Raw genomic sequence first — 71,093 nt, forward strand, 5'->3', positions numbered from 1 at the left:
AATTCCCAGCTGGTGATTAAGAACTTAAATGGTTTGAAACTGATCCTTTGATGCAGTAAACTCTAGAAATAATAGTTCTAAACCAAGAGCTGTCAATAAATAATATTCAAGGTAGTTTCTGATAATCAACATGGTATCAGTCCACAGTCCTGCAGCCTCCTGCCATATTCAAACACGAGAATTTAGTTTAAAAGCTATGAAAATATGTAACTAAATATATCCAAGTCATGAGATCTTAGTTCACTTCTAAAAAAACTTAGGCTTCATATATGAAAAAGCATTAAGTAATCCTTAGTGCAGTGGTTTCGAAGAGGATACAAAAGTCTCTATATATATACACAAGTGTTGTTCGACGAAATTTCTGACCTGACAATTTTTTCAATTAATTTTATTATGTCGTTATCAGTTACTAACCAACGCCAGAGTTTCATGAGATGGGTGAAAATATCAAGAAGAAGAAGTAGCTTCTATTTATGGGCGACAGAAAGCTAGAGTAAATAATTTACAAAATAAAAATGATATTCACAATTATAAAATGTGTAAATTTTGTATATTTCTTTTAAAAAAATTGAGTAAATTTGAGACTGTATAAAAAAATTATTTTTTTAATAATGAATTCTAATTTTTTTCAAAAAAAGCATGTAAAATTTGTAGATTTCATAACTGCATTTAACGTTACTTTTTGTAAAATACTAGCGATAGGATAAAAAGATTGTTAAAGAATAATATCGTTTTACGTCCCAATGAAGATCATCGTCCACATGTTTTGTCTTCCAGACAAGATAAATTTGAACACGGAGAAACAAAGCTGGCATTCAAGGTATAGCTGTCCCTTATCTCAAGGAGTCTGTGTTATTCCTGATCATGATGATGAGCTTAGAATTAAACTTAATATCTAAATTATCAAGCTTATTAATATATAATAAATAATATTTACAGTTGTGAGTAAGTATGTAATGCGTAATCACTTTAAAATAAATAAATAAATATAAGATTTATGTAAAAAAATTAATTTTTTAATAATAAATTTTATTAATTTTTAAAATAATTATACATTATATAATACTTGCACACCTATAATTATATATAATATTATTATAATATTAAAGGCTTCTCGTAAATAGTATGTAACACGTAGTTCAACATAAATGTTTTAGAGTCTACGTGTATTTATCTCTTTTTTAAATTATGAAAAAGAATTGGGATAGAAAACTATTGGAAATCCTTTTAATGAACCCAACTGGCAAGTTTATTATAAGGCTCAATCATTATTTATCTGTTACAAATCCTAATTCTTAATTAAAGTTGAAAACTAGCGCTGGGTTCTCTCTCTCGTGAACACGTGTCCAGACACACACCGACACATACATAAAATGTTAGATATTTTATCATGTATATGCGTTTGCACTTAGCATATGGTCTAGTTAAAAAAAGAATAATGTAATTTTGCATGTAGGATTTGGGAAAAAGAATAAGAAGTGTAATACCATTTATACAATTATGTTCTAAAAGATGTGCATTTTTGTCAAATAACTTACTTTATATAAATATCTTCATTTTAAAACTTGATTGGAAAAAATTGTATATATCATTACTTATTAGATAAATGAATAACACATCTTCCAATTTTATTTTACCTTGACAAGAAAGAATAATTGTTTCATTTTTTTCTCCTTCCTCGTGAAGATCATTAAAAATTACAATAAAGTGTCGTTTGAATAGTGAGTTGAGATGAAAATTGAATAAAATATTATTAGAATATTATTATTATTTTAAAATTTGAAAATATTGAATTTTTTCTTATATTTTGTATGAAAATTTTAATAATTAGATTAAATGAATTGAGATCATTCTTGTATCCAAACCGGACAGAAAGCTGTTATTTATGGTTGGTCAAAAATGGATTTATTTACAACTTGCAACCATTATTCACTTTGCACCACATTGGGTCCCCGTTGGCTTTACAGATGGTCTAAACTATTCTCATCCTATCTCATCTCATATCAACATCTACTTGCCATTCAAATATAAATATTTTTTAATTTCAAATTTTTAAAATTGAAAAATTTTAACTTTCCCAAATTTGAAATTTTTCAATTTCAATTTCAAATTTTTAAAATTGAAAAATTTTAACTTTCCCAAATTTGAAAATTTTCAATTTCAATTTCAAATTTTTAATTTTATCATCAAATCATTATCTAATTATTACAACTTTTCCAAACCTTAAAACAAAACACAAAAAATAATTCAACTTTTTCAAATTTTAAAATAAAAATTATATTAAAAAATTATATTCTTACAATATTTTAACTTATAATATTTTTATCTCTCATTTCTCAAAACTTCATAAAACATTTAAACTCAAATTATTTTATTATTTTTCATAAAAAGTTTGCCGCTTCGCAGTATTGGGTACAAGCCAGAGGCCATAAACCGAAGAGGGATCAAACCCATGCAGTAAGTATTGGATTTGGGCCAGAACATCACAACTCACACACGAACCCATAAAAGTAATATTATATGCCGAACAAGATTCAAATTATGGAATTACTAGAGAATTTTTTTATTTACCATATATAATTCCAAGATATCATAGAAGGGTTATGTTTTCAGATTTTGATCTGCACGTTTCATCAAATAATCTCAAAAAAGTATTCGGAGCACAACCTCAAGGAAATTAAGATTTGAGAAGAATTCAAAGTGAATCAGGCCAGTGATCTTCAAAGTCCATATGGGATCTCTGCAAAATCGACAGCAAATATGACGTTTGGAGCAAAGAGATGGTTAGCTATGTGTACCCGCAGGAACGAGGAATGTCAGGGGGCTTTAACATTGGAAAGCCAACTGCTAAATCAGTTACAACAACCGGATATGCTGAGTCTCATACTCCATCTAACCAAGGTTAAAGCTAGCCATATACGCTATCTCACTTTTTGCTGGTCTAAAAGGACGAGCTTAATGAAGCATCATCTTTCCTTTTTGCAAAGATTGACAAAATCAGTAGTTAAGTTCCAACGGTTGGAGAAGAAATCCACGAAGCGAACTCTCTCGAGTTACTTTTCCTCTTACATTTGTGAACATAAAAAAGCTAAAGCATAATGGATTTGCTCTTATATAAGAATGGGGGAACCACGAATGCTAAATCATACCACGAAATAATCAGATGATTGTTAATTCAGTCTTGACTGAAATGGCACCACTTAACTTCCTGGTACATGTCGGTGAGCCGGAGCTAGTCCAGCCAGAGAAACCAACCCCAAAAGAACTCAAGTACTTATCCAACATTGATGAGCAAAGTGGCCTAAGAAATCACATACCCTTTGTGCATTTTTATTCTCCAATCCTAGCCTTGGGTGCCCAGGTTCAGGACCCCATCACGATGATAAAAAGGTCCTTGGCTAAGGTTCTTGTGTTCTACTTCCCTGTAGCTTGCCGGCTTAGGAATGCTGATCAAGGCAAGCTTGTAGTGGACTGCTGTGGTGAGGGTGTGATTTTTCGTGGAGCCATTGCTGATGTTACACTAGCACAATTGCGCAAGATTGATGGGGGCTGAAGCCTCCATTCCCTCAATGGGACAAGTTGCTTGTTGATGATATCTGGGGCAACAACTTGATAACCGATTCACCACTGCTCCGCATGCAGGTTGCTGCTGATCAAGGAAATGGTAACTGTTTAGGGTATAGTGTCATGATTAATTGATCAGATTCCCCAGCTTAAAGAACTTCAGAGACCTTATAAGTGGAAAGAAAAACTGATAATAAATAAATAAACGTAACAGAATTGGTCAACTGGCCTTCAGATTAATCAACCAATAAATAAAGGGTGTGTTTAAACTTTTAAGGATTCTTAACTGACCCTAATTTGTGCAGGTAACAAGGCTTGCTTGTGGAGGCTTCATCTTAGCTTATACATTCAACCATTGCATTTGTGATGCATATGGTGCTTACCAGTTCATAAAAGTAGTGTCAGAGTTCTGCAAAGATCCAAACCGAAGGGCTCCTTCCACCCTACCCTCTTGGGAACGAGAAACACTGAGACCCCGTTCTCCTCCCATCATATCCTACCCCATCATGAGTATGATGAATCAGACAACCCTATCACTTACAGTGTATCCAGCTTTAGAAGTCTTGCTCAAACCTCCATTTTTCTCTCTCGTGCTGACATATCAGCCCTCAAAAACAAAATTACAGGCAAATGTGCTACCTTTGATGCAGTTGCATCATGTCTCTGGAGAGCAAGAACTCGAACACTCATTAACCCTAAATCAAATGCAAGACTGATGTTTCCTATTGACACCCGTTTTAGATACAAATCTTCATTGCCGAATGGTTACTATGGAACTGCTGTCGTATTCCCCTGTGCCATTACAAAGGCAGCCAAGCTTGTGAAGGAACCATTATACTACTTTGCAAAGCTGATTTCGGAAGTGAGAAGGGGTGTTGGCGGAGACGAATATTGAGCTTCAGCCTTGGACTTCATTGAATTGAATGGGCCCAGGGGATTTTACAGTGAAGAAGTATTTGTGGTATCCGACATGAGCCGTTTGAGGTTTAATGATATTGATTTTGGATGAAGAAGAGGAGTGTATGGTGGACCAGCAAGAGCTGGGACTGGGATGGTGCCTGGAATGATGACCTCAATTATAGGACATAAGAATGAGGGAGGTGTTGAAGGGGTGTTGGCTTTGATTTCTTAGCCACCAGAATCGCTGGAGAGGCTCCACAAGGAGGTAAGGAAAGAGATTGCTTCCATTACTCCAGCCAAAACCATTTCTGCACTCTAATAAAGGATCATACGGAAAGCAAATCAAGTGAGATGGTTACCATCCTTGGTAACTCTCACCTCGAATCCAATGATGGATTAGGGGCTGAAAAAATGTATTTCAGGGACAATAGAAAGATAATATCTAGAAAATTAAAGCACTTCATCTATTCTTTTAACATTATGATTACATAAAGAACCCCTTAAATTGACAAATCCAATTAATCTTGCATAGATTCCAATTGTATGCCATTACTCATTATGTAGCTTACCCCTTGTCATCAGGATTTATAACTAAATAAAGAAATAAAATTTAACACCCTCATGCTATGTTTTTCTAAATAAACATTGGTGTGTTTCTCTTAATCATGCTAATGTCCAAAAGTCCTACATTTAATAAAACGACATAATGTTTTAGTGATATCAGTTCCAAATCGTTGTGATCATTACGTGAGTTGTAATACCTTTTCACTAGAACATAACAAAGATGAGAAAACAAGAAGCTTGGCTTGATGACTAATAAGCGATCACTTGATGTGTCTAACTATTCACAACAGTCATGGGTAACAAAAAGTTACACATATCCAAATAAACGATTTAACTACCATGTATGGGGCTGTAAATGAACTAGTCTATTCGATAGCTCGCTCGGTACTTGTTCGGTTAAATTTGAATTGAACTCGACTCGTGAAAAAGAAAAAATTTTGTTCGTGAAAGCAGATATTCATTTAATTTGTAAATAACACATATCCGACAAAACTAGACTCGACTCAACTAAGACTTGTTAAGATCCGCTCGTTTATGCTCGAGTTGACTCGTTAGTTCGACTCGATTAAACTCATTCATATATTGATAAATATATACGTATACATATACATATATATATATATATATGTAGTGGCTAATAATATAAGCATACCACTTTTATAATTACATATATAATATGTAATCTAATTACTTATATCTATATAGTGAATGAGTTTTGTTACGTACAAGTAAAGTCGCATTCTAATCTGTGTACCAATACTGATTCCTTCATATTCAAAATTTAAATTAGCACTGTTTTCAATAAAATCTACTTTTTAACCAATTACATTAGATTTATGCACATATTAGTGTGTAGTTGTGCTTACAACAAAATTTTTCATTTTGGATAAATATCAACTAGTTAGATATTAATTATTTATAAATTTTTTAAAATTTAATAATTCAATAGAAGTTCTACTTGTTAGTTGTATAAATTCAATATTAGATATTTTATTTTTTTATTAATTATTAAATCTTATTCAAAAAATAAAAAAATAAATAATTAGAGTTCGAGCTCAAACTCGTTTGTGGGACGAACTCTAGCTTGAGTTGATAGTTTAGCTTATTGAGTCGATAGTTTAGCTTATCGAGTTGAAATCGAATAAAGAATAAAAAAAATCTCAAATTCGGGTTCGAGTATTTTGAGTCGAGTCAAGCTCGGCAAACTAAAGACCGGCTCAACTTGGCACGATTATAGCCCTAACTATGCACAAAACAAGGGAGATCAAATTTCTATCCAAATCAAAGATGAAGTTTAGATTCACACTAAACTAAATCCATAACAAATAAGTTGCCGTTTGAATATTGAATTGAGATTAGATGAGTTGAGATAAAAATTAAATAAAATATTATTAAAATATTATTTTTTAATATTATTATTATTTTGAGAATTGAAATAGTTGAATTATTTATTATATTTTGTGTGAGAATTTACAAAAATTATAATAATAAAATAAGATGAAACTTTTACTATCCAAACGGAGTGGGTCATATTTGCATACAAGAAGTATTTCATCTTATCTTATATTTAAAAATTTTTTTAATTTTTATACAATATATAATAAATAATTTAATTTTTTCAAATATCAAAACAATATTAATATTCAAAAATAATATTTTATTCAACTTTCATTCAAACTCATTTAATCTCAATTATCCAAACTGCACCTAAATGTTAATTTGTTTATTGGGCTACCGAACAGGATGGGGGCTTGATTCGTAGGCAAAATAGAACTCGTCTTTGAAAACCGGCTTAGAATGGAAGGTAGTCTGGGGATTATAAACCACCAATCAATCCCATACTTAATCAATTTAGTATCGTAACAAGGGTTGTTGAGAAATATTAGGAGATTATTAAGAAGACAGAGTATGAACAATGAGATTTATCAAAGCACAAAAATTTCATCGCTTTGGGCAGTCGAAGTAAAAAAATAAAACTCAAGAATTTTACTTCTATGGTAAACTCTCTCTTACTCACCGGAGGCGGAGGGCGCAGCTGCTGGAACTGGAGGCAAAACCGGAAAAGGAACCGTACGAACAGCGGGAGACGGAGGCGGACCTGGAAAGGGAACAGAAGGAGCAGGTGGAGAATGGAGATGACAGCGGAGGCTGAAAAGGATTCAAATAGAGAAGGATATGCATTATGCACGTAGACATACCAGAAAAGTAAGTACACATGTTGGCGGGTTATACGGTTGATATATAAGCTGGATTATAAAATATTTTTAATAATAAACTAGATTAACGTTATTATATAAAATTATATTACTCTATAAATTTATTTTCATAAAATTTATATATGTTATATCACTTCTTATTCACGGTCCACGGATCACAGAATGAACAAGCAGACACAAGAAAAATGATAACAGAGCGTGTGACTTGTAGTGTTGTCGTTGTTGTTCGTGTGATGTTTTTGAAGATGATTTAATAAGAATATTTAATAACATAAATTAATATGAGTACTGTTATTTTATAGCTTCTCCTAATATATAGTAAAATTTAATTTAAAAGATAAATTCTAAAATTTAAATTTTATAAACTAAATTTTACCATTTAAATAATATAAATGGTATGCTATGAGAATATAATATTTTTTTTTCCAAATTCAATCAATGGTCCATTTTATTACTCTTCAACTTATTTTTTCAGCTTTATTCTTTCTATTTTAAGTATTTTTAGGCTATATTTGTAACATAAACTTACTTTAACTCATTTTAGACTAATTATTAATAGATTCAACTATTTTTTTAACTTTTAAAAAAATAGTTAAATTCATCTCAACTTACTCAATACATTTAAACACACATATTAGCTTAATCTATTTTCAAACAAATATCAATAAGATTCACAAAATATTATTATTTACAGATTAACTCAAATCTTCAACATCAAAACACAACCTTCATCTTTCATCAACAGTCACCTCATTCTCAAAAAAGTTTACATATTTATTATTAATAAAGAATAATATAATGTATGAGAATCATATTTTTAATGCATGATTTGAAAGATAAAAATCAAATTTAATAAGAATCAAAGTTATGAATAGCTCAAAGAAAGAGATATTAGATATTTATGTAGTTTAGGTATAGAGTTATGGATATATATTGTACCAAATCAAATCAATAAATTCAACTTGTGCTTTATTTTTGTATTCATGTATCGAATTTATTCTTGGATTATAAGACATTAGACACACCAATTGCACACTTATTTATATATAGATAACATTAGTTTTATTTTATTTTATGAAATTATTGACATAAACCTCAAGCACTTGCAAGGATGGATATCTTCAATTTCTTGTTCAAGTTAGATTGTTTAAAAGAACATAATATTCAATTATTGAGATTGATGTGAAATTTGAATGTCCCTAAAACTCTTATGAACAATATAATTGTTACTTAAAAAAAAAAACACAAAATAATTCTCTGAAATTAGAAATATTATCGTTGTTGCTAAATGACTTTTTATAATAATTTTTTAAAAATTAATAAATAATTTTATTATTATTGTTGTTGTTGTTGTTTTTATTTTTAATAAAATTTAATTTATAATTATACAACGCCTAAATAGATTTATTCACATAAAAGACCCAAGAATATTTAGAAAGGCTGCAATGAAAAGAGAAGAAAATAGTGTGAAGTGTAAAGGGAAGTCCACTCTCCTCTACAAACCCTCCTAGGGTTCTTTCGTCTCAATTCTCGTCTCCCCTCTTAAGTCTTAACTCTTCTCAATACCTCCCAAAAATCAATGGACAAAAATAGGAACAGGAACAGGAAAAGACCTCATCTTGAGCGCCATCCTTCCTCTTCAACCCCGACTCCACCCCTTCCTTTCTCCACAAACCCACCTGTTCCCCACCATTCTCCGCCTCAAACCCACCTCCTCCCCAATAAGCGTTCACGGCCAGCCTTCGCCTCATATTCTGATGCCCCAGACCTCCATCCCAAAGTCAAGCTCTTTTGCGAAATCATCGCCACCACTCCCTCCGTCTCCGTCGAGATGGCTCTCCAAGATACCGGTCTCCGAGTCACCCAACAAGACGTCGAACAGGTCCTCAAGTTCTCATATGGGTTTCCGGGCCCCGCCGTCAAGTTTTTTCGCTGGTCCGGCCACCAGCTCAATAACAATCACAGCCCCTACGCTTGGAACCTCCTTGTGGACTTGTTGGGCAAGAATTCCTTGTTCGACGCCATGTGGGACGCCGTCAAGTCCATGAGTAGAGAGCGTCGTTTGCTCTCTTTGGCCACTTTTGCTTCCGTCTTTAGCAGCTATGTCATCGCGGACCTTGTCCAAGAAGCAATCTCGACGTTTGAGGTTGTGGACCACTACGGCGTTCCGCGCGATGTAGTGGCGTTAAATTCGCTTCTGAGTGCGATTTGTAGAGATGGGGAGACTGCGGATGCGGTGGAGTTCTTGCGGTTTGCGAAAGAGAAGATCAGGCCTGACGTGGATACGTATGCGATTCTGTTGGAAGGGTGCGAGAAGGAAGGCAATGTGGGTTCTGCTAGGCAGATATTTGCGGACATGGTGTTTGAGGCGGGTTGGGACCCGGGCAATGTGCCGGCTTACGACTCGTTCCTGAGCACTTTGATCAAGGGCCCTGATGGGGTTCACGAGGCGATGAAGTTCTTCGATATGATGAAAGCTAGGCGTTGTTATCCGGGGCTGAAGTTCTTCAAGGCTGCACTCGACGAGTGTTCGAAGAAAGACGATCCCCGTGGAGCCGCATTGCTTTGGGACGCCATGGTTGGTGAAATTGGTTTTAGACCCGATACCCAGATGTATAATTCGCTTATTGCTTTGTATTGTCGGTGTAAGGGTACTGATATAGCGAATAGGATGTTGGATGAGATGGTTTACAATGGGTCATTTCCAGATTCACAAACTTATAATGTTCTGTTTCAGTTCTTAATGAAGGGCAGGAAGTTAAAGGAGGCTTCGATGATATACAATGAGATGATTAAAAATGAGTGTGTTCCGGACCATGCCAATTGTAGTTCAGCAGTTAGGATTTATATGGATTCTGGGGATTATAATATGGCTATAAAAGTATGGAAATGCATGATAGAGAATTATGATAATGACTTGGAGGACACTGGGAATATATTGGTCGTAGGGCTACGCGATATTAATAGGGCCCCGGAAGCAGTTAAGTATGCAGAAGATATGATTTGTAGAAGAATCAAGGTGGACTCTTCCACATTGTCAAAGCTGAAGCAGAGCCTTGCCAAAGCGGGAAAGCAACTTGTGTATGATGAACTCTTTAGAAAGTGGAATTCCATTAGTTAGTTAATCTCCTATATACATTTTGATGTTTTTTGCCAAGTGTTACATGGAAGTTCCATGGACCTTGTGAGTCTGTGATATGGTTTTATTGTTTGCCATATCATTCCACCGGAGAATGTGGTTTCATTTCGCATGGTTCGGACTTATACCAGAATTGTAAACTTGTGTTAGAAAAATGAAAAGGAATTCAACGACATTGAAACAAGCTATATCAACTACTTGAGAATGCACTGTCTGGATCAGTTGAGAAAGCTTTCTGAAATATTTGTACTTTCTTCATCATAGATCGATAATCTTCAAGGAATGGAAGTATGAACACTACGACAGCAAAGTATGCAACGTCTATATTTCACTAGCTCATAAATTTTTTGCATTTACTCTACCACCATTTTAGCAATTTGCTTCATACGACTTGGCCTGAAATCTTAAACAATAAATACATCCTCAAGGTCTATAAATCACTTGGTCAATAGTTTACTCAAGTAAGTGTAGCTTTGGTTATAGAGCTTTTTTTGGATATACTATTGTTGATATAAAATTTTGGCTCTTCTACAAAGTTTCCCACTTTGGAGGATTTGCTCCATGTGAATGTTTTAGACTACAATAATGTAGTAAGGAGACCAAAGTGATATCGCTGGAAGCAAACTTATACTTCAAACAGATTGCTAAGAGTGGAGCTGACATATTGTGGAAGTCGGCAGACTATTACTAATAAACTAACCATGTCTAGTTGTCCCTCTAGTATAGTCCATGTACTTTGACTATTCCTATTTATCTTATCAATGAATCTCTCAATCAAAAAATATGTGTATGTGTGTGTGACAAACAAAACAGCAGGCATTAGTATCAAAATAATCAATTCCTGAAACTTTTTTTGACCTATCAAAAAATGAGTTGCAGGAATGGATTCTTTTGTTTCCCGTATGACTTGTGAGATTAAACAGCTGCAGATTTCTTTTAGGGAAATGGACAATATTTGATTTATGACTTGTGAGATTAAACAGCTGCAGATTTCTTTTAGGGAAATGGACAATATTTGATTTCTGTTTGGCAATTTCAAAAGAAAGAGGGAAAGAAAAAGCTAAATGATTTGGTCCTCAAATAGGTTATTAGGATATACTTGTTGGCACTAGGTCTTAGAAACCACTGTTACTAGAAATTTCAAAAACTGGCTTTTGCTGCTTTCTCAGAATGTAGAATTAGATTTTCTTATTGTCTTATAAAGGTTGTTGCTCTCATAAACCACTTTAGTTAAGCCCTAGGGGTTAGCTAAAGTGATAAAGGCCTTGGTCTTGATGATATGCTCCCTCCATGTCTAAGGTTCGAATCCTCTTAGGTGCAAACAATTTCTATGGGTCATCGAACTGTAAAATTTTCCCTTGAATTACCTGAGGTGAACTTGCGGAAAACTCCTTGCCGAGAGCCTATGCACCATTGGAATTAGTCGGAACTTTGTTCTAGGACACCCGATGCCAATAAAAAAAAAAATACGTTCTAGTTTCATGAAACTAGAGAGACATTTTACTTCTCTGTGCCTTTTAAATATAATTTAAAATCTATCGGAAGGTTCGTTTAATTGCAGCATTTGTGGTTATAATGATAACTAATAAGGACTTAGGAGCCCTCTTCCTCACCTCTTCAAAAGTTATATTGAGGTTGAGGTTGAGGCATCTCTTCAACTTGCTACAAACACAGATTTTGAACTTTGATAAGGGCCAAGCCTGAATTTGTGGAACCATGATAGCTTACACAGTTTTTAACAACTTTTAGGCAGGATTCATGATTGATAAGATAAGTGTTTAATGTTCATCACTTGCATACATATATTTTGCTTGTGAAATGGAAGGATCTCATTAAAATAATCTGCTGCCTATGATTTTGATCTGTTGAAGTCTGTAAACAGTTCCCATTTATATGCTAAATTTAGTAATTTACCACTTTTGAATTGCAATCTTATCCCATCAGCACTCCAATCTTCTTCACTGTCACTTTCCTCAGCACTGATTGTGGTCACTGCCGCCTCTTCAACAGCTTCACCTTCCCGATATCTTTGAGTACAGGTCCATATAAGATCTTGCAAGTTGAGCATTGGCATCTATTCAAGCTGTTCACGGTGCTATGGATTCAGCAATACTTATAGTTTGCTTAAACTTCTTTTGGGCTCGGGTCTCGTTAAGAAGTGGGGATCCAGGTAGAAGCACAGTGCTCTGATTTCGGCATAAATCGGGGAGGATGGCAAGCAGGTCTGGAGGTCTCGTGAATAACTTCCATACAGTGTTGCTAATCATCCTGTTGACACTACCATTCTCTTCAGTTCTGCTTTCCTCATCATTTTTTTTAAAAGAGCTTTCCTCCGCATCGTTATGGCTGCTGCCGCCTCTTCAACAGCCTGAGCTGCAAGGTATCTTTGAGTACCAAGTCCATATAAAGTCCCCCAAATTGAGGCTTGGCAAGCTATTCAAGCTTCTGCTATTACTATTGCTGCATGGTTGCCTCGGACAAGAAGCACTCTAAAATGACTTAGAACTGATCCTTATAACACTTGTAATTCTATACTTATTTGGTGCACAAGAATCCTACGGTACCATGTCTAATGCACCACTACCACCACTACTGTAGTTGTGCCACATATATTGTTCTTGTATTTATAGAATACCATTATTCTACATCATATATATATATAAAAGAAGTAATGGTAGAATATATAATTACATATATATATATATGAAAAATGAAATTAAGTAGGAAAATAGCTAACCGCAGTCAACAATATTGTTGAAACTCATTTAACGCTCATTTTTCTACTTACGTTTTGATTTTGGTGCCCACAAGTCCAAGACTCCTGCCTCATTTGTTGTCGCAAATGATATAAGTTGAAATCAAAGTAATTAAAAGAAAGATTCTATTTGTAATCTTCATTGGGAAATTACATGTGCAAGCTTTTTATTAAATGAGAAAAAACATCATTTTAGGAATGATAATTTTGTAATTTTAAAAAATTTTAAAAATAAAATTGCTTAGGTTTGCATTGCAGTTTCTGTTAGAGACTGTGTAGCATTGTTCAAATGTTTATTTTATTTTGTGTAAAAATTTAAGAAAATTATAATAATTAGATTAGATATAGTGAAAACAAAAGAGAGTTTGGTGCAAATGATATTCTTCTTCTCTTCTTACGTTTTTGGGACATCTGAAATGAAATGCTTCCGTACCGCAGTTCTGAACTTCTGAGTCCTTATCGTGGACATGGCCTTAATTTGAAAAGGCCCAACTCAGTCCACTTTCTTTGGGCTTTCCTCAACTACTTGTAACGAATTTCTTTTGTAGCTCCATTTAGAAGTATGGGTATTTTTTTTTTTTTTACAGTAATCTGGGAGCTGGAGGTGACTTCCAAATTTGGATTAGCATTATTCTATTTATTATTAATACTACATTTTGTTGGTAGGTGAGGGTTGTTTTCCTTGCTTTTGATCATTCTATCAGGGGCTAGCTACTGGAGAGAATAAAAGCAGAAACAGAAACAGAAACAAAGACAATGGGACAAAAAACTAAGGAAGAAAGGTTTGACCAGATAACTAAATTCTTAATTAATGGATAAAAACAACAATAAAACCCCAATACTTTGATATCGCTTGATTGAATGAAAGATCTGGGGATGGTGGCCCTCGATAAACGGTCGATGATGTAGATGGAAGCAGAAAAAAGCCACCATAGCACAGGCTATATACATTCTGCAACTCTGTAACTTTGAGGGAATTGGACAGAACTGAATTTCTAACGTCTTAGCCAATTATTATCTGGATTTTTAAGAAACTTGCATGAAGATGTGATTAAAATAGGCATAACAATCCAAAAAAAAAAAACTCTGCGGTGGAGCCTATAATCCGAGCGCATCCATATGACTAACGGATACGGTGAATCAAGCTGGGGTGATCACAAAAACAAAGACATATATTAGAAAGCAATGAGAGGTTCGAAGTAAAACGCCAGAAGACGCATGCAATTACCAATGCGAGAACCTGTACCAAAATCTTCATTATATGAATTGTATTCCTCTGTCCTCCTGAAAACCTCTTTATAAAAATGCTCAAATCTCCCTTTAGCTTTTTAAGTACGGAGTGTCAAATCGTGTTAACGGATCGTGTTCGAATAATATTAAAATATGTATATTATATTATATAGATAAACTCTAACCCAACCCGTTAAGCTTATTGTATCAAAACTTCAAACTCTAACACGACCCATTAACATAACGTGTCGTATCGTGTCAGCCCGTTTTGACCCATTAGTGAATATTACTAAATAGGTTGATACAACATAATACAATCCGTTTCAAACTGTTTATATAAATAAGTTAAATATGCCTGAAATTAACCTATTTGACTTGATTAAATTTAATATAATTTTCTATAAATGTTAAAATCACAACATCTATAAAAATTATACAACTAACTACAAGTTTAAAATTACAATATAAAAAATAAAAATATTAAAATTAAAATTCTAACAATTTTACTTTTAGGTAGAAGGGTATAATTGTAATTTAAACTTTCTTAACGTGTCATAACGGGTTATAACATGTCAAAACGGATTGACCCGTTATCAATCCATTAAGCAATCGTGTCTTAACGGGTTAATCCGTTTTGATCTAAACCCATTAACATTAAACTATAACTCGCTATTATTATATCGTATTCGTATTAAATTAACAAATCGTGCAATATATTATCACCCTTATAATTTTACTCTACGATATTATTCTTTCTCTGTATAATCAACAGCAATTCCAAGAATAAAGTCCAAGCAGGCATGGGACCCATATTCACATGTTGGGGGTACAAAATTAATCATATTAACTACGTACCTAGTCTCTCGCAAGGCATCATTATAGGCTGATCACCCTACTTCTTATCCACAACCACTCAACTAATATTTCTGATTCCCAGTTTGAAAGAACAAAGATTTGAGTAAAAATAAAAATAATTTTTTTTTATATATGTAGTTATTTTATATAATTTATATATATATATTATATTAATATAATTAATTAAAATAATTATTTTATATTAAAAAATAATACAATCAATCATATTAATAAAATATATAATAAACACGTAAAAATAATTTCATATAAATTTTTTTTTAAAAAAATATTAGAGTGACTACGCATGTAAGGTAATGCATCACATCACACATTAGCAAGCATGTTTAAGGCCATATGTCCTTATATGTATATATATTATTGCGGCTAAATTCATGGGTTTAGGTGGAAGGCATTGGTCACGATTCATGAACTACCGGCCTAGCTAGGTCCCATGTCAAGGCTATATTATATATTTATATATTCTTTTTAGTTAATATTAATTAAGTTTTTTTTTTATTAATTTAATTTTGTGGTTGGGGTTGAGAGAGTTAGAACGCCAACTCAGTACCATTTTTCTTTTACCCAAGTACGTTTCTTTGCCAGAAGTTTAGCCCAACTACTGATCCATACGTTCGATCTCTTTGTCAAAATTAATTCTTCATTTATGCAGTGAAAGACTTTCTCTCTCTCTTTTTTACTTCTAAGAGCACATGAGTTTGGTTGAAGGGTCACAAGCTGGGCATTAATTCTAAGAGTTTGGGTATTGTGCTCACATTAACTGCATGGGAGGTTAATTTTCTTTTCCAATATGACAATGCTATGTATCATATTATTATTTTACTTGTATCTTATTATATATGATGTGATACTTTTATCACCATTTGATGATAAAAAAGTATTCAATAAATGATTATTTAATAGTAATAAATGTGTCACATCTTACTTAGTCAGATGTAAGTAAGATAATAGTATAGTATATAAAATTTTTCTTTTAGAATAGACGCGCGTCCTAAGACATCGTTAATTCTTTAATCGTGTCAGTGCTTAGTACACCCATAGCAAATTTTTTTTTGTAATTGTACCTCCAACACTGCCTAGCTACTGACCATATATAATATATGTGTATGTGTGTATATATATATATATATATATATGAGTAATACTATACATCATATGCTTATCTTATTTTTATTTTATTAAATAAGATGTGACTCATTTATCACTATTGGATGAAAAAGAAACATGTAATAAATGATCATTCAATGGTGATATATAATTAACTACAAGAAAAACGAGTTTTTGTCCTCAATTTATTGTAACAAAAAGACTATTAACAATCATTTTTAGTTGCTAATAGTCTTTTCTGGTTGCTAATAGTCTTTTCATTGCAACAAATTGGTCACAAAAATCTATTTTTCTTGTAACATGATAAATGTGCCACATCATATTTAGTGAGATGAAAATAAGATGATAATATAGTGTTTAGAATTTTCCTATATATATTGTTGATTTGTTACTCTTTGATAATATGTAGCAGCTAGCTAGCTAGGTTGAATCTCGAGATGCATGATGCATGCTCTTGTAAAACAAAATTACAGATGATGATCAAAGCTGGAAACAAGCTAGGTTGGTCTAATATGGCCGGTATAATCCATGTATAGGAATCCTTATATTCTTTCAATCATTTATTTCATACAAATAATTTTATAAATTAACATAACTTTATATAATATGCATCACATTAGATTATATCAATTTATAAATTTAGTTTTATGATGTCTTTGTAGCTAAAGCTAATTAGCAGACGTTAGATTATATAGTCATTTTCTATTCATGTGTCTGAAATAACCAATTATCCTAAACTTTTAAATTAATGAAAAGAATTAATTTTTATTATTTGTATTATATCATTAACACTTCCTCTCACATGTGGACCATACTCTCTCTTGATTTGAATTTAAGATTTTTGATCTGATACCATATGAAATCATCAATTATTTTAACATTTTATCTAATGAAAATATGTAGATTTTATTATTTATTTTGTAACTTAAAGAAAGTGCTTGCAGGATCAATTGATGCATATATCGCCGATGGAGAATCAGATAGGAATTTTGATGCGTAAGAAATCAAGCAACTTAATTTCCTTGGGAAATAGACTAATTACCTTATATATATGGTGCTATAAGTATACTCTGAAGGACCACATGCAAGGAATAATATTCCAAAATTTCATGGAAAAAAACCATTAATTCCTTATTGGCCTAGCTATTTCATTATGAGCCGCCATCGTGTTTTTTCCTTTACTGCATTTGGATCCCACTGGTTGGAAATTTTTGCTAAAAAATGAGAAAAATAGGAATATCGTTATAAAGTAGCACGTGTAAGTATAAAATGTTTTAAGTAATTTCACGTAGCAATTAAATATGTAATAAGCATAAGTGGTAACTAATAGATATTAGCATGGTTGGACCCCATTTTAAGTGATCATATTGATTTTAATTAAGCTTTGGCGTTGAGTAGTTTCTCAATATTTTATATTATGATCATGATCATGATCTCACTAATACATTTTCTAATACGAATATCTCCCTAAAAAGATCACATAGCCCCCATATAATTAACGAAAAAGTAGAATAATTATATTTCTATGGACTTGTAACTGTATTACCCTTTGTCTTTTACTTGTACTTTATATATATACATATATGAGCATATAAATATTTTAAATATATTTTATAATAAAAATAATTTTATAATTTAACATATTATATCAAATTATGTCAGTTTATAAATTTATTTTTATAAAATTTTATAGCTAAAAGATGAGCTCGAGTTTGCCGCCACTTAATAGTTAATACATATAATATTTACAAGATTTGCATGGCAACTCTGATGTCAACGGTCGAGGAAGCACCCAACCGACGTTTACAGTGGGTGCGATACTTTGTCCCAAAACGACACTTCTTCCAGCTAGCGAGCCTTTCAGATGCATTAATTTCATACTCTCATATAGATGATCTCCTAATTCTAATTAACAATGATTTTGGGTCTAATCAACAAATGTTAGTGCCCATATTTCCAAATCAAAAACAGATTGATCTTATCACATAGCATTCCCATGATTATGATTACAATAATGTTGTAAATGCCTCAAAGAGTGAGCAGAGCAGTAGCGGAAATGAAATTACCTAATTACTTGTGCCATACACAATGATTTTGTACCTTTAAAAGAAAGGATTATTTTATAGAAAAGCCAAGATGTTAAAGATCATAATTGATCAATTTTTTAGGTCCGGTTCATTAGGTGCCGACATCTGCCTCACATGCAAGGGACATAATTGCCTTAATTTTTTTGACCAATTAATCTTAGCTCAGAGGTGACCAACCGTACCAGAGAGCCCTCCTTTTGTCGCACAATGTTTTTAGCTCCATGGACGTGAGAAAGAGTTGAAACAAATTTGTTAGCTAGGGAACCAAAGTGGGTCCACTTTTGTCGTGATTAATTAATAATGGTTAAGTTAGTAAGTAGTAGCCTAGCCTTGCCTCATGTACCCACCTGGCTTGGCTCAAGCTTAAGCCAGCATGCAGCTCCAGCTTGATCGATCGAACATGTTGCACTTTAATAATGTTGCATGCTATTACTCATAGTCCTCGATCGAATGAAACAAGTAACCGACAAAACACGAGGAAAAAGAAATAAAAAGACATGAGATAATTATATAAGTGGGTCTTTCCGTTCACATTAGTCTGTTTAATCAATGTTTATTCATATATTTATGATTGACAAGAAAACTAAAGACTGACACAGTGTTATGACATGTATCATCCTATTTTTCATAAATTCGGATTCATCGTACGTACGTATTCGGTTGTTTCCTCGGATGTGCCTTACGGCCACTCCTTGGTTTTCTTATTTCATAAGTATTCAAGAGCATTTGTGTCCCACTTTTACTTGAGAAGAATGTCGTAGAATAGTTGAAAATCATGTCTCCAATCATATACATTCTCAAGGAATAGGGAAATGATGTTTTTTCATCTTAAATTTTACGTCATAACGTGACATATATTAGGTAGTTTCTCTTAAGTGACAGAATATTAATTATTATTATTATTATTATTTCATCTTTGTTTTCTCTTCGGCCAAGACTCTCTGTCGCCTCACCCAATAAGCTTTTTGGTTCACCGGGGGAGGGGGTTGGTGCTTTGTCTCCACCCACCTCTCCTCCTTGCCGGCCACCGCATTGTCTATTTTTGTTTAATTTTGTCTATTTCTATTTGCTTTTTTAGTTTTTTCTCGTTAGCATAATCATTTGCTGATCTGTTACTTTTCGACACTATAAGGCCGACACACACCTCTCCATCAACTTCTCCAAGTGCTGATCGTCCAAATGGTAAAGAAATCTGCTCATATATATGGCACATACACTTCACGCTCAGCTTATACCGCATGTGAGATTCACGCGCCATCGCGCCTTGGATAACTCTTTGTCGCCACTCACTTTAGTATCAAGACCAGCTGCATTAGATCTTCTAGATCTGACTTTGCTCTTCACTTCAAATGTGGCGTGTGGCCTGCACGTACTGCTACCGCCAGTAACAGTCCCTCACCAGCAATTCGTTACAGTTTTTTATTATTACGCTACATTCCTGCTTTTCCTAACGAATGATCGAGTAATAGTAGACGTGAAAATTTCTTCCAACCAGTCTAGATCAACAAGTTAAAGCACACAACCCTTTACTGTGGCTAGAAGCCATAGTTCTATAGTCTGTTTATCAGACTATATTAAAACCGTTACCAAGTAGCTTCCTCTTGTGAGAAGTGGGTAGAAGCCATACTTTTGGCTCCAGATTCATCTTCTTCTTTTTCGTGTTGTAATATTTTGATTTTGAAAAGACTGTAAGGGATTTTCATCCAATTAAATTTTGTATCTTGTAACCGTTAATTTATGTATAAATGTTCTACTTGATGAGGAAAAAAAAAAGTGACAGAATATTAAATTAATTAAAATATGTTATATATTAACGAAGATAAAATTTAATAAAAAATAACGTTGTCGGCTATGATCGTTTGAAAACTGGTACATGGCTGCAAAATCAGATTAGAAGTAGAGAACATGAATAACAATAGGTTACCTATGTACCCAACAACGCTCGCATATCATACTCTGTTGGTAACACGCAGCCTTTACAGATGGAGTGAAGAACGGTGTGTATGGTGGATTTAAATTTTGAAACTGAATACAATAATTTGATCATACGTTTAACAAAAAGGAGTCGTAATCTGACGGATAACTATGGTTGGTTTTGAATATTTCCGAGCCCAGTAGGAGAGGTTCCATGACAAATCCTAGCAAAGCTGGGCTGTCAAGTGGGGTTGTTGAAAGTTGGATGGTGTTGGCTGGTCACCAAACTACAAAATTCAGCTTAACTAGTATAATTCTTTTTTATTTATTTATTTTAATCTTAATCTTAATGTTATCTTTATTCCAAATCCAATTCTTAAAGGACCCTCGCAAAGTCACAAGCTTTCCCTTTACCTCCTCACATCATCATAACACTGGCCCCTCACGTTCTTCACCAAACCCAAAAATAAAGGAGAAAGAAAAGAAAACCCTGTCAATCTCTCTCTCTCTCTCTCGGTTTGATTTTGATTATTATTGTGGTATCAATTTCTTAATCCAATTTTCAAAATCCCATAAAAAAGCTACAAGCTTCTCCTTTTCCCTTAGCACTGACCGCCTCTCTTTCTTTCGTCAACATCGAAATTATCCATGAACCTTACCCTTGCGTGGGTTAACGCTTGCCCACTTTTGTCATTAAGATCAAGGCGCCCCCCCCCCCCTCCCCCCCTTCTCTCTCTCTCTCTCTCTCTCTCTCTGTTTGTGAGCATCGACTGATCCAACCCACGGTCCTCTTCTTAAAATATATGCATTACTCAAACTCATAAACAAACAACATATTAATGTATAACCACGTTCTCTCGTCTGAGGTCTCCTTGGGGGACCAGCACCATACACCTCTCCTCCCTACATTTTCACCATCTCCCATTATAATGTAGCATTTATTTATTCCAATTCCATGTTATATATACCGCCCACACCAGATACCCATCTCTCTCGGTCTCTTTTTCTGTACAGAAATTCTCTCCCCCACCCTGCAAGCAAAGCAGCTTTCACTTTGTTTTCGTTTTTTTATTTTTTGGGGGGGATTCTTTCTTTACCTTTCTTTATATCTCTCTCCTTTTGGTTTCTGGGTTTCCGTGCTCTCTCATTGAGATCTGCTTCAAAATGGGACTTCTCCAAGGCACTTGCAGTAGCTCAAGGGAGGCACCTTACAGCCCGAATGACTCTTCCGCTCTAACTAAAAATCACTACCGTGACTGCAATGGGCACAAAGTCAAGTCCATTTTGAGGAAAATGATTTGGGAACTTGGTTTGGCACGTTTTCTTCCAGCTCGCCTCAGGCGAAGCTCTAGCAAGAATCAGAGCGAGGCTGACCAAAACAACACCATTAGCAACAAGAATTTGGAACACAACAAGGCATGGCTGTTAGCAGAGTCTGGTGGGTGTGGTGCGGAGTTGACAAATGCCGACCCACAATCGGTTCATTCATCTTTCAGGTTCAGTTTTTGCTCCCAGGTTGAACTCGATACTCTGAATATGAATTCGTCGACTGCTGCTACCGTTTTGATGGTGAATTTGGATAGTGGAATGACGGAGTCTCGAGCAAGAGAGCTCAAGTGGCGCAGAATCGAGTCATTGGAGAGGAGCATTTCCCCAGTGGCCAATACTCTGATCAGATTCAGCTATGGTGATATTGTTTCGGCTACTCGCAATTTCTCGAAAGGTACTGTAATGGGTTTCGTTTATTTGAATCAAATTTTGTTTCTTTCTATATGATTGTAAGTGATTTTGTTGTATTGGTAGGCAGAGTTTTGGGAAGAGGGGCTTTGAGCTGTGTCTTTAGGGCGAGAGTTGGGCTCTTGAGAACGGCCGTGGCGATTAAGCGGTTGGACAAGGAAGATAAGGAATCTGCAAAGGCATTTTGTAGGGAATTGATGATTGCTAGCTCTCTTCACAACCCAAATGTTGTTCCTCTGGTGGGTTTTTGTATTGATCCAGAGGAGGGCCTTTTCTTGGTGTACAAGTATGTCTCTGGTGGAAGCTTAGAGCGCCATCTGCATGGTATGCTTTGAAGGTCTTTTATTTGGAAGTTTGATTTGGATTTGTGAGTTTGAATTGATTTTGTGACACACACGTTTGCAGGGAAGAAGAAGGGCTCAAGAGCTGGTTCTTTACTTCCATGGTCTGTGAGGTATAAGGTAGCTATCGGGATTGCAGAGGCAATTGCATATCTACATAATGGAACTGAGAGATGTGTCGTTCATAGAGACCTCAAGCCCTCTAACATTCTCCTTTCTTCAAAGAAGAGACCGAAGGTAGAGGGGCATTTTCTTTTGGGTTTCGTTTAATTTCCCACTTAACTTATGGTATTGCAAGTCGTTCTGATGGATAATTATGTGCTGACGATGTTGTTTAGTTATGCGATTTTGGATTAGCTACGTGGACTTCTGCACCATCAGTTCCTTTCCTCTGCAAAACTGTCAAAGGAACATTTGGGTATGATCTCAAGGAAACTTCTTTAGGCATTAAGAAAGGAAATCTTTTCGCTGATTGATACATAAAGACTTGTTTTTCTTCCATGAATTGAATCGAACTATATACGCAGTTATTTGGCTCCTGAGTATTTCCAGCACGGGAAAGTATCCGATAAAACTGATGTATATGCTTTTGGGGTAGTCTTACTGGAACTCATTACTGGCCGGAAGCCAATTGAAGCAAGAAGGCCACCGGGAGAAGAAAACTTGGTCCTATGGGTAGGTTAAACTACGGCTTCGTTTTAAGTTGCCTTCAATTGCATTGACTTTGTGATGTACTGGTTGTTCCTTATATGCTTTTCATATTGGAAAAAGAAAGTTCTCCAACAACAAAATTATTGTCCATAGCCCAAACGGTCAAACACACATTCATTCGATCAGGTGGACCACTCAATCGGTAAAGAATTTATAAATCAATGGTGTCCCAGACTGCATCAGTTCTGATATATTAGATAATCTCTCCATTTGATTAGTTTTCTGTAAAGATTGTTTTTTAATGGGATCAACATTTTTCTCTATAAGGAGGCAGGTATAAATGGGTGAACACCATATATGACCTTGGCATATAGCTATTAAACTGTACAAAATTGTTCTCATGACTAGGAGTATGAGATTCTTTATGCCTTGCCAAAACTGTTTGGTGCTGCACCTTGAATGTTGCATTTTAAAACAGACAATTTAGTTTTGAGTCCACAATGAAACTAATAAACTTCCAAATTGGATTGAATTTGAAATTGAGCTTTAGACATTTGGTCCAAGGAATCCCCTCGTTCCACAGTTTTTAAGATTCATAGACGGCTTCATTAATACTGTTAACTGCACTCAGCTTCTCTAAAGCCACTGGTTTCATACTTTTGGTAGGCTAAAATTAGTTTGAATTGCACTCCCATAGGTTCTTGCATGGTTTCTAATTGGTGGAACCCAAAATATTGTAGTTTAACTTGCGTAGTCCCAGATAACTAGGTTTCTCTATGAATAGTGCCTTTTGTTAACTTATGAAATTGGAAAGCTTCTGGCAAGAGGGAATGGAAAGTAGGGAAAACTTTACCAGGACACCTGACTGGTATTTGCATGTTTCAGTTCCTTGCTAACATGCATTTCTCCAAAACTACTTCATTTCTTTACAGGAATTCGTGTTCCCGATACAAGCTGGCTATTTTGTGCTGTTGATGTCAAAATTAAGCATTTATATCAATAATTCTATGTGAAAACTACATCATAAATTATAATGACCAACAATTCATCTGACGATAACAAAATATTCTGTATGCTTGCTTTTTATTATCTCAGCACCAAGGAGGAGGCCTATTCTCAAGTCTCAACTGTTTGAAGAAAAAAGGGAAATTATGAAACCGTCATTTTTTGCTTAAGTTGTTAACAGTTATTCCACTTACTAGTGTTTCCATCTAGAAATCATGTCTTATATGAGAATAAAATCTCTAAAAACTTTATGAAGCCCCTAATACAGGAAGATCTCGTTTGTATATTTCCTCTATGGTCCTAAGACTTCTTGGCTTTTTAAAGTAAGAATCAGATTATCTAAAAATTGATGGTGAATGAGAAACAAATCTGATCAGAGTTTTCTCACTTGGAACTTTATTCAGATTATCTTACCCAAAAAAGGAAAAAATTATTCAGATTGACAGACTGAGTGGTTGTATCTGAGCTGCTACGAAGCTGTACTTCAGTAGATGATCTCTTGGATGAATTAATGCTTGAACCTAATTTACATAGAATTTAAAGCGGTGTTTAAACACAGATATTATTCAAATCTACTTGGTGCCTGTAGCCAGTATACCTGTGGTTTTTTTCATTCACTTGCAAAAGAGTTTACGTCCAACTCTGGGAGGTATTTTTGTTTTTGTGGGGGCGGAAATTCAAATGCTTTTTAAATATCTCTGTTTGATATATTTGTAGTAGTGAAAACTTGAAACGGTGAACTTGAGGTTCTTTTGCAGGCAAAGCCCCTCTTGCAGAAAGGGAAAGGAGCCATTGAAGAGTTGCTTGATCCACAGATCAAATGTACCTTGAAAAATTCGAATCAAATAGCACGAATGATTGAAGCAGCAGCTTCCTGCGTAACCAGTGAAGAATCTCGAAGGCCTGGCATTGAAGAGATTATTGCTGTATTGAAGGGTGAAGAATCACCTCTTTTTTCCAAAAGGAAGAAGCCCGGTTTTCTGGGAAACGGATGTGTTATTGATTGTTACCCTCAATTACAGCAAACCAATAGTGAGATGAAAAGTCACTTAGCATTGGCAATGCTAGGAGTTTCTGAGTTTGAAGATGATGATAATTTTTTCTGCCGATGAGGCATGTGAAATTGAACTTTCTGGATTTTCAGATTTTTCTGAAAGTTGTTTGTTTGGAGAGACTGACACGTTAGAAGTGGAAGGGTGTTGAATTTGTAAATAGGAATAGGAGTCTATTGAATGATTGGTGTGTACATATCTTCAATTACCTGTCCCTTTTCTACGAGGGAAAAGTGTAATAGATCTTTTCAAGTTCAGAGTTCCTTTGGCTATGAGCCTCATAAAAAGACAAAGGGGGTTTTAAAAACCTCCGTTTTTTTAGGGCGATTGTTGGCGATTTCCTCAGGTTTTCTTTGCGTGCGGCTGTGCCTCTTATGGCTGCCGTAGGGACTGAGGCTCCGCCGGGCCTTCCTCGGACACTTGCAGACCTTATATAACAGCTTGCTAGAAATTCAATTGTAAAATTTCTATTAACTTTAAGAACCTCGTGAAAACTTCATAAGTTTTCACGAATCTATTAATAGTGTAGGTTTTTGTCTAATTACATAGTTAATGTTATTATTTACTATGGTATCAGAAGTGTGTTTTTGATTATTGAATATAGTTAGAAGTGTCAAAATGTATTATGGTTTGTGCTATTAGACTTGGAGGGTTATTTAAAGTCTTATGGCGCAATAACTTTTTTTCATATTTTCGGACAAAACGTCTGTTCAAAACTGTAGATATTATTGGATAAAAAGAAATATCTTGAGGTAATTTTCATTGAATATTATTGGGTAAAAATATTTTGAGTTGATTTTTATAGATATTATTAGATAAAAATATCTTAAGTTGATTTTTTGTAGATACTATTAGATAGAATATTATGAGATAATCTTTTATAGATATTTTGGATAGGAAAAAACTACACTCAACTCTCAACTCCAGTCTCATCTCTTCCATATCTCATCCATAAGTATCTCCAGCCAACTCTCCCCATGAAATTATTTTCATTTACAATTTCCATTGAAAGAATATCAAACACTCTCTCTCGGACAGCTTTTAGGAGGTCTTTTGCACACCCATTTCGAAGCTTTTGTAAGTATTTTATCATAAAGTCTCCTTCATATAAGTTGTTCATTTTTTAGTCTAGTTTACGTGGATATCTTATTTGTCCCATTCGAAGATCATTTGGTCAGTCAAATATTGTATAAACTATAGAAAGGTCATTCTGAAAGATAAACTGGAGAATATGTTATAGTTTGGAGTTTTTGACCAAGCTAATAGATAGATATTGGTCTGAAATTTTTATGGAGTATTGTTAACGTGTATATGATTATTGGTTGAAGATTTTTGCATGATTAAAGGTTTTGATGAAATATTTTCTTAGATTTAGAAACTTAGAAACTGGAAGAGGAAAAACAGTTTCTGTTTTGAGAAAATTTAACTCTTTGGTGGTCTAAACCTATTCCAATGACTTTAATAATTTTATTGGAGGATCCTAAGCATCTTATATACATTTTATATTATTATTTTGAAAATATTTGATGTTAGGTTCAAAGATATGAAATTTTATGCAAAGAGATATTCAGATAAGCCAAAGTGTGGATATTCTTGGCTAAATTTATGTTTTGATTAATTTCTAACCATGTGATCTTGAATTAGAAGCTTATATATATTTTAGGACATCTTTTTAAACCATGTGATGGTTTGGTTTGAAGATCATATATTTATAAGTCATAGATCAAGAGATTTATCAAAACTAGTTGAGGAAAAAATTTCTGTTTTTGGACTAAGTGTAAAACCAAAAACTCCAAATGTTATTTTGTGATTTTGGTGACTTTAGTTTGATAATTTAAAGCATGGTTGATGTTAGATGATATTATGAATATGTTAGAAGTAAGATTTGATTTTTAAAATTCTTGGAGATGTTTTGATTTAAGGTCAAAACTTGTGATTCAAGTGCTTAGATCTTTTTACAAAAAAGTTTGGTGTTAATTATTAATTTTTTCTAAATGGATGTTTTAAGTATGGTTTTGAACTTAGGATTGGAAGATGTTTGTTGCAAAATTTTGGTTTAAGCATGAGTTTTGAAGTTGGAAGGAATTGCAACAAAAATCAAAGGAAATGACCTATGGATGTTTTGGCCATAGTGTGTTCTTCATAGTTGTGTTTTATTTTAAATTTTTCTGAGTTGATATTTAAGTTTAGGAAAAAATTTACATGAGAAATGTAAATTTTGGAAACTTTTGGAGTTAGTATGCAAAATCCTTAAGTTATGGGTAAAACGGTTATTTTTCCACATGTAGAGAGTAAAATAAAAATTTTACTCTTTAAGTTAGTATTTTTCATATTTCAAATTATTAGTGATTTAGTTCTAACTTTTAGAATCACTAATTACAGTTCCTCGTGGTCGCACTTGAAGTTTTATAAGAAACGCGGAGATCGAGGTAAGTTAGTTTTTAACTTACTAGCAGTCTACTGTGTATGTGTGCTAAGTAAAGGAACTACAGTGTATGTATGTGTGTTATCATATATGTCATGTCGTGCCAAGTTATCACGTAATTGTCTATTATACAGAATTTATTCTGTCGTCAATTTTTATCTGTTACATAATATATTCTATCATGTATTACTGTACCTTACAAGTACGTCATGCTAAGTATGCCATCTATTACATGTATGTCAAGTCATGTAATATTCACTGTTGCAAGTATGTCATGTTAAATATGTTGTCTATTATATGTTATGCAATGTTACGAAATATTTCTATCTCAAGTTGGTCATGTATTTCAAGTTATATTCAAGTCACGTTATGTTACGTCAGGGTTTCAGTCATTTCATATTCCAATCACGTTTCATCTTGATTACTTATGTATGGGGTCACAGCAATTGTGACGCATACACTACGTGAGACACATCAATTATGACACGTAGAATACATGGGGCCACAACAACTGTGGAGTATGTATTTTTCATGTTAAGTCAAGTTTCAGATCAAGTTCATGTCAAGTCAAGTTCAGTTCATGTTTCAATTTAAGTTATGTCAATTATGCTATGTGGTACGCCAAGTTATGCTTTAATTATTTATGAATTTGATTATACATTTATGCTTTTACTGTCATGCATGCATCATTAGCTTGTGTGGAAGTTTTTTGTTAACTTACTGAGATTTGTAATCAAATCTCACTTTAGTAGTCCCAACTACCATTCCCTCCGAATGGTAGATCTTGTTACAGGACCTGAAGGAGAATCAGGAGCTGATCAACTAGACACAGTTGACTAAGCGACGGTGCGACGTCAATGTTAATATAGTAGTTAACGTAAATTACTACTTGTACAATGGAGTTGCATCTTTAGTACTTTTTGGATCATAACCATTTTGAACTAGTGTTGTGATCTATTCAATGTGTCTTTATGTATGAAGTATGTTTTAAGCATTTGAGATATTTTCAATTTGGTGCATAGTATTGCTAAAGAAAAAAATTATCCGCTACGAATATTGCATAATGTTAGATGCATGTTAGGAACATTGCATTTTATATGTCATGAACGGGGGCAGGTAACCTTGTGTTGCATGTCTCGACGCTTCAAATGTCCGTCCAATCCCAAACGGAATTTGGGGGCGTCACAGGGTGGTATCAGAGCAATACGTCTCTGGGTAGTAAATCCACATGTCCTTAGGAAATACACCAAACATTAGGCTTGAAATTTTAGTCATCAGTAGGCTTGAATTTCTTAAGGTATGAAAGGTAGTATGTGGTTTTAATACATATACTCGTGTATTTCAAGAAGGGACACATGACTCGTGATAGAATACCTCGGAATCCTAAGGGAGATAACAATCAAGAGGATCAGAATTTCCCGATGGATGAAGAATTAGTTGAGGTAAACATAGTTAACGTTGATCAGATTGCAATTGATAGTAGTATTGCATTATTGTTATTTTGGAGTAGGTCAAGTCATTGGGGTTGGTAAATTGTACATTGTTTGATTCAAACGAGTCATTGTTTCTATTAATTGTGGTGCTTGAGAATTCAGCTTGGAAGCTAAATTGTTACCCTAGTGGTAAGAGTAACAATTTTCATTAGAAGTATTATTGTTCATACCAATGTAGATATAGAATACCTTTTAGTAATATGAGAAATGATATGTAGGATTGATGAATGGTATTCCACATATTTGGAGAATTGTTTTGATTCCAGAATACGATAGAAATTGTGCTTGGAAGAGTAATTTGATTAGGAGAAGCTTTAGCCTTAGTAGGATTCATTTATGATAATAGTATTACCACGCCGCCAGTAAATGATTTCTGGCAAAGCACTATCTTTATGGATACATAAATCGATCTTCTTTTAAAGACTATTATATGAGGAGTAAAATCTTGGTCTTGAGAATTTATGTGAACATTAGGAACAAATCATTTAGAGTTAGAATAATTGATAACTCATGATGGATAGAAGAGCTATGACAATCATAAGAGAGAAAGTCTCAAGTTTAAGTTATTAACTGGTCAGTTATTGAAGTACCACTTAGGAAGATGACTGATTGTTGCAATTATAAAGAAGTAAGTTAGTCCTAGACCAGTAGAACTCCTTGAGATTTTTATTAACTTAAAGATTACTGAGAGTTTGGATATGCATGATTAAATACATATTTATATGAGTCATTAGATCATGTCATATATATGAAAATCCCTGAAAGAAATAAAATGGAGCACATAAAACATCTATCAGAAGATAGAAACACAAATATGAATATTTGTGAAGTATTATTTTATTATCATAAAGCAAAATTATAGAAATTTGAGGCTATTTGCCTCAATCTTTAAACGCTCTTGCTCTTCAAAAATCTGCATGTCTTTCCTATCTAAAGGAGTAGCCACTCGAAAAGAAGAGTTAAGCAAAGATTTTAAATCTCTGTTCTCTCGCTTTACTGCTTCTATCTTCATGTTGGATTCCATAAGAAGCCTCTGAAGGATAGAAATTTTCTTGTGAAGTTTGTCAATCCCACCAGTCCTGGATTGCAGTTGCTGAGAATATGCGACAATGGCTGATGAGTATCGAGTACCGAGACTCACAAACTCGTAGATAAGTTCATTATCTGACTTATTAGTCAGATCATTATTGGATTGCATTATAGCACCTACGGAAGAAGCATAAACAACTGGTGAACGAGGTGCAGAATACCTCATGTTTTGGTAATGAAAAGATTGCTGAGCCATTGCAAAGTGAGTAAGCAGAAAGAGATTGCAGAGTAAGAATGCAGACTAATTTCAGAAAAGTGAAGAAGATGAGATGAGAAAGAAGATGAACTGAATAATTCTTTTATAGAGAAAATTATGACGAATCATCTCTCGTGAATCATTTCTCTATAAGAGACAAGAGCAATGTAGTATCATAGCTGCGGTGCCTGACAATTACAGAAGAACAAAGTAGTGTCGTAGCTATGCGGCGCCTGACAACTACAGAAGACCTATAAAAATCATGCGCATCAGAGTTGTGTGGTCTAAAACAGAGGGCCACCGATTTAAAAAAAAAACAGAGAGAGAGAGAGAGGATAACGGCTTAATTTTGATGAATTCTCTACTAAGTTTGGTATTTACAAGAACACTTAAAGTATATCGCCTATGTTTTTCTAAAGAAGAGTTTCGGAAGATTATTTACTTGAAATTTTAGGTTTGGAGAGTGTGTCGATACAACTTGGCCAACCTTGTGGAAAGAAGTATAATATAATTGTTGATTAAAATAAGAGAGTTAAGGAATGACATAATCTCAAAGGCAAATATATACGGGATAGACACCAGGTTGGTAAGCAACACATATTCCTTAACTTGTTATTTCTTACTTACTTCGATTTCGAGGACGAAATCTTTTTTTTTAGGAGGGGAGATTGTAACAGCCCGCTAGAAATTCAATTGTGAAATTTCTATTAACTTTAGGAATCTCGTGAAAACCCCATAAGTTTTCACGAATCCATTAATCGTATAGGTTTTTGTCTAATTACATAGTTAGTGTTATTATTTACTATGGTATCAGAAGTGTGTTTTTGATTATTGGAAATAGTTAGAAGTGCCAAAATGTATTATGGTTTGTGCCATTAGACTCGGAGGGTTATTTAAAGTCTTATGGCGCAATAACTTTTTTTCATATTTTCGGACAAAACGTCTGTTCAAAATTGTAGATATTATTGGATAAAAAGAAATATCTTGAGGTAATTTTCATTGAATATTATTGGGTAAAAATATTTTGAGTTGATTTTTATAGATATTATTAGATAAAAATATCTTAAGTTGATTTTTTGTAGATACTATTGGATAGAATATTATGAGATAATCTTTTATAGATATTTTGGGTAGGAGAAAACTACACTCAACTCTCAACTCCAGTCTCATCTCTTCCATATCTCATCCATAAGTATCTCCAGCCACCTCTCCCCACGAAATTATCTTCATTTACACTTTCCATTGAAAGAATATCAAACACTCTCTCTCGGACAGCTTTTAGGAGGTCTTTTGCACACCCATTTCGAAACTTTTGTAAGTATTTTATCATAAAGTCTCCTTCATATAAGTTGTTCATTTTTTAGTCTAGTTTACGTGGATATCTTATTTGTCCCATTTTAAGATCATTTGGTCAGTCAAATATTGTATAAACTATAGAAATGTCATTCTTGGAGATAAACTGGAGAATATGTTATAGTTTGGAGTTTTTGACCAAGCTAATGGATAGATATTGGTCCGAAATTTTTATGGAGTATTGTTAACATGTGTATATGATTATTGGTTAAGGATTTTTGCATGATTAAAGGTTTTGATGAAAGATTTTCTTAGATTTAGAAACTTAGAAACTGGAAGAGGAAAAACAGTTTCTGTTTTGAGAAAGTTTAACTCTTTGGTGGTCTAAACCTATTCCAATGACTTTAATAATTTTATTGAAGGATCCTAAGTATCTTATATACATGTTATATTATTATTTTGAAGATATTTGATGTTAGTTTCAAAGATATGAAATTTTATGCAAAGAGATATTCAGATAAGCCAAAGTGTGGATATTCTTAGCTAAATTTATGTTTTGATTAATTTCTAACCATGTGATCTTGAATTAGAAGCTTATATATATTGTAGGACATCTTTTTAAACCATGTGATGGTTTGGTTTGAAGATCATATATTTATAAGTCATAGATCAAGAGATTTATCAAAACTAGTTGAGAAAAAAGTTTCTGTTTTTGGACTAAGTGTAAAACCAAAAACTCCAAATGTTATTTTGTGATTTTGGTGACTTTAGTTTGATAATTTAAAGCATGGTTGATGTTAGGATGATATTATGAATATGTTAGAAGTAAGATTTGATTTTTGAAATTCTTGGAGATGTTTTGATTTAAGGTCAAAACTTGTGATTCAAGTGCTTGGATCTTTTTACAAAAAAGTTTAGTGTTAATTATTAACTTTTTCTAAATGAATGTTTTAAGTATGGTTTTGAACTTAGGATTGGAAAATGTTTGTTGCAAAATTTTGGTTTAAGCATGAGTTTTGAAGTTAGAAGGAATTGTAACAAAAATCAAGGGAAATGGCCTATGGATGTTTCGGCCATAGTGTGTTCTTCATAGTTGTGTTTTGTTTTAAATTTTTCTGAGTTGATATTTAAGTTTAGGAAAAAATTTACATGAGGAATGTAAATTTTGGAAACTTTTGGAATTAGTATGCAAAATCCTTAAGTTATGGGTAAAACGGTCATTTTTCCACATGTAGAGAGTAAAATGAAAATTTTACTCTTTAAGTTAGTATTTTTCATATTTCAAATTATTAGTGATTTAGTTCTAACTTTTAGAATCACTAATTACAGTTCCTCGTGGTCGCACTTGAAGTTTTATAAGAAACGCGGAGATCGAGATAAGTTAGTTTTTAACTTACTAGCAGTCTACTGTGTATGTGTGCTAAGTAAAGGAACTACAGTGTATGTATATGTGTTATCATATATGTCATGCTATGCCAAGTTATCACGTAATTGTCTATTATACAGAATTTATTCTGTCGTCAATTTTTCTCTGTTATATAATATATTCTATCATGTATTACTGTACCTTACAAGTACATCATGCTAAGTATGCCATCTATTACATGTATGTCAAGTCATGTAATATTCACTGTTGCAAGTATGTCATGTTAAATATGTTGTCTATTATATGTTATGCAATGTTACGAAATATTTCTATCTCAAGTTGGTCATGTATTTCATGTTATATTCAAGTCACGTTATGTTACGTCAGGGTTTCAGTCATTTCATATTCCAGTCACGTTTCATCTTGATTACTTATGTATGGGGTCACAGCAATTGTGACGTATACACTACGTGAGACACAGCAATTGTGACACGTAGAATACATGGGGCCACAACAACTGTGGAGTATGTATTTAAGCAGTTAAAGAATAAGTTTCCGTAGAATACATGGGGCCACAACAACTGTGGAGTATGTATTTACACGTAGAATAGATGGAGCCACAACAACTATGGAGTATGTATTTTTCATGTTAAGTCAAGTTTGTGTAGAATACATGGGGCCACAACAACTGTGGAGTATGTATTTACACGTAGAATATATGGGGCCACAACAATTGTGGAGTATGTATTTTTCATGTTAGGTCAAGTTTGTGTAGAATACATGGGGCCACAACAACTGTGGAGTATGTATTTACACGTAGAATACATGGGGCCACAACAACTGTGGAGTATGTATTTTTCATGTTAAGTCAAGTTTCAGATCAAGTTCATGTCAAGTCAAGTTCAGTTCATGTTTCAATTTAAGTTATGTCAATTATGCTATGTTGTATGCCAAGTTATGCTTTAATTACTTATAAATTTGATTATACATTTATGTTTTTACTGTCATGCATGCATCATTAGCTTGTGTGGAAGTTTTTTGTTAACTTACTGAGATTTGTAATCAAATTTCACTTTGGTAGTCTCAACTACCATTCCCCCCGAATGGTAGATCTTATTACAAGACCTGAAGGAGAATTAGGAGCTGATCAACTAGACACAATCGACTAAGTGACGGTGCGACGTCAATGTTAATATAGTAGTTAACGTAAATTACTACTTGTACAATGGAGTTGTATCTTTAGTATTTTTTGGATCATAACCATTTTGGACTAGTGTTGTGATCTATTCAATGGGTCTTTATGTATGAAGTATGTTTTAAGCATTTGGGATATTTTCAATTTGGTGCATAGTATTGCTAAAGAAAAAAATTATCCGCTGCAAATATTGCATAACGTTAGATGCATGTTAGGAATATTGCATTTTATATGTCATGAACGGGGGCAGGTAATCTTGTGTTGCATGTCTCGAAGCTTCAAATGTCCGTCCGATCCCAAACGGAATTTGGGGGCGTCACACCTTATCTCTGTGGCCCCCAGTCGATCCCTCCGTATGAAGTGCCGTTTAGGACTCTGAAACTCATAGATGGTGAGCTCTGTTTTGTGTTCTCCAAAGAGGAAATCAAGCAATTAGCAGAACCGTTTCGTTTCTCTTTAGTTCTGAAGTTTCTTCGGCGCCGTCCTTCACTTGATGCTATTGGATCTTTCATTCGTTCTAGATGGGGTTTATCTGGTCTTCCGGTAGTGTCTTCTATGAGCAAACCACGGAATGTTTTTATTAGATTTCAATCAGAGGGTGATTTAAACAAAGCTTTGTCTTGTGAAGTAATAGATATTGATGGAGTCCATTATAGGGCTTTTCGATGGTCGACTGAATTTTCTAAAGATGAAGAGCCTTCTCTGGTCCTTGTTTGGATCACTCTTCCAGGTCTTCCACCTAATTTCTTTCATTCATCCTTTCTGAAAATTTTTACTGCACCAATTGGGAGATTTATTTGTTGTGATAATTCTACTCGGTGTGCCACAAGAACGGATGGTGCTCGTGTTTGTGTGGAGATGGATGCTACAAAGTCTCCAATACGGTCTTTCTGGATTGGATCCCCTGGATCTTCTACTAGTTGGTTACATGAAATTATTTTTGAAACTCTTCCAGCTTTCTACATTAAGTGTAAAGTCCAAGGGCATAATGAGAAGACTTGTAAAGTTGGTGGGGATAAAGGTATTCGAAAATTTCATAGGAATGGCTAAAAGTGGGAGGAGAAAGTTTCAGGTGAATTAGTACTTGAACAAGAGCAATTAGGGACTGTTGTGCCTGGTTTAGAGAATGTGGTTCAACATAACACCCTAACGGAGAGTGTTAGGCCTGAAGATAATCACCCAGAAATGGTGGATAATGCAGAAATTCTTATTGCAAATAATCAGCCAGAAATGGTGTATAATGCAGAAATTCTTATTGAGGAAATTGAAGAAGGAGAAGTGATTCCTTTTGAGACTTTGAAAGGAATAAATGAAGTAAATAATAGTAAGATTACGGAGGTCGTTTCTGTGCAGGAAGATGATGTGGGTCAACTGGCACTTGATACACATATCATTATTGAGGAGGTGGAGGAAGGGGTGGTGTTGTCAAGTGGTGTTCCATCAGGGTCGATGATTGTGGTAGATGGTCAGGTAGAGAATGAAGTAGTAAATGAGGTGGCATGTGAGTCAGCTCAGGTAGAGGGTCTTGGCTTACAGATGGATGCTGAAACTGACCCAGAAATGCCACCTCTGATGGACATTGATGATGTTCAAGTAGAGGTTCACGCTGAAGATCAACAACGAGTGTCCTCCCATTCTGATTCAGAGGGTGTACAACCAAATGCTCATTTTCAATCGGTCAAAGAAGTTATTTCTGGTCCTGAAGAATTAACCAAAACTGTTGATGAGGGAAAGGAAACTAAAGTCAGGATGTCTAAAAGGGCTCGAAGCAGGCCTTCACGTTTTCATTGATGATGCAGAAAATTTTATACTGGAATGTACGAGGTCTTGGGACCTCTAGAAAAATGTTGTTGAAGATGGTGAGATCCAGGAAACCTTGTGTATTTGCAGTTGCTGAGCTATTTGTTGATGGACAACATCTTGGTCGTTTGAAGAGTGATGTTTCTTTTGAAGGTAGTGTCTCGAATCAAGAGGTAGGGGGTAAACGTTGGGTGTTATGGTCAAAAGATGTGAAAGTTTCTGTGCTAAGTTTGTCTTCTCAAAGCATTACTACGGCAATAGAGTTGAATGGGAAATGCTTGTGGATTTCTTTTGTGTATGCAAAATGTTACTATGGGGAACGTCGGCAATTATGGGATCATTTATGTAACTTACATACTTCAAATGTTCCATGGATGGTTATTGGTGATTTTAATATCATCAGGACCGACCAGGAGCGGATTGGGGGACATCCTCGTCCTCGTATTGCAATGGAGAAATTTAATTCTTTCGTTGATAGGGATGGATTATCTGATTTGGGTTTCCAAGGAAATCATATGACTTGGTGTAATGGTCATGAAGGGAGGTCGAGGTGTTGGGCACGACTGGATAGAGCTCTTGTTAACTCCGCTCATGTCTTGGAATTCCCCTCGGCAGGAGGTATTTATTTGCCTAAGTTGTCTTCTGATCATGCTCTTTTGCAGGTTGATTTAAGTCCAGAAAATAGGAGGCATGGACATGTTCCTTTCAAGTTTCAGCAAATGTGGACAACCCATGAAAATTTTTCTAATTTTGTTACTAATGAATGGAAGGAGGTACAAGAGGGTGGTGGGATGGTTAAGTTGGCGAGAAAACTGAAAAAGTTGAAAGGGGCTCTTCGTGGATGGAACTATACTATTTTCAGATGGACTGGGTTCCATATTAAACAATTGGAGCGACGAGTATAGGACTTGGAGGAACAACTGCAGTTGGGTGATTCTAAAGATGTAGAACTGGATCTTTTAACTACCAAAGTTGAACTGGATACGTGGAACACTAGAGAAGAGATTCGTTTGGCTCAACAAGCAAAGCAAGAGTGGCTTAATTCAGGAGAAGCAAGCTCAAAATTCTTTAAGGCCATGGCTTCGAAAAATCATAAATTGGTGAGACAGATGAAAATTAGCGAAAATGAATGGTTGAAAACTCCAGAGGAGGTTCATATAGGTGCTGTCGACTTTTTTCAGAATTTTTTGGCCACTAATCATCAGTTCCCGCTTCCGGATTTATCTTCTCTTATTGATCCAGTCATTCAAGAAGATGACAATGTCAATTTGCTAGAACTTCCTTCAATCCAAGAGGTAAAACAAGTTGTTTTTTCCATTCCTACTGATAGTAGTCCGGGCCTTGATGGGTTAGGATTAGGGTTTTATAAAGCCTACTGGGATATTGTTGCCATGGATGTGGTGGATGGAGTTCATGATTTTTTTAGAGGAGGCAAAATTCCAAGGGAATTCACAGCCTCATTTTTGGTTTTGATTCCCAAGGTTGATAACCCAAAAAGCTTTGATAAAATTCGCCCTATTAGTCTGTGTTCAGTTTTTTATAAGATATGCACAAAAATTCTTGTGACCCGGCTATCTCATTTACTACCTCCATTGATTTCAGAGGAACAGGGAGCATTTATTCCTGGGAGAAGCATTTTTGAAAATGTGAGCTTGATACAGGAGATGATCCAGAACATTAACAAACCTGTTCGTGGTGGTAATGTGGTTTTGAAGATAGACATGGCTAAAGCCTATGATAGTATGAATTGGGATTTCTTGATCCATTCCTTGGCTAGTTTTGGCTTCTCGGAGGGAGTTTGTAGTTTGGTGCGCCAATGCATTTCTTCGCCTTGGTTTTCAGTTGTTATGAACGGTATTCCGAAAGGTTTCTTTCAGGGCGGGAGATGTCTGAGACAGGATGATCCTTTGTCGCATTATCTTTTTATCCTCGGGGAAGAAATATTATCTAGATTATTAAAAAAGAGTTTTCAGGAAATGAGGATCATCCCATTTCAGCATCCAAGAGGGGCACCTATTATTTCACATTTATTATATGCTGATGATATTGTGATTTTTGCAAATGTGGATAAAAAGTTGATTTGGGCCATTTCTGAGGTTCTTACTATCTATGAAAGTTGGTCTGGGAAGAGAGTTAACAAAGAGAAGTCATCCATTATTTTCTCGAAGATTGTTCCTCGTTCTAGGCGAAGAAACAGTTTGAGTATATCTGGATTTTCGGAAGGGTTGCTTCCTTTCAAATACTTGGGGGTTCCCATTGTGTCTGGTAGACTAAAGGCAGTTCATTTTGATGAATTTTTTTGTAAGATCAGGGATAAAATTGGGGGATGGCAATCTCGTCTTTTATTTAATGGAGCTCGCCTGTTGCTATTAAAACATGTGCTTGGTAGTCTTCCCATTCATCTTCTTTCTATTTTGCAGGTCCTTAAATCTGTCCTATCCTCTATATCCAGATGTTTTAGCAATTTGTTTTGGGATATAAAGATGGTAGACCGAAGAAACATTGGAAGTATTGGACTTCGATGTGTGTACCTATAAAAGAGGGCGGAATTGGCATTCGAAATTTAGATGAGGTACAAAAAGCTTTTCATAAGAAATTTGCTTGGAGGTTATTAACAGCAAATTCTCTTTGGTCCAGATTTTTCAAGGCCAAATACATAAAGCATAATCATGTCTCTGTTGTTAACCCAAACAAAGGATCTAGATTCTGGAAGATGGTGATCAGGAGTATTCTAGATGTTATTGAGCATTCCAAATGGAAACCGAGGAGAGGGGATATCTCTTTTTGGTTGGACAAATGGATAGGTGATGAGCCTCTGGCGGCTTCAGTTCCTATAGTGGCACCAAAAATTAAAGTACAAGAATGTTACAAGACAAGTGGCTGGGATATGGATCTCCTTTGTCAGTTAGTGGGTACTCAAAAGGCGCAGGAAATTGTTGATACTTTTTGTAGTCTAAGGGATGGGGAAGACCGTCTAATTTGGGTGGAAAAGGAGGATGGGAATTTCTCTTCTAAGAGTGCTTGGGAGGTTATTCGGGTAAAAGTTCCAAAGATTAGTTGGCTAACTGGATGTGGCATCCATGTATCCCAAAAAATATGACAACTGTTATGTGGAAAAGTACTAATAATGCTCTTACTGTCGATGACAAAATTCGGAGTGTGGGCATACCTATTGTTTCCAAATGTAACTGCTGTATACATGGAAAATATGAAGACATGAACCATGTGTTGGCTACGGGTGATATGGTGAAAGTTATTTGGAGGAGATGTGTTGTGCAAGTGGATTTCCTTCGACATCAACATAATACTTGGATGGAAATTGTCTCTGCTTGGTTTGCTAAAGCATCCATGTCATCGTTCAGGGGTCAGATTATGGGTCTTATCCCTTCAATTGTCACTTGGAGGTTATGGATCCGTTGGTGCCGTGCTCGTATGGAAAGGAAAGTGGGAATCGGTGGAGGAGATATGGAAGAGCATAAAATTTTGGCTTGTTAAATTAAGTGCGAAGCTAAAGGTTTTAAAACCGCTATCTCGATGTGATAATATTTTACTGGCTGATTTATGTATTCCTTACAGATGGAAGAATTGTAGTCCTTCTAAAGTTGTCTGTTGGGTTTGCCTAAAGGAAAGTTGGGTTAAATTAAATATTGATGGGAGTAGTCGTGAGAACTTGAGAAAGGCTGGTGCTGGCGGTTTAATTCGTGACTCTAGAGGTAATTTGGTCCTAGCTTTCTCCTATCCTCTGGATTTTGGTACTAATAACTATGCTGAGTTCATGTCTTTGTTGCACGGAGTTAGACATGTGCGTAGATTGGGTTTCAGAAATGTAGAAATAGAGATGAACTCTATGGTTGTTGTAAACTGGATTTTGGCCTCCAATTGCCCCATTTGGTATTTAGAAGATTATTGGATTGAACTTATGGAATTACTTTGCAATATAAATTTCTCCATTCGACATGTTTATAGGCAAGGCAGTAGCCCTACTGACTTCTTGGCCAAGCTAGCGTTTGAGGATTGTACCGCTATTTGGGAGTCATTGGTTATGGTCCCTCCTCTTTTACGAGGTCTGATTAGGACTGATAAACTAGGTATTCCGTATATTAGATTTTGATATATAGGGTTGGTTTTCGTGTATTGCTGGTTTGTTTTAGGCTTGTTAGTATTTTGTTTTTTGGTTTATGGCGTTATTTGACACTTGGTTTTGGGTTAGTTTTTAGAGTTTTATCTTTGTAAACTCTCAAGTGTTTTTTTTTTTTTTTTTTTCATGGTATTCCTCCGCCACAAGTGAGGGTTTATTAATAAACTTAGGACAGGGCTGCTATGTGTGTGGCTACTGGCTCTTTAAAAGAAAAAAAAAAAAAAGGCTATGAGCCTCATTTGATCTCGAAACATGGTTGCATAATTCTAGCTGCCTATTGATTCAATTTATAAAATGAAGTCTGGTACACATGAGAGAGGGAATATTAGAACAAAAAAATTGATGATTTAGACATTAATATATTTTAATTCCCATGATTTGGTTGGTGGGAAAGGAACGAGTGTGGAGCACAACATGGCGTCATCCTCGTAAGTAGGGTTATGCATGGAACACAAACACTAAAAACCACTACTTAAATTTAAGAACAAAGATAAAGCAATAACCGATCTCAATGGGCTTGCTACATACAGTTGGTAAATGCAGTTGACGTGCAGTCGGCTGTACGAAATGAATAAAAAAAAAATTATATAAATTTTTTTTTTTATATTCAGGAGGAATTATATAAATAAAAAAAAGTTATAAAATTTTTTTTTTTTTCATATCAATACAAGAAGAAACAGTAGTAATTAACGACCAAAACAACTTTATCATGAGAAAAATCCAAATGGACCCTCATGATTAGCTCAAGTACTCTAGTAGTCATGCAAATGAATCACAAACAAAATATGGGGAAGACATGAAAAGAATATCACTTAGAGAGATTAAAATTAAAATATCTTGGCAACTTTCTTCAGCGTATCAGGATTGGCACTGGCAAAGGCCATGAATTCTTTGTACGAAATGAACCCATCACCATCAGTGTCAATCTCGGACATCATATGTTTCACATCATCAGTTGTGACCGAGCCAATTTTGTTCAAGGCATCCCCAAGCTCCGCCGCAGAGACTTTGCCATCACCATTGGCGTCAAAGTGCTTGAAAATGCGCTCACGTTCAGCAACGACCTGTGGTTCATCAGCCATTTCTGTTTTCTTGCGTTGGTGGTTCTGAAACTGTATTCTTTGGTTTTGGTTTGGAATGAATGGGAGATTGAGATGTTGGAATGTTGAGGACTTAAGATCTTAAAAAGAGATGGTTTTCCAAGGCCATCCTCCATTCTCGTGGTTTTAGCATAAGACTCGGATCACCTATCAAATGTAAATCCCAACTGTTTTACTGAAATTAAGGTAGAAGCAATTAACTTCTTGCATACATCAAAATAACCAGTTCATCCACTAAAGGGTTCCATTTACCAGATACAAGAGAATCGAGATGGGGTTGCCTAAGACATGTCGCATAGAGATTTTTCTCTTCTTTTTTTTTTTTTTTTCTTTTTTTAATAAAGAAGAGGATGGTACTGAATAATCAAAAGATCCAAGAACCAAGAAATCGTAAAAGACCTCTCCTAAATAGATGCTTGGTAGTTACAAGTGTTCAATGAATCCAAAAATTAAGGTGTCGTAAAAACCCAATTTAAAACAAGAAAATAAAAATCATTTACAACTTAAAATTGTCAGACCCAGCCCCAGAGACGTTCACATTTCCTATGTATTCGCTGCATGGAGATCAAATACTATTTTAACGTGAGCAACTATGACTAAAACCTCGATCATCAAGTGCGGGTTGTCCATTAATTATTAATTTTCCTATCTTATATTCTTTGCTTTACTGGTCGACTGAATTACCTACTAATTTATCCAAAATAAACCGAGCAACATAGCTAACCAGGGGGAGAAAACGGAAGGAAAATCTATAATCCAACTTCTCTGATAGTAAAATCTCTTGTCCTTCCTCCAAAATTCATAAAAAACTAAGAAAACATATATCCAGTCTCAGTACTAGCATAACCTCAAAACCTAGATATATTTGCCTCCTAAGTTGGATTCTTATCTTCGATGACTAACAATAAACAATGTTGCCTCTATTGGATGTGGGACATCCAATTCCAACAGGAACTGTACCCAAGCCAAACCCGCTGCTGTATCCCTCAAGGTATTCGGTATAGCTGTTTTTTTCCCGTAGGTTATACCTATTGTGTTGACATACATCTCGAGTGTTTTTGATTACCAAAGAGTTCTTATAGAAGATCGGTTGAATCTGCTGGAATGCAATAATTAGGAATATCAGGCTAAGGATTACAGTACAAGATGTGAAACTAACGCATATGATGAAATGATTTATTATCAATTTTTGTTCATTCGGCTATATCATCATCGTGTTCAACAAAGAGCAAAGAAACAAGAATGTACTTACATAAGTACAGAGATTCCAATATAAATCTATGTTGCAAACTGAAGCATGGCATTCAGCACAGCATCTCTAGTTGGCAAAGCCGGAATCGCACCTCTCTCCATCACAGTCAGCGCACCACAAGCATTAGCAAACTTAAGAGCGTCTCTCAGTAAGTCCTCTTTCTACAATTTAAATACGATAGATCACCAACCAATTATTAAGGTGCAGAGGCACTACACGGTTGTTAAAGAAGAGACCCTAATCATGTCAATTAAACAAGGCTACAGACAAGTGACGTTATCAAACTTATTTCTGGTTAAGACTTGGAAAATGAGAATCTAGTAAGATGATATTAGCTCCAGAATCAACTTGCGGGTTGAGAAGCATTGCATATAAAATGAAAAGAAAAATAACATAACCGAACAAAAAATGTGGCTGGTTGATGTATCTGAGGATTTTTCGAAAAATTAAAATTAAAATCAACCAAATTCATTATGATGCAGGAGTTCTTCACTGTAGAAGAAATATGGTGAAGAATATATATACAACCATGGACTAACTGATGAAAGTGGATTTAGTAGGTGCCTTCTTAAAACTCACAAAATATCAAGATAACATCCTAGTTTCTCAATAACTATCACTAGAATGATCACCCAACCTTCCTCCCAGAGGTAATATCAGTAAATGACTGCAGGTATAAGCCAGGACATTATATTTTATTTTCAAGGAATAAGTATCCAGAGGCCATACTCTCTTTGGTAACAAATATGTCATTAGACTAATATTTACAACATACCAATTCCTAAAACTATTAACACTAAGAGCTTATCAACTATTCCCATTTCAAACTCTTTATTTTTGCCTGACTGTTCTTGCCATGTCTAGTATATTGGTTCATACCTCATATCAATGATAACAGCACTGACATTTATTAGATGGCCAGGGGTAGACTCTAATGGTTGGGTCAATAATTCATGAGATGACAAATGTAACAGAAAGGAATGTGCAGTAAATATAAATAAAACATTTAGTAACCAAATTAATTTCACTCGAAGGACACACATCATGCTGCATTGACTTGACAGAAGCATTGTCAGGTATTGTATATGTAAGGCAGTACCTGAAGCAAGGAGAGATCAACAGCTAGTTGTGATAATATTCCGGCAACAAAAGCATCCCCAGCACCAGTGGTGTCCACAGTATCCACCTTCAAACCCTTGACTCTCCCATTGAACTCCTGCAGAAAGGTATAAACGGTGCAATACCATGAACTTTCAGCCTAACAATCTAGAGAATTTAAAACGTATGATTTCTATGTTAGAAGATTCTTATTTATTCATTTATGGTGACTTTTTTCTTTTTATACATGAAATGAATTAAATATATCTTATAGATCAATTCAAAGTAGAGTCTTCTTGAAACATGTAACTTCTCCAAGGGAAGTGCACGAGTGCTGAATGCCAAACTTGAACCTCACAGAAGTTGATTATATATGAATAAAATGAAAGTTGCCTTCTTACTCATTTTGAAGAATTTAAAAACTGAATCCAGGGTGGCCCTTTGCCATTTATTTTGAAATTAAAATATAACAAATTTCAGCAAAAGACAACGAATACTGCATAATGGTCACAAAACCTTCAAATCATCTCCCCCAGTGAATGCTCTACTATATCTCTTTAATCGACAGTGAATTCAAAATGTTAATTCCCCGTTCCTTCAAGATTCATAAAAAGTTGGTCTAGAATAGTAAGGCATTATCTATTAATATCTGGGAAGAACTTGTCTTATTTGTGTATGGCGAACATTTTTCATTTTCTATTTCAATCCATCCCTCAAGTTTGAGGGATTTGTGGATTATTTATTTGGTAGATATCTGGAATAACTTTCTTTCATTAATGCTTTGATGTAACTTGAGACTTTCAAAGGAGCTAGCGTTAAACCAGATACAAGAAGGATAATACTATTTATCAGATGCTTACAAAAGAGAAATCCATGAGTTGAAATAAAGTATAGACTGAAAGCTTACCTTAGTGTAATACCTGCAACCATCTGAGCCCTCAGTGACAAGGAGTAATTTAAGATTTGGATGAAATAATTTACGAACAATAGCATCATCATATGGATCTTCCCCACTAGTTAGAAAAGAAACCTCTTCTTCACTTATCTGAATTCATTAAAATAATCAGAAGTTTTAATTTTTTGCATTTACTTGTACTTGCCTCTCTTCTAGAAGAGCAGAAAAAAAAAATCAATGGAGAATCCCAAAGTACATAATCTACATCTCTTACAGGGTAACTACCTTGATAATATCTGCAGTCTCCCATATACTCAAAATTCCTTCTCTAGCACTTTCTGCAGACGGCCATAATGGAAGCCTCAGGTTGGGATCATATGATACAATCACACCAGCATCCTTCGCAGCTTTTGCTGCAGAGATGTGGGCTGACTTGCATGGTTCAGTAATAAGACTAATAGAACCATAATGGAAGATTTTTGCCTGCCACAGGATAGGGGGATAAAGAGAGATGCATCAATAATTTAATCAGTGAATACTTGGGGGAGAACGAGGATCAATCTAGCATGGACACAAATTTGACATGGGGTGTCAGTTTTGAGCATAGGAAGGATGTGCTCAACAAGGTGTTGAAAAAAACGTCAATCCTGGGCTTGGTTGCCAAAAGGATTGACGAGATGTTTAAATGTTGGTGTAACTAATATGACACAAGTTTTAAATTTGGAGGCTCACTGTTTCATTTTTGATTGTGTGTAATTGAAACGAGTTAGTTTAAGCACAACAAATAGGATGCTTGAATCGAATAGCTTCAGCCTTCCTCTATGAAATACCTGTTCTTTTATAAGATCTTTCTTTCTATTATTATAAATAAAATCTTTCCTGATATTGGTTTAGATATAATGACAATTTTCACTTACCTTCCTAATTAAATCAAAATCAATTTCAGCCTCTTGAAGCAACATATCAGCACTAGGGTTACGGTAAAACATGAACTCTCGTTCCCCATCACTTCTCAGCGTAACAAATGCTAAAGCAGTTCGTGCACCACAATCAAAACGCATTCCTTCATTGTTCACATTATTCTCCTTTAATATATCAGCTAGCATGTATCCAAATTCATCTTCTCCAACCTGTGCACACCATGTATAGAGTTACAAATATAAACATGGAATCAGAATACATGGTAATTGATGGAGCAGTTTCCAAATATCTCACTCTACCCAGGAGCAGGATGTCTCGTGATTACCAAATCAGGAATTTCCCTAATGTTTTGTGAAATTCTGGTTGATCCATTTAAATCAAATGGCCAGTTTCCCAAAATCTTGCTCTGCTAAGGAGAAAGACGTTTGGGGACTACCTTATTGCAGCAGGTTGAAGAACTTTTTTCCCCAGCCAAATGATTACCTAACCCAAAAAAACTAGTGTACTTGAAATCTGATCTCGGGATATCCTAGGAGTTTATTACCACTTGATCATTAGAACAAAGGACTATATATGGTTGGTAGAAATGGTATAGAAGGCAGACTGAATTAGGTCACAGGCCGGACATTACCAATCAAGTTATTACTGGGGGAGGTAAATAACTCAATCTTCAGATAGAGGACCTCCTTTACCACAACAATCAGACACCCACACAAAGACCAAGAAAAGGGTTAGGAGTAGGAGGCCAGCTTAAAGTAAAAGTGGCTACATTAACATTCAAGCATTAAATTATTATTGCGCCTCCCTTATAACTTACCAACCATGAAAACCAAGAAATCTGTACGCATATGTTGAAAGCATACCTTCCCCATAAAAGCTGATGAGCCACCAAGACGAGCTATGCCAACAGCAACATTAGCAGGTGCACCTCCTGGAGCTTTTTTAAATGCAGGTGCTTCAGCCAATGAAAGCCCACTAATAGTTGGGACAAAATCAATCAGCATTTCCCCAAAACAAACCACTAGGGATGATTCCTTTGTTTCAGGCACCCCATCACCAGGAAATGCTTTTCCTACAATAAATAACAGTTGATAACAGAGCAATTTAGTTCGCATTAAGCAAAAACTAATGTACATGGAAGTTGGTAGGTAGCTTAGGTATTAAAGTCTTTGGTTGTTAAACCATAACCTAATATGGAATCCTGTCTTCACCAAGGCACATTTCAATTATGACCACTGTGACCTCCATTGTGCTCTATCCCTAACCGAGATACGCAGTCAATATAATCATTCCAAAGCATATTCTAGTCCGTTAAAAGTTGATTACCATACCACTTCTTTGGTGTTACGATCACCAGAAATGCACGGATTGGCTCAATCCTGCATATTGATTTGGGATAAGGCCACCATGCCGTGAACCATTGGGCTTATAATTCCTTACCAATTACCAAAACTCATTCACCTATCTTCACACCCCAAATTACCTTGCTCTCTCTTTCTGACGTGTTGTATTGCAGCTCCTCGTTCTCTTGTTTTTTCAGTTGTCTTAATGAGACTAATTTTGTGATTCCCAGAATCCTCGTAAAATGGTAAAAAAGCCATACATGTTTCAGGTATAAGTTTCTCTTCCTTTTTTCCTTTACGTAATGGCTCCACGTTTGCTTTATGTTTTTACTCGTCAAATATTACCAATCCACATTTCTGTTGCTTTTACTCAGATTGTAGCATTTAAAGTCAAAGAATTTCACCATCCTCTGAATTAAACAAACGAATTCCGATCTCATCTTCAATCAACAAGGGGCAATTACAACAATCATACTACCATTTCTTCATTTTCAGCAACAGTGTCTTCAACAAAGTTTCTTCTTCTTCTTCTTTTTTTTTTTTTTGAGAGAGAGGGAGGGGGGGAGGGGGGAGGCGGGGGGCGCGGGGTTCATGTTTGGTCTCCTCTGTTAAGTATTGTCTTTCAATGTATGTGGTTCTTACACCGGCAATGAAATGTCAACGCCCACAAAGTTACCAACTTAAACGCTAACGCACATCAGCATCGATTCTGAGAGCTGTTGATTTAAACACAGAAGAATCACAGGGACCAAAACCAAAAAAAAAAAAAAAAGAAAAAAGAAAAAGTACCACTTTAATCTTTGTTTGGCTGGTCAACTCGAGAAAAAATGATGAAGAGAGTCATGAGAGTCATGTAAACAACTGAATAAATTACCTTGCAGATTCAAGCAAGCGATCGAAGCAGTCGAGAGGCAAGAAAAACTCGACGCTTTGACACCCCGTTGACTATTAAACCCTACTGAATTACGAGAGCCCGAGGCCACACTGCTGAAGCAGAAAGCACTTAAATGAAGAGCCATCAAGCAAGCACAACCGAGTATCAATCGATCTTGATCTCTAAACGACAACAAGAACACACTTTTTTATACGGCACCAAAAAAAAAACCATGAAGCAGGAAAGCAGCAAGTACTGATTGTCAATGGTGTTTCAGACTGATACGATCAACGTCATACAATATATTGAGTTAGGAAGGAAAAATACTACTTCATCCCTTAATTTTACCTTTTAAAATTATGTTCGAATATTTTAAATATTTTAAAAACTTTCATTTTATTTAATGATTAAAAATTTTATTATTAATGAAATTGCATTTTTTTTAATAATTAAAGATGTTAAAAAAATATTTAAAAAAAATTAAACTACACATTTATATTAGCGGTAGGTAGGTGGCCCACTAGCACCTCCTTGAGCATAGACATAGGAGGTGTTAAAATCGATGGGTCGGTCCGTGAGAATGAAGATTCGGATAAAATGAATGGATACTTCTACAGCCACCGAAGTTTGATCCGATGGATACTGACCGGCTGTAGCCACGTGTTTTTATATTAAAAAAAAAAATGAATTTGAGATTATGAAATATACTACTAGAGCATTGGCATTGGTTTCATCAAAAGCCAATACATCTTTAAAATTTGATGAATATACATAAAACTGACCTGTATTGGATTCAGTAAAAGCAATTCGCTCAAGATTTGAGCTACAGTGATTCATTCACTTCCTTCATATTTAAAAGGCTACTGTGTCACATTCATCCTTATATTTTATTGTAATTTTAATACATAGCCGGTTAATTTTCTCTCTCTCTCCTTTCCCTCCCTGCGTCTTTCTCCCCTCCTTTCTCTCTTTCTCTCGTTTTCGTCCGAGCTCAGAAAATCGAAAGGGACTATTCTCCTCCACGCAAAATCAAAGCAAATCCATGGTTTCTCTCCTCAAATCAGGTGCGATCTTCTTCTCCATTTTCTTCCCATGTTTTTTGCTCTCTCTCTTTCTCTATTTCTCTCTGTAACGGTATTTCCTCACCGATTCTTCCCCTTTTCTTTTCTTCACGTAGAAGCAAAGTGATTTACTCGGTTGCTTCCTTCAGCACTTGGCGCAACCTTCTGCTCCCTTCAAGTTCGTCTCCTCTCCTAATTTCTGCAACCCTAGGTCTATCTTTCATTTTTTTTTGTTTGTTTGTTTGTTTGTTTTGTTTTGTTTTGAGGTGGAGCGGAGGGTGGTTTTTGTGGTGGTGGGTCTAGGAGAGGATGGATTGTGGATAATGGGGTGTTAGAGAGCGGGTCATGATGCAGTGAACATGTTCACTTTTCAGCCTATGGATCGGAGAGCGAGGGTGAGGTTGAGAGAGGAGGCGAGAGGAAAGATGGATAGAAACTGTGGGGTCTATACTTATTAAGCATTCGGATAGGAGAGGATCTGTTTGGAGGAAAAAAAAAAAAGGAAAAAGGGGCTACGAATTTATACCCTTAACAAAATTCCCTTAACAAAATCTGTCAAGCATTCTCTTACTTTCTATCTTCTTTTGTCCTCTCTCCCCTTAACAAAATAGATAAAATGGCCATGAGATATATCCTTTTTATCGTAACATTTTCTAATATGTGAATCTCAGTGTATTAGATGCTGCCCGTGATTAATGTGAGCATCAACACTAAATAAAGTATAACCCAATACTATATTTTCAAAGTGATCATCTCTATCGTTTCTATTTCCTTTTCTTAGTGGTTGTATCTGTCTTCCATGCCTTCCTAATTGCGTTAATCTTATTGCAATGAATAGCTTTGTATGTTTAATTTAGTTAGATTTTATTATTTAAATAAAATATATTTGGGGTATTTCAAATAAATATACTTACTTCCTTATATAATAGTACCTTGTACATTGATGGAGAATGTCAACTCATTAAAATATATGAAGAAGAAATTAGTGTATACAAGTAGTTTACATGCAGGCAATTATTCATGCCTAGCTAGTGAGGAGTAGCAAGATTATTGGTGTTACACAGGTCATCTTGGAGCGAAAATTTTCTGTTTCTTTTCTTGCCTATTCATGCCTATATAATACTACCCTGTTTCTTTTCTTGCCCATGTTTTCTTCGACACTACATACCACTGTGTGAGGTTCATTGGATATTAGATTTATTTGGTCACATAGTAGATGCTGACCATGCTTAACTAGAAAATTGTTTGGTCACATGGTAGATGCTGACTATGCTTAAAAACAACCTTCAAGAGTAAAACATCATTTAAAACAAAGGGAAAACAAAATTTTTGTAGCTGTTGGGAACATGTGGAGCATGTCAAAGGTAACTGAATTGTATGATGAAGATTGCAGCTGCCTCCAAAATAAACTGCTTTTATTTCAATCTTTTTATATATAGTTAAATATTTCCTAAGCTACAAGCTAAAATCTGAATCTATTTACACCAAACCTGCTGGATCCAGGTTGGTCTTTTCTTTTCTTTTTCTTTTTTCCAAGTAGAAGGGCTGCTACATATGTAAAGCATTTTAACCATCTCACAGCCTAGTACTAATTTCATTATACCAACACATTAAGTATTTATTTCCCCTCTATTTTGGGTCACGGGCAGGGCCAGTCAGATTGTGGGGTACACTCCACATAAAACCATTTGGCTAAGCATTTTTAGAGTTCCAATATACCAAGTATATAAAAATATCATATTTATCTTACTACACTTAACTTTGGTGGCTTCCAATGCATATGACTGACTTTGGTTTTATTAATTTTGTGATTTTCTAAGGTGCACTCAGTCTTGCTTTTGGCTCTAGCAACCACACAGATTCTGGTATTGTATTTTCTGGATCCATAACATCTGAAAACTAACTCATGTGTGCTTATAACATTTAGTATTGATTCTTTCTGGTATGAGATTGCTATTCATGCAAAAAAATGGTAAACCTGTTTTGGACTTTAAAAAATAAAAATGTTATAGTTGAAATGTACTTCAAAGATTGCTATTTATGTAGAATTTCAGATTTAAGTAGAATTTCAATGAGGTGTTCTGTTTTTATTAGTCAAAAATCTCTATGAGGTGGTACTGTTTTTGTGTCTTAGTAGCAGATTTAAGTAGAATTTCAGACTTAAATTTTTAAAAGTGTTCTGTTTTTTTATACTGTTTTTGTGTCTTACTAGCAGATTTTTTCGTGTCAATTGCAGTCATGTACTGCTATATATGCTGATGTTAAAAGCTTGAAATGTACTGTCTTGTTTATTGTGCTGAGTTGTATGTGCTGCTTTGTCTGACAACTTATAAATTATAATTCTCCTAGGATGGACAATCTGTTGAATGAGGACCCACTCTTCAACACTCTCTTACAAAGTGGAGGAGAAGGTCCTATTACCACTCAAACATTCTCACAGCATTCTAATGTTGTGGTCGCTTCAACCCCCCTTCATGGTGGAAAGAGGCCTCCCACAAAAAAAGTTCAAAGAGGAGCTTCTTTCACTGTTGAGGAGGATAATGTACTTGTCTCTGGTTGGCTCAACATTAGTATTGATACCATTCAGGGAACTGATCAGAAATCCACTCAAATGTGGGAGAGGGTTTCTGAATTTTATCACGAATATAAAAAACCACAAACTATGAACCGTTCGGTTGAATCATTGATCAATCGTTGGTCCATGATTCAGAAATGCACAAATAAGTTTTGTTTATATCTAGCTCAAGTAGAGTCATTGCACCCAAGTGGTGCAACCGAACAAGATAAGGTATGTACACTTTTCTTTTAATAATATAGTCTATTTATGAAAAAAGATTTATTATTTGACACTATTCTTTAAAACTTTTTTCAGATTGAAAAGGCAAAAATATTGTACAAAGAGATGGAACGAGGAAATTTCACAATGGACCATTCTTGGAATCTTTTGAGACACCAACCCAAATGGCATCAACATATGAATACGCTGAATACGAGGAGAAAGCCACATGATAAACGTCATTCCAATGAGCAGTCAAGTGAAGTTTTGGGCGATATTGTGGAGGAGCATGTTGAAAGACCTGCTGGAAAAAAGGCTGAAAAGGAAAACTTGAGGAAGCGAAAAGCTCAAGAATCATCTGATGCTGATTTCAACATGGCATTAGGAGCAATGACCGAGGATAGACGATTGTTCATGGCGGAGAGAAGAGAATGGCAGACGAAGGTTGATCGCGATAGATGTGCACAACTGGAGCTTGATAAAAGAAAGTTCGATGCTGAGATGATGAGCAAGGATCTTTCTGGTATGAATGTCATGCAGCAAGCCTACTTCCATAAAGTTCAGAAAAAAAAAATTGGGAAGAGTCAATGAGTGATTCAGATGGTATATCTGAATGACCCAAACAATTATCCAGCTTCTAGTGGCTGCTTAGCCACAAGACTTCCTGAGGAAGCATGTGGCTGGGCAGCCACTATGAATGGATGACTTTCTATTTTTTTGAATGGAAATCTTTGGAAAATTTAAATGTTAGTTTAGTTTTTGGCACTGTTTGTGGATAGAAAATCTGTGAAGTACCCATCTTTTTGGAAGTGTTTGTGGATCTGTTTGTATGTGATGCAACTTGTGTTTGCTGGAAGTATTCAGATTCTGGAGGTTGTATTCTTAAACTTGTCTGTTGGATATGTTTTTTCCTGTTTTGAGGCTGTATTTTTTATGTCATGCAGCTGAATTTGTGTAGGTTTTATTGGCTCCAAATGTTGCAGCTGTATAGTTTAACTTAATAGTATAGTTTGTGTAGGTTTTATTAGATCCATACGAGATGTATAGGTGATATTGTGTACCAGTTTAAGAATCTGAATTTGTAGAGATGTGTAGAGATAAATCCAGCTTTTAAGAAGCTGGTTTTATACGAGATGTGTAGCTTTTAATCCACTGAATTTGTATTTATATTTAAGAAGATGTTGTAGCTGTATATCTCATATTTAATTACCATATCAGTATTTCTGATACTGCCTTCAATGGATATAAATATAAATATATCCATTTAAGTTAATAAAAGGCTAATTTATATACTGCCTTCAATATAAATATATATAAATATAAATATATATATATCCAAAAATAGTTAATAAAAGGCACAATATATAGATGACGTTCAATATAAATATATATATATCCAAAAAAAGTTAATAAAATGTACAATAATTTTGATGTACATATAGTAGGTTTAATTAAATATGAGATAATTATTAATTATCAATAATTTAAATATCAAATTAAATTATTAATGTACATATAGTAGGTTTAATTGTAAAATATGAAAAAAAAATTATTATTAAAAATATAATATTATATTATTATTTTGATGAATCTAATGACTAATCTAATGTGGGATTATGGATAGGAAGATTTTAGAATTATGGAAAACTTGTACTTTTCATCAAAATTTGAAGATGGCTTTGATGAAGCCAATGTGAATTTAAGAGCACTAGCATTAATTTTTTTTATATCCATCTTCAAAATCACAATTTTTGAAAATTAATTTTCATATAAAAAAAAATCTCTACATTGGATTATACATTTTTGAACCAAATAACAATAAAATATTATTTTTTTTATTTTTTTTAATTATTATTTTTATATATTTTACAATTAACACAATGTGCTCAAAAATAAAAATTCCATATATCTAAATATTACCAATTTTATATATCAAAATGACTACTTTTATCAATAAATATTAATATATATGAAAAAAAATACTTTTTATCATCAACTTAATATAAACTTAATATATCAAAATCATATTAATACAAATTTCACAAAATTGATTTTAATGGGTAGGAGAGAGAAAAAATAGTAAAATAATGTTTGAAAAGTGAATTGTGGTTCTTCAAACTTGAATAAATACTATTCATAGTTATGTAAAATTTTGAAGATACATAATCCAATATAGACCAATTTAAAATGATATTATTCAAATATGAAGATGAATATGAAGATACATAGACCATTGTCAATGCTCTAACCCACAACCCATTTCGAGGATCAGACGCTCTCGTCCCTCTCACTTCGTCCAACACTGGCCTCCAGTACACGTGGTAGCAAAGCTCCATTTCCGACACTGTCTCCTGGCTCCCTTGCATCCGGCCTCGCTTCCTCACAAATCTAAGCGGCAGATTTTCTATTTCTTCTTATTCAGGGCTTTATTTTGATTAGTAAAATTCTATCTCCCATATTACTATTTTACTTTCTTCGTCAACTAATATTCATTATCATTAAATAATAAAAGAATCATATAATAAAAATAGGATAAGAATGCAATGTGTAGCGTTACTTTTTTGACAATGATTTTACACTGAAGACTCAAATCAAGGTTTTCTGCAAACTTTGGTATGCATAATCTGACTAGAAACTGTAGATGCTAGATTTGAACAGAAATCCAATACGAAACTTCTAAGCTATTTAAATTTTTTTATTTTTAAGCTGTGTTAAAATCTGAGTGAAAATTTAGATGCTAGATCTACAAATTGTGGGGGTTTTGTTTTTATTTTTTTATTTTATTTTGATGTGTTCGATCTACAAATGTTAGGGTTTTTCAGACTGATTTGTTCATGCTCTCTACGACCTCTGCAGCAAGACCTTCACGCCCTCACAGATACCACTTCCCTCTTCTCAAGCTGTCCAGAGGCTTTCTTCTCCTGGGTTTGTCCCAATCTCATTAACTCCATGAATATACATGGTTATTACATGTATTTTTGGAAGTGGTTTTGTTGCAATTTGCCATCTAGACCCTCTTCAATTTGGTCATGAATTTGTTTAATGCATGCCCTGTTGTTTGAGAACTCCAAGTTGGATGTAACAAATGATACCCTCTCCCTTTTGGTGCTGGGTATTTTGGTTGAGTTGCTTTACCTATTGTTTTGCTATGGTGAGAATTTTAAAATGTAGTCCTTTTGTACTTTAAAGGGGGATAGCATCTACTGTAGGACTAAATTGTTTTTTTTTTTTCTATCTGTTCGGGAATTCTATAATTTGACATTTTAGGGGATTGGCTTTGTTATTTTGTTGAGATTCCAAAAATAGTGTCGTTTCGTTCGCATTTCATTTTAGACAATGTCCTTTTGCATTGAAACTTTTAAATACACCTGCGAATCTTCATAAAGTATAGAGTACTCTTTATATATATATATATTAGGGGTAAAATATTTATTATTATTATTTATCTTGGCACTAGTTTTTGGAGGTCAACGTGTGTAATGTGTATTACTTCTGAAACTACAATATTGAATGGCCAACATCCTGCCATCATACTCTACGGGGGCCTCTCCTTTTTAGCAGTCTAGCGAGTAGTGAGATGATTAGTAAATGGTAATCTTCATTTAAGGAAGTTGGTGCTGGTATTATTTATGTTAGGATCGGATGGGGTTCATGTCGATGTGTTTGCTTGGACAGTCTTGACCACAACTCCAGGTCCTTGCATGTGTTTAAAGGTCTGGTGTTGTGCCTAAAGCATTCGGAAATTGCAGGCTTTCTGTTATAAATTGAAGATCTGAAAATTGTTCCCTCAAAAAATCCATATGCTACTTTAGAGCTTCTCGGTAGGATGTTGTAAAGAAATATAATGCAGATGTGTTAAGAGAAATACTCTGTTTTTCTTATATTTGCTCACAGTATACATGCAGTATATATAAATGTATTTACAACCGATTTGCTAAATACCAGCAACATTTAAATGAGTAATTTAAACTAAGTAGATATACACAAATAATGCCTCAAAATCGTATCTTCCTCATTTGGTATAACAGCTCGAGTTTCAGTTTGAATGAATAGCAGAAATCTGCTATAGCAGCAGTAGGATTACTTGGCTTGATTTTCGGCAAGATCATTTTCCTAATCTTCGGTAATTTTATTTGAATTTACTAGATCTTCTACATATGTCAACCTGAAAAAGGTAACAAAATTCCATTCTTAGAGCACATTGAATATGCACAAATAAAACCTCAGAAAAAAATGTAAAAATAAAAATAAAAAATCTAGTTGCAAGCATAATTATGGATTACTATGTGTACCAATCTAATGTGATTGATTAAAAAGTAGATTTATTAAAAATAGTGTTAATTTAAATTTTAAATATAAATGAATCAATATTGATACGTAGATTAATAAGTAACTTTGCTTGTATATAGTAAAATTCAAACAAAAAAAAGGCATAAAAGATAACGCAAAAAAACACAAGAAACGCCAATAAAAAACGAGCAAAAAAAAGCACAAAAAAGTCAGAAAAAACGCACAGGAAAACGCCAGAAAAAAACGCACGGAAAAAAAATGCAGAAAAAACGCACAGCACAAAAAAATGCAGAGAAAACAATGCACGAGAAAAAAATGCGAGTGAAAAAAAGTATGGTATAATATGTACATATGGTGCATATTTGGAATTATGATTAGAAATATAATTTATAGTTTTAAGACTTATGGCATATACCTTAAATAATAAGTTTTATTATTAAAAAATTATTTATTGTTTGATAATTATATGTTTAAAACACTTTCAAACAGTTATATTTATTTGGAAATAAATTTAAACAAATATTTTCTGAAATAAAAATGACAAATATTTGAATTTTTAAAGACTATGATCATATCTTTAAAAGTTTAAAAATTGTGATTATCTTAAAGTTGTATCAGTATTTTCATCTAGGAAAATGCTAAGTTGCCCCTTCCCCATGCCCCCTCAAAGTGACCGTTGGTCACAAATTTTTTTTTTATAATTTTTTTACTTAGTGATTAAGGAAGTGATTTTAAGTGTATTAGTATTTTTTTTATATTTTTTAAAAATGTTTAAATATATTAAAAAAATCTGGAAAAAAAAACCGTTGTGCGGTCAAAAGGAGCGGTGCACTCTGGGCGGCAGAGTAGCACCGTCCTTTCATCTATTGATAATTTTTTTAAAATTCGAATTACGTTCTGCATTATCTGAAAAAACATATTTAAATAAAAACATCAAAATCGTGCTTTTTAGGTTATTTGAAATTAAAAGTGTTTTAATATGTAACATTTAAACTACTTAATTTTTTCATTAAAGAGTTTTTAAAATTATTTAAACACTTTGTAAGACTCTTATCATAACCCGTAACAGACCCATAGAAAAATACATATGGACAGTTAAAGATATGCATGAACAGAAACATACTAGACATTAACAATTTTGATCAATTTCGATTATTTTTTAATCAATTCAGTCTTCTTATCTTAGTTGGAGCGTAAATTATTATAAGAATTAGAGAATTTAAGGTGCAAATTAACCATTTTGTAGTTTGCAACATAGATGAAAACAATTTAACAATTAAGGGATATAGATTAATTCCTAATATATTAAAAAGAATGAAATAGGATGACAGATTTTTTTTTTTTTTAAAAAAGTAATGTTATATATAATTATTTTTATCTATTTTTTACGCATAAGGTCTTTAATTGCTGGAAAAATCCCAAAAAGAGCAGCGGTTGAAATTGAGAAGAGTCGGGCTAGTGAGGCGCTTGCAACTTACGTTAGTGTTAAATTTATCTTCTATTTTTTGTATTCATATTTTTTTTTATTTTAAAATAAAATAAAAAAATACATCAATATACTATATATTACTTTCTTAATTATTAAATTAAAAAAAAAAATCACTGAGTAGTCAACCATGGGCGACATACTAGCTATTCTAAATTGAGAAATATTGGAATTGAAGGTAGTGGTACTCAACCAAGTATACGTACCTAGTCACATTTAATGGACGCTATAACATGTTTCCACGCATGCACGCCACCAAGGAATCAGTTTTCTTTTCTTTTCAAATTTCATTGTGATTTTGTCTTTTGGAAGATCAGAATCTTTCTGCTACAAAATATATAGTGGAATACTAAACGAACCACACTACAAGAAACGCACAACATTTACCTTTTTAATTTGCACGTAACTACCAACCGCTTTTCCAAACAACACTCAACTGTCCTTAACCGCCGAGCACGAAGACGAATCCTTTTAAGTTGAAAGCATCCATCATGGATCACGCGTTTGCGTAAATTAAGTCCCTTTCGATGTTCCCTCTTGCTTTTAAGCCATTCAACCAACGTCTCAAGATGATCATTCATTGATCACAAGCTACCTAATTCCCCCAATTTGGTATAAATAAATTATTAATATAACATATTATATATAATAAAAAGTAATAATAATAATGCGTTGGATCACGATTCACGACGTCGATCGACAGTTTTTAAGTTTTAACGCGCTAACAGGTACGAATCTGATCTGGCGGAGACTCCCAACCCTATTGCAATTTATAATTTCCTTGTGTGCAAGCAACAACTCTTGTAACCTCAGCATTCTTACATATAACGTGGAAAAATATAGTTATAAATATAGTTATGTATTAATTTGTATATTAATATGATGTGGTTGATTAAAAAATAAATTTTATTAAAAATAGTATTAATTTAAATTTTAAATATAAATAAATCAATATTAATATTCAGATTAGTACGCAACTATATTTATACGTAACAAAACTTATATAACATATATACCCCGCCCAATAATCAATCCCCTGCACCCCGACTAATTTCATACATCTCGGACGTGTCAATATCTTATTGGTAGCCAGCGTTGACCATTACTTCTTTCGGCAAATCAGGTCATGAATCATGATCCAAGTCCGAACATATATGATCATTGCCGTGCCGTACGAAAGAAAAATATCTTGCTCAGTCGTTCCTCGAGCCTACGCAGTCCACACGCTAGCTTTTATACAATAATACAAATTAAAACCGCGTTGTCGCTTTTTGTGTTCGTACTTAAGGCCGTAGCAAGTTCTCTTATCTCAGTCTCCGTGCCTGTGTTTTTTTTTTTTGCCTGTTTTTTTTTTTTTTTCTCCTAGAATGGCTTCGAGAAACTCGAGCCGTTCTTCGAGTTCTGATCTGGGCTCCATGGACGAGGTAAAGAAGATATTCAACAAGTTCGACAAGAACGGGGACGGGAAGATCTCGTGCGACGAGCTCAAATACATTCTCCATGCGCTCGGGTCGAAAACCTCGTCGGACGAGGTCAAGCGCATAATGTCCGAGGTCGACAAGGATGGGGACGGCTTCATCAACCTTGAAGAGTTCGCGGACTTCCACCTCGGCGGATCTTCATCTGAGGGCTCCCAGAGTTCCACCAAAGAGCTCCGCGACGCGTTCAACATGTACGACCTCGACAAGAACGGGCTAATCTCCGCCAGCGAGCTCCACGCGGTGCTGAAACGTCTTGGCGAGAAGTGCACGATGTTAGAATGTTCTAAGATGATCAGCGCCGTCGACACCGACGGAGATGCCCATGTGAACTTCGAGGAGTTCAAGAACATGATGAAAAAAGGTTAGGCTGGTCGTCGTCACATCAGAACCACCGGTACGTTGTATTGAAAGTGAAAAAAAGAAGAAGAAAAGAATTAACCATAGATTAAAGGTATATTAGATTGACGTAGATCAATATTAATTGGACTTGGTTGTAGTTTCCAGTAATTTCCTCATCTATTCTAGCAAGCTGTAATTTGGTCATGGAAGCTAAGTTCATCTGAAAACAGCTAAAATGGGAATTGAACTAGGAGTAGGTTTGATTTGCAGATTAATGTTTCGCTTTAGGACGAATGGTTTCATGATGAAAATCCCGTGAATGCTGATTTCATGTTTTGTGTTGATTATTTCCACAACTGTTTTCGCTACCTGTTCAATAACTTTGACTTTAACTTGGAACTAGCAGAAGCAACAAAAGAGGCGGTGGGATTAATGGTTATTCACGGTTTGGTAATTGCATAAGAGTCTCGAACTTTTATTTTTTAATTTTTGTTGTGGTCCATATATATATATATATATTATATATGTTGCTTTGCAGATAGGATTTGTTTTATTTCCGGGTTACTGATTTTTCTATTCGAATAACTCTGACCTTGAGTTTAAAAAACATTAGTGGGATTAGAATTTTCTCGCATACAACGTCGTAATTATATTGTGATCGGTGGGGCATTAATGTTACTGGCGTGAATCATCTGGTGTGTTTTGTGGGGTTCTTGTATACGCGGTTTTAGTTCAGTCAAACGTCAATGCGTGCTTGCTGAGCTCAACGCGGAGTTGTTGCTTTTGATGGTTGGCTATAGGCTAGGCCTTTAATTCGTCTCGAGAAAAGATTAAAAATTCTCAACTCCTTTTACGACCTCTTCTTCATCAATGCTGAGCTCAACGCGGAATATATAGGGGCCAGTCTTTAAGCCTTTTTCTCGCCCGGAAATCTGATTTCTTGACCAACTTTTAAGACTGAATATTATTGCGTCCTTTGACCGTATTTGGTTTTACTTTTTTACTGTATATATAAAAACGAGTAGTTGGGCAACATTTGAGGGACGGTAGCCGTGTGTAGAAATATTATTTTTATTAAGAAAAAAATTTTGATTAGTAATGTAATGTTTTTAGAAAAAAAAAATGTATAATTTTTAACATTAAATAGTAAAATAGACTTAAATTAATTTTAAAATATTTAAAATTAAAATCTTATTATTTACTATTGCATATGCTCTTTGGTATGGTTGGAAATAACAAATACGTGAAAAAAAGGAATCTTAAACCAAAATTATGCAGCGTAGGAGATAAACCGTTAACAGTAAAGTAACGTGCAAATCATATTTTTTTAATTTAATAAAGTGATTATTTTTAAAGTGTTATAATTTTTATAAAGAAATAAAATACTAAGGTTTTTATAAGATATTATTATTTGATTATAATGTTTCATAAATTTAAATTGATAAATAAATAATATTTTATTAGAATAATTGTATTTGTAAATATAGTTGGTAAATAAATTTAAACTTAATTAGTTTACATTTCTCTTTATTTATATAAGGGATGAATAGAAATTTTAAATCACATATATAAATTTATATATAAATTATAATTTATATAAAATATCATATATATATATATATATATATATATCTAATATACCTCTTAAATAAATGATTATCAATACATGGATTCCAGAATCGATGCATGCTATATGAATTTTGATAATTATGAATTTATTCATAAGTGATTGGGAAGAAATTAAAAAAATAAAAACTTTTAAGAAGAGAGAGAGGGGGGTGGGTCTGTAAATCACTCAGGAAAGAAATTAACTTATATTATGATTTATGCAACTAACAGCGTTAATTTTAATGGTAAAACAATAAAAACCATTAAATCAACAAAATTTCGTTAGATAACCACTTTATATATATAAATATATTTATAACTACTTTGTAATTTTATTTGAAATAAATTGTAGCTATTTAAAATTAAGATTATTCTTTTTAATTATAAATATTTATATAAGAGGTAATTGAGATGTGGAGATTTTATTTTCACATGCTTACTATTCTGATGATTAGTTAACTCGTACGCCAGCTCCTCTCTCTCTCGTTTTCTTTTTCCACATCTTCCCTTCATTTCCTTTGTGCATGCCGCATGGCACTCTGTTCAGACTCTTAACTAACTTGCACAAGTTAAAAAGTTACTTGAAAACTCTTAACTACTGAGTTTGGGTGATCAGTAGGGGATAACCAAAACTTTCTGAATTTGAAAAGTTTGATGACGCATGCTGCATTTCTTTAATTGTCACAATCACTGAATGAGTAGAGTCAACGTTCAAACACAAACAAACATATGAAGTAATTAATGACTATCTTGTAGAGATTAGCAACAAAAAATCGTTACAAGAAGATTTATTATGCTGCTGATCAGGAGACGATACCCGACATTGATCTGATGGTTGTAAAAAATGCTATATACCCAAACTTTTAACAACTCTTAACACAATTTTCTTTTGAATGTGTGCTAGAACATGTAGCAATAGTACTGTCCAATTATGAAAAACTAGTAGAAATCCAACCCACTGCAATCGCAGATTACGGTGATTCCTTACTTCCTATCCGAAGCTGCTGGCAACATTTCATTGGAAATAGCCTGCCAAAGAGAATACCTTTATCCTAAGCCACCCCTTCATTGATGGACTAGACAATCCCGAGGTAAATGTGGGGCAGCTCTACCAGCAGGTAGCTTGTAAAGAGATTCTTCCTTGTTTAAGGTATTCTCAACATTTGCTTCCTGCAAGCCTGCTGCTTCAAGTATACAAGCCTTCACCTCTTGGAACCTGTCTTCTGATAAAGAAACCTCAGAAAGAAGTCTCCATGCATATGCCTCGGATGCATCATCAAAATCCTTCCTTCGCTTCAGCACTATGTGTCCGCTGATTTCCCACACGGCAGGGTTTACTAGAGTGTCTAAGATATCCTGGCTTACTTCTCCAAGTGCTTGTTTCTCTGCAAAACACTGACATAGAAGAAGAACCAACCAAATTAGTCTTTCCACCAAAAGAAAAGTACAATATTATCGGGAGGTACTTGGCAGACTATCACTAGGGTAATCAGTGTGGGCCTCATTATGTGTGCCATGCCCCATTTCCGGGTATCCTAAGTTGCAAGGGTGGCTGCCCTGACCCTCTGCCTGGTATTACCCATTACAGGCTAGAGTAAATGAAGAAATTAACTTTTACAGGGGTGAGAGATCCACCAAACGGGTCTAATTAAGCTTGCTACTTCAAGGAAGATATTCAGAACAGTGAATTTGAATAAGATGAAAGCTGAGACTTCAGAAAGACGTCCTACAGCCTGTCCTACACACAGCTGCAATTAGACGTGAAATTTATTGCAAATTGCCAACACTACCAACACTTTTGTGGCAAAATCATCAACTAGAGCATGTTGCCTTGGTCACAGGCTCCATTAGGATGGACCTAGTTTATCGACACAGAGTAGAGGTTAAGAATCTAATGGTTCTGTCCTATTAATATATTCTTACGCAAGATGGAAACAACAAAGGCAGAAAGCATAATATGTCCTCCATTTTCATCTATTACCTAGCTAGATACCGCTGAATTCTTTTATTCAGTCACAAATTGTCGTTTCAATAGATGGAGTTACTCTAGAGTCTAACTGCAAGATTCAGAGTCTTTCCTTTTTATCTGTAAAGTGACTATATGCTTAAAAACCCACCAAGCCACCAAGAAGATAATTTCAGAAAATGCAGTTATAAGGAAGAACAATACCTGAGGGAAGAGAAAGATTTTTTTCCCACAATCAGAGATGAGAATGTTGAAAGGGATGTTGTTGTTCTGCAAGCAAATGCAAGAACTAGCTACTACATCAGACAAATCCCTTATCGTATTTCCACCCTCAAAAACAAGACCTTGCACCGGATAATAGAAGAGCTGCGAAACAATCACTCCTTTGTTATGCGGCCCCTTCTTAGCAATTATCCTTTGACTTGGAGCTTTCTCAACTGGGAAGGGCACTGCCAAGTAGTACGCCTGTGTAGAAATTAAACAATCAATAAACAGAAATTAAGATTATCGATCAACTTAATATATCAGCATTAAATCTATATAGGCCAATAGGATAAGAAAAGAGACTTGGAAGTGCAGGTGGTTAATAGTAGCAAAAGCACCCAAACTGTTGTAACCCACTCTGAAGAAGGGATCAGCAGCTTCTTTAGCCAGATGAAGAGCAAGCAATAAGCTTTCAGGATCAATCCTTTGTGATAAGCAGTTGAGAACACGGGGTATAAGAAGAACATGTCCATACTCAATTGGGCTCACCTGATAATCAAAATCCAATTCCACCTTAAGCAAAATCTCACATCCTACAGAGACATAAGCTCAATAGAGAAAATCGTGCGGTACCAATACTAAATATTCTTACATTGATGACAACAACACTAGGAGACTGCAAATCTGAAGCTACTTCTGCGCTGGGGCAGAAGTAGCTCTCGTCATTGTTTGGTTCAAACCTGAAAAGCACTTCTTCTTGGCCAACTTTGGTGAAATTGAATTTATTGTCATCAAAAGGCTGAAGAACCTGGTCAACCCTAAACTCAGTGGGTCGTTTCTTCTGGTGGCGTCCTTCATTTAGCTGGGCAATGAATCCGTATTTGCAGTGGAGAATCTTTGTCTCATAGGTAGTTACGTCATACCGAAAAAGGCCTCGGCTCATTCGATCCTCCCACTTTCCAAGCAACAAATTGTGGAGGAAAGATATTGGAGGTTGTTCCTCAGACGAGTTAACATTGCCACCTTTAATAGGATCCTCTGTTTGTATCTTGAATGCATATAGCGAAAGTCTTGAAACTGAAGCAACAAATCAAATAAATACATAAACAAAATGTTGAGAAAAAACTTAATTAAAACTAAAGATGGGCTATGCTTGTTTCAACAGAAATATTCGTTGGGAAAAATTCCTTAGCAATGATTTGATCAGTATGTTCTCCTTGGTTGCAAAGAAAAGACAAGAAAGGTTATTATTATTATTATTATTATTTTTTATTATCAAGTGGTTACTGAAGACCGCGCCTAGATACGCTTTAATTGAAATAACCTTTCGAGTACGATCCAAGAAATGAACGAAAAGAATACAGACAAAGATTCAATTTTCTTTTTCATATCTTGCTCAGGAATCAAATTATCAATGGGAACTTTAGCTTCATGTTAAAGGGAAAAAAAGAGAGAGAGAAAGATATCAATATCATCAAAACTATCTTTAAATTCAACTAAAAAATAAATCTTTTTGCACCTGAGGTTCTCTTTTCCTCTAATTAGAAATTTCTTAGGAACAAAATCCACATTGAAGGAATAAGAAAAACACACAAAAACAACTAAACCCACAAGTTTATTCATTTCCACAAACAATTATTTACTAAAAAATTGGGAAATTACACAAGCGTACCAGGTAAGCAGCACTTTCCCAGGCAATTCCGGCCGCACCCCGAGGCGCTCTCCGAAATATTGTCCTCCTGGTAATTCGAAACAACGGTCGGGACCCTTTTGATCTTCAGCATCGATCTTGAACCCGCCACCACCTTAAAAGAATGGGGGTTCTACTGCTACGAGCTGTTGTTCTTGTTGATCTTCTCCTTCTTTGGTTTGATTTTTGAGGCGGTGGAAGTGACGGGCCGGGACTGGTGGATACGTTTCTTTCCGTTCTTTTCTTCTTTTTCCCAAGAAAGAGTCGGCTGGGCGCAACAACCTCTTTGCTATTTTCTCAAGGCTGGTTTCCATTAGTTTCTCTGCTTCTCCTCTCCCGTTTTAAATGTTGTTTCGTTGCGGTGCGGTTCGCTTCCCTCTGTGAACCTCTCATTCAATTACATACCTTCCTCAAAAAAGGCTTTCTACATGAAGCCCCAGCATATCCCCATGCATATTTCGTTACGTCCTTCGATGGTATTTTTATTTTTCTTTTCCACACGTATATATATATATGCTATTCATGCAAGAGGTGGTTTTATATACTCTACGTACGTTTTTTTTTTCCAGTTTTTCATAGATTCCTTATTCTTTTTTTTTTTTTTGTTATATAACTGAAATAATCATGTCTGTTAAGGGCACTAGCAATGGTTTATACATTTTCATCTTCAAAATTATATTTTTTGAAAATTGATTTTGAAGATAAAAAACAATTCCTATATTAGATTATGTATTTTTTGACCAAATAATAAAAAAATATTATTATATTTTTTTTTCCTAAAATTTGGATATTCCAATAAATTCAAGTCAAATTCAATATCCAAGTCCAATAAATTTAATCTACCATATATATATATATATATATATATATATATATTCAGCAACATAGAAAAATCTATACACACTCTATGTGTGGTCTAATTTCATACAAATTCATAACTTGGATAAAGAAAAATAATAAAAATAATGTTCGAAGAAGGAAAAGGACATCTTCAAAGATAAATAATGACTGTTTATAGTTATTCAAAATTATAAATATAGATAAGCCAATACAGATGATTTTAAAAGAAGTTTATTTAAATTTGAGAATAAAGATGAAGATATATAAGCCATTGCTAGTACTCTTAAGTTATTGAACAGAGGATATCACTTATCTTTTTTATTTATTTGACCTCAATCATGCATCCCGTCCTTTCATTTTTCAATCCTTTTTTTTTTTTTCGAGAGAGATGTAAGCCAAATTCTTACATTTTTTGTTTTTGTTTATGTCCTCTATAAAATAAAAAATAAAAAAATTACTTCATTCCTTGCAACACCTAAGTGATCTGTTTCATATATATACATATATATATATATATATATATATATAAAACGAGAGATGCTATTAATTATCATCCCAACATCACACACTAACACGCGATTTATCATTTTTATTATTCTATTTAAACACACATATTAATATGTAAATATGTATATTTAAATTTAATGACAAAAATTAATAACAAATCACACATGTTGGTATAATGTGGAGGAAATGATAAATAGAATTTTTTAAATATAATATATTATAATGTAGTACTTGAAAATAATATTGCCCTAGACTTGAAAAAATTATCGAGTGTTTTTAATCAGTAATATTTATCGATCCTAACATGTATATGACTAATCGAATGAATTCGTGCTTATTTATCCTAAATTAAATCGTACTACCAAATTAAGATTAGCTGTCTAATTTGTGTACGTACGTGAATGGGTGCATGGCAGGGACTCCAATGCATGACTACGAAAACACATGAGATTGAAGCTTTAGAGCATTAGTGGTGGCCTAGTCAAAATTTATCTAAGAAGTTTACTTTTATAAATTTAACTAGCCACTCTTCAACAATATCAAATAACAAACTCTCTAAATCTATCATTATTTTATAAATTTAACTAACCACTTTTTAACAATATCAAATAACAAACTCTATAAATCTATTATTATTTTATTAAAATATTGATTTTGACAGTTTCACTTGTTTTAATTCTGATTGTAATTGAAATACCTATAAATTTCTCAATAAATGGATCGCACTGTATGGGTCTTCACGCGATGATTCCTCAAATATACCAATTACCAAAACTTCTTATCAGTCTCAGCATAACTGAGATTTACCACTTCTGGAGCCTCAGAGTAATAAAATACATAGATGGGCTGAGAAATGGAGAAAACTATAAGATAAAAGGATATATCTGGGCCAAGATGATCGAAACCCAGAAACTCATTTCCCACACAGAGCATCACCATCATTCACCCAGTTAAAGAGAAGAAGTAAAAACGAAATCAGAAACCACAAGAGAATAGCAGGCGGGAAGAGTAATTTTTTATGGCCAAAATAAGATTTGGCCAACAACTTGAGCATGTCAGATTTGGCCAACGAAAATAACTTTGGTTAAAAACACTCTAGATATATTGAGTCTATTGTCGTTAGTTTTTATGTAACTTAGTTAAATTTTGGCCAAAACTTAGTTAAGTTGATTCTACTACTAGTGCTCTTAGGTATTATTTGATAGTGAGTTGAGATGAAATAAATTAAAATAAAAGTTGAATAAAAAATTATTAGAATATTATTTTTTAATATTTTTATTATTTTAAAATTTAAAAAAATTAAATTATTTATTATACTTTATTTGAGAATATAAAAAATTATAATAATAAAAAAAAATAAAATAATTTCACTATCTAAACAGTGTCAGATGATGAAACTCTGCCGATCACCTTAACTAGCCCCACTTGAGGGTGATGTTGTAGTAATTAAAGTTGATCTACAAAAGTTTCAAGTTTCAAGGTAAAACTTTAGATTAGTGGTGCATGCTGGCTATACAGTCTTGTCGTGTGAAACGAAAAGGCAAATAATGGTGCTCCCGATCCAGAAATCTAAAAGGATTTAGGAGTTGTTTTTTTTTATAATGAATAAATCTCTTTTACTTGTATGACTTAAAAAAGCGATTTGATTGATGATAAAGGGAGAGAATTCTTGGTTCAATTATCCACGTTAATGATAGCTTATAAGTTGGTCAAAGGGTTGCTGGATGCTTATCTTTACAGAATACAAAGTTATGTTATTGCACCTATTATAACGTTATCATGATCAGTACTTATATGCTAACATATTAATGTGTTCCTGTTATATATACGGTTGAATTGTGGTCAAGTAAGTGGTTTTGACGTATTTTGTATGTACAGTGAGAACTCCTTGGACTGCTGATGTCACAACCCGCTAGAAATTCAATTGTGAAATTTCTATTAACTTTAGGAATCTCGTGAAAAACCCATAAGTTTTCACGAATCCATTAATCGTATAGGTTTTTGTCTAACTACATAGTTAGTGTTATTATTTACTATGGTATCAGAAGTGTATTTTTGATTATTGGAGATAGTTAGAAGTGTCAAAATGTATTATGGTTTGTGCCATTAGACTCGGAGGGTTATTTAAAGTCTTATGGCGCAATAACATTTTTTCATATTTTCGGACAAAACGTCTGTTCAAAACTGTAGATATTATTGGATAAAAAGAAATATCTTGAGGTAATTTTCGTGAATATTATTGGGTAAAAATATTTTGAGTTGATTTTTATAGATATTATTAGATAAAAATATCTTAAGTTGATTTTTGTAGATATTATTGGATAGAATATTATGAGATAATCTTTTATAGATATTTTGGGTAGGAGAAAACCACACTTAACTCTCAACTTCAGCTTTATCACCTCCCTTATCTCGTCCATAAATGTGTCCAGCCAGCACCCATGAACTTATCTTCAATTACTTCTTCTAATAAAAGATTAACAAACACTCTCTCTCGGACAGATTTTAGGAGATCTTTTGCATGCCCATTTCGAAGCTGTTGTAAGTGTTTTATCATAAAGTCTCCTTCATATAAGTTGTTCCTTTTTAAGTCTAGTTTACATGGATATCTTATTTGCCCCATTTGAAGATCATTTGGTCAGTCAAATATTGTGTAAACTATAGAAAGGTCATTCTGGGAGATAAACTGGAGAATATGTTATAGTTTGGAGTTTTTGACCAAGCTAATGGATAGATATTGGTCCGAAATTTTTATGGAGTATTGTTAACATGTATATGTGACTATTGGTTGAGGATTTTTTCATGATTAAAGGTTTTGATGAAAGATGTTCTTAGATTTAAAAACTTAGAAACTGGAAGAGGAAAAATAGTTTCTGTTTTGAGAAAGTTTAACTCTTTGGTGGTCTAAACCTATTCTAATGACTTTGATAATTTTATTGGAGGATCCTAAACATCTTCTATACATGTTATATTATTATTTTGAAGATATTTGATATTAGTTTCAAAGATATGAAATTTTATGCAAAGAGATATTCAAATAAGTCAAAGTGTGGATATTCTTGACTAAATTTATGTTTTGGTTAATTTCTAACCATATGATCTTGAATTAGAAGCTTATATATGTTTTAGGACATCTTTTTAAACCATGTGATGGTTTGGTTTGAAGATCATATATTTATAAGTCATAGATCAAGAGATTTATCAAAACTAGTTGAGGGAAAAGTTTATGTTTTTGGACTAAGTGTAAAACCAAAAACTCCAAATGTTATTTTGTGATTTTGGTGACTTTAGTTTGATGATTTAAAGCATGGTTGATGTTAGGATGATATTATGAATATGTTAGAAGTAAGATTTGATTTTTGAAATTCTTGGAGATGTTTTGATTTAAGGTCAAAACTTGTGATTCAAGTGCTTGGATCTTTTTACAAAAAAGTTTGGAGTTGATTATTAGCTTTTTCTAAATGGATGTTTTAAGTATGGTTTTGAACTTAGGATTGGAAGATGTTTGTTGCAAAATTTTGGTTTAAGCATGAGTTTTGAAGTTGGAAGGAATTGCAACAAAAATAAAGGGAAATGGCCTATGGATGTTTCGACCATAGTGTGTTCTTCATAGTTGTGTTTTGTTTTAAATTTTTTTGAGTTGATATTTAAGTTTAGGACAAGATTTACATGAGGAATATAAATTTTGGAAACTTTTGGAGTTAGTATGCAAAATCCTTAAGTTATGGGTAAAACGGTCATTTTCCCACATGTAGAGAGTAAAATGAAAATTTTACTCTTTAAGTTAATATTTTCCATATTTCAAATTATTAGTGATTTAGTTCTAACTTTTAGAATCACTAATTACAGTTTCTCGTGATCGCACTTGAAGTTTTATAAGAAACGCGGAGATCGAGGTAAATTAGCTTTTAACTTACTAGCAGTCTACTGTGTATGTGTGCTAAGTAAAAGAATTACAGTGTATGTATGTATGTTATCATATATGTCATGCCATGCCAAGTTATCATGTAATTGTCTATTATACAGAATTTATTCTGTCATCAATTTTTATCTGTTACACAATATATTCTGTCATGTATTACTATACATTACAAATATGCCATGCTAAATATGTTGTTTGTTATATGTTATGCCATGTTACGAAATGTTACTATCTCAAGTTGGTTATGTATTTCAAATTATGTTCAAGTCACGTTATGTTACGTCAGGGTTTCAGTCCTTTCATATTCCAGTCACGTTTCATCTTGAGTATATTCAGTTTATGTAGAATACATGGGGCCACAACAACTGTGGAGTATGTATTTAACTGCATAGTGATGTATAGAATACATGGGGCCACAACAACTGTGGAGTATGTATTTACACATAGAATACATGGGGCCACAACAACTGTGGAGTATGTATTTTTAATGTTAAGTCAAGTTTGTGTAGAATACATGGGGCCACAACAACTGTGGAGTATGTATTTACACGTAGAATACATGGGGCCACAACAACTGTGGAGTATGTATTTTTCATGTTAATTCAGGTTTCAGAGCAAGTTCATGCTAAGTCAAGTTTCAGATCAAGTTCATGTCAAGTCAAGTTCAGTTCATGATTCAATTTAAGCTATGTCAATTATGCTATGTTGTACGCTAAGTTATGCTTTAATTACTTATAAATTTGATTATGCATTTATGCTTTTACTGTCATACATGCATCATTAGTCTGTATGGAAGTTTTTTGTTAACTTGCTGAGATTTGTAATCAAATCTCACTGTGGTAGTCCCAACTACCATTCCCCCCGAATGGTAGATCTTGTTACAGGACCTGAAGGAGGATTAGGAGCTGACCAACTAGACACAGTCGACTGAACGACGGTGCGTCGTTAATGTTAATATAGTAGTTAAATTACTACTTGTACGATGGAGTTGCATCTCCAGTACTTTTGGATCATAACTATTTTGGAATAGTGCTGTGATCTTAGTTATTCAATGGATCTTTATGTATGAAGTATGTTTTAAGTATTGAGATATTTTCAGTTTGGTGCATAGTATTGCTAAAGAAAAAAATTATCCGCTCCGAATATTGCATAATGTTAGATGCATGTTAGGATTATTGCATCTTATATGTCATGAACGGGGGCAGGTAACCTTGTGTTGCATGTCTCGACGCTTCAAATGTCCGTCCGATCCCAAACGGAATTTGGGGGCGTCACAGGGTGGTATCAGAGCAATACGTCTCTGGGCAGTA

The 71,093-nt window shown here is 34.2% G+C and overlaps 8 protein-coding genes and 1 long non-coding RNA gene across 13 annotated transcripts; 5 read left to right on the forward strand and 4 right to left on the reverse strand.

The window, feature by feature from the left end:
* Positions 1-3,115: 3,115 nt before the first annotated feature.
* On the reverse strand, positions 3,116-7,219 carry LOC122304044. Its single transcript, XR_006240902.1, has 2 exons — positions 7,046-7,219; positions 3,116-3,646 (listed from the first exon to the last, which is right to left on the reverse strand). It is a non-coding gene; the product is annotated as an uncharacterized LOC122304044 (long non-coding RNA).
* A 1,480-nt stretch (positions 7,220-8,699) lies between these two features.
* On the forward strand, positions 8,700-10,571 carry LOC122302877 (pentatricopeptide repeat-containing protein At1g77360, mitochondrial-like). Its single transcript, XM_043114325.1, has one exon. The coding sequence runs from the start codon at positions 8,824-8,826 to the stop codon at positions 10,363-10,365; it is 1,542 nt and encodes a 513-aa protein (XP_042970259.1). The 5' UTR covers positions 8,700-8,823; the 3' UTR covers positions 10,366-10,571.
* Positions 10,572-21,164: 10,593 nt separating this feature from the next.
* LOC122302878 (probable serine/threonine-protein kinase PBL21) lies at positions 21,165-25,456 on the forward strand. Its single transcript, XM_043114326.1, has 6 exons — positions 21,165-22,072; positions 22,153-22,410; positions 22,492-22,664; positions 22,766-22,845; positions 22,955-23,102; positions 24,842-25,456. Exons 1-6 carry the CDS (start codon positions 21,514-21,516, stop codon positions 25,193-25,195), a joined length of 1,572 nt encoding a protein of 523 aa, XP_042970260.1. The 5' UTR covers positions 21,165-21,513; the 3' UTR covers positions 25,196-25,456.
* A 10,592-nt stretch (positions 25,457-36,048) lies between these two features.
* Positions 36,049-40,103, forward strand: LOC122302667. Its single transcript, XM_043114052.1, has 5 exons — positions 36,049-36,765; positions 36,898-38,519; positions 38,630-39,029; positions 39,355-39,422; positions 39,569-40,103. The coding sequence occupies exons 1-5, from the start codon at positions 36,049-36,051 to the stop codon at positions 40,101-40,103; spliced, it is 3,342 nt and encodes a 1,113-aa protein (XP_042969986.1).
* Positions 40,104-40,756: 653 nt separating this feature from the next.
* On the reverse strand, positions 40,757-41,244 carry LOC122302880 (polcalcin Bet v 4). Its single transcript, XM_043114332.1, has one exon. The coding sequence runs from the start codon at positions 41,210-41,212 to the stop codon at positions 40,958-40,960; it is 255 nt and encodes an 84-aa protein (XP_042970266.1). The 5' UTR covers positions 41,213-41,244; the 3' UTR covers positions 40,757-40,957.
* Positions 41,238-47,913, reverse strand: LOC122302879 (probable fructokinase-6, chloroplastic). 4 transcript variants are annotated; one of them, XM_043114329.1, is made up of 8 exons: positions 47,614-47,913; positions 46,260-46,468; positions 45,393-45,605; positions 44,761-44,958; positions 44,488-44,625; positions 43,582-43,698; positions 42,483-42,643; positions 41,238-41,377 (listed from the first exon to the last, which is right to left on the reverse strand). In XM_043114329.1, exons 1-7 carry the CDS (start codon positions 47,756-47,758, stop codon positions 42,509-42,511), a joined length of 1,155 nt encoding a protein of 384 aa, XP_042970263.1. In that variant the 5' UTR covers positions 47,759-47,913; the 3' UTR covers positions 41,238-41,377; positions 42,483-42,508. The 4 variants fall into 4 exon arrangements, with proteins under 4 accessions (XP_042970263.1, XP_042970264.1, XP_042970265.1 ...); XM_043114330.1 differs by lacking the exon at positions 41,238-41,377 and adding an exon at positions 41,544-42,326; XM_043114331.1 differs by lacking the exon at positions 41,238-41,377 and adding an exon at positions 41,544-42,329.
* A 3,111-nt stretch (positions 47,914-51,024) lies between these two features.
* LOC122302684 (glutathione S-transferase T3-like) lies at positions 51,025-52,155 on the forward strand. The gene is made up of 3 exons (XM_043114068.1): positions 51,025-51,462; positions 51,547-51,973; positions 52,085-52,155. The coding sequence occupies exons 1-3, from the start codon at positions 51,025-51,027 to the stop codon at positions 52,153-52,155; spliced, it is 936 nt and encodes a 311-aa protein (XP_042970002.1).
* A 6,376-nt stretch (positions 52,156-58,531) lies between these two features.
* LOC122302881 (calcium-binding protein CML24-like) lies at positions 58,532-59,393 on the forward strand. The gene has a single exon (XM_043114333.1). It carries the CDS (start codon positions 58,594-58,596, stop codon positions 59,071-59,073), a length of 480 nt encoding a protein of 159 aa, XP_042970267.1. The 5' UTR covers positions 58,532-58,593; the 3' UTR covers positions 59,074-59,393.
* Positions 59,394-61,382: 1,989 nt separating this feature from the next.
* Positions 61,383-64,967, reverse strand: LOC122303561 (GDP-L-galactose phosphorylase 1-like). Of its 2 annotated transcripts, none has more exons than XM_043115384.1 (5): positions 64,497-64,967; positions 63,477-63,901; positions 63,242-63,373; positions 62,825-63,085; positions 61,383-62,049 (listed from the first exon to the last, which is right to left on the reverse strand). In XM_043115384.1, the coding sequence occupies exons 1-5, from the start codon at positions 64,606-64,608 to the stop codon at positions 61,720-61,722; spliced, it is 1,260 nt and encodes a 419-aa protein (XP_042971318.1). In that variant the 5' UTR covers positions 64,609-64,967; the 3' UTR covers positions 61,383-61,719. The 2 variants fall into 2 exon arrangements, with proteins under 2 accessions (XP_042971318.1, XP_042971317.1); XM_043115383.1 differs by having other exon boundaries at positions 63,188-63,373; positions 64,497-64,960.
* Between the last annotated feature and the right edge of the window lie 6,126 nt (positions 64,968-71,093).

This window comes from Carya illinoinensis, chromosome 3, assembly GCF_018687715.1.
Source record: "Carya illinoinensis cultivar Pawnee chromosome 3, C.illinoinensisPawnee_v1, whole genome shotgun sequence".
Lineage (NCBI taxonomy): Eukaryota > Viridiplantae > Streptophyta > Magnoliopsida > Fagales > Juglandaceae > Carya > Carya illinoinensis.

Coding starts and splice junctions, on each gene's coding strand:
- LOC122302877 (XM_043114325.1), top strand. CDS start 8,824: ATGGACAAAAATAGGAACAGGAACAGGAAAAGACCTCATCTTGAGCGC.
- LOC122302878 (XM_043114326.1), top strand. CDS start 21,514: ATGGGACTTCTCCAAGGCACTTGCAGTAGCTCAAGGGAGGCACCTTAC. Junction 22,073..22,152: donor TACTCGCAATTTCTCGAAAG/GTACTGTAATGG, acceptor TTGTATTGGTAG/GCAGAGTTTTGGGAAGAGGG. Junction 22,411..22,491: donor CTTAGAGCGCCATCTGCATG/GTATGCTTTGAA, acceptor ACACGTTTGCAG/GGAAGAAGAAGGGCTCAAGA.
- LOC122302667 (XM_043114052.1), top strand. CDS start 36,049: ATGGTGAGATCCAGGAAACCTTGTGTATTTGCAGTTGCTGAGCTATTT. Junction 36,766..36,897: donor TTACTAATGAATGGAAGGAG/GTACAAGAGGGT, acceptor CGACGAGTATAG/GACTTGGAGGAACAACTGCA. Junction 38,520..38,629: donor AGTATTGGACTTCGATGTGT/GTACCTATAAAA, acceptor TCTTTGGTCCAG/ATTTTTCAAGGCCAAATACA.
- LOC122302880 (XM_043114332.1), bottom strand. CDS start 41,212: ATGGCTGATGAACCACAGGTCGTTGCTGAACGTGAGCGCATTTTCAAG.
- LOC122302879 (XM_043114329.1), bottom strand. CDS start 47,758: ATGGCTCTTCATTTAAGTGCTTTCTGCTTCAGCAGTGTGGCCTCGGGC. Junction 44,959..45,392: donor ATTTTGATTTAATTAGGAAG/GTAAGTGAAAAT, acceptor ATCCTGTGGCAG/GCAAAAATCTTCCATTATGG. Junction 43,699..44,487: donor GTTGCAGGTATTACACTAAG/GTAAGCTTTCAG, acceptor ACCTTTCTGCAG/GAGTTCAATGGGAGAGTCAA.
- LOC122302684 (XM_043114068.1), top strand. CDS start 51,025: ATGGACAATCTGTTGAATGAGGACCCACTCTTCAACACTCTCTTACAA. Junction 51,463..51,546: donor GTGCAACCGAACAAGATAAG/GTATGTACACTT, acceptor AACTTTTTTCAG/ATTGAAAAGGCAAAAATATT. Junction 51,974..52,084: donor GATGAGCAAGGATCTTTCTG/GTATGAATGTCA, acceptor ACAATTATCCAG/CTTCTAGTGGCTGCTTAGCC.
- LOC122302881 (XM_043114333.1), top strand. CDS start 58,594: ATGGCTTCGAGAAACTCGAGCCGTTCTTCGAGTTCTGATCTGGGCTCC.
- LOC122303561 (XM_043115383.1), bottom strand. CDS start 64,608: ATGCTGAAGATCAAAAGGGTCCCGACCGTTGTTTCGAATTACCAGGAG. Junction 63,086..63,187: donor TTAACCACCTGCACTTCCAA/GTCTCTTTTCTT, acceptor ATTTCTACACAG/GCGTACTACTTGGCAGTGCC. Junction 62,050..62,824: donor AAATCTTTCTCTTCCCTCAG/GTATTGTTCTTC, acceptor CTTCTATGTCAG/TGTTTTGCAGAGAAACAAGC.